Here is a 72,089-nt window from a genome sequence, read left to right on the forward strand (position 1 = left end):
GTTCTACCTTCCTTTAAAAAACAAGGTCATCAGACATGTAATGTTCTACTTTCCTATAAAAACAACAAGGTTATCGGACAAGAAATGTTCCTTCTTCCTTTATACAACAGTGTCACGATACACTTAATGTTATACCTTCCTAAAACTACAAGGTTATGAGAAATGCAATTTTCCACCTTGCTTTAAAAACATGGTCGTGAGACTCGTAATGTTCTACCTTCCTTTAAAACATCAAGGTCATCAGATATGTTATGTTATACCTTCCTTTAAGCCACAAGATAATGAGACAATGTTCTTCCTACTTTTAAACCAAAAAGGTCCTAAGACAGATAATGTTCTACATGTCTTTAAAAACAACAATGTTATCAGAGAGATAATGTTCTACATTAAATTAAAAACAACAAGGTCATCAGAAATACAAATGTCCTACCTTCCTTGAAAATAACGTCATCAGACATGTCACATTCTACTTTCCTTTAAAGACAACAAGGTAATCAGGCATGTAATGTTCTACTTTCCTTTAAACAACAAGGACATCAGACATGTAATGTTCTACCTTCATTTAAAAACCACGAGGTCATCGGAGATGCGATATTCTACTTACGTTTGTAAACAACAATGACATCTGACATACGTGATGTTCTAACTTCTTTTAAACAACAAGGTCATCAGACATGTTATGTTCTATCTTCCTTTAAACAACAATGTCATGAGACACGAAATATTAAAGTTTCCAAAAACTACTAGGTCATGTGACATGCAATGTTGCACCTTGCTTTATACAACAATGTCATAAGACATGTAATATTCTACCTTCCTTTAAACAACAAGGTCATGCGACAGATAATGTTATACATTCCTCTCAAAACAACAAGGTCATCAGACATATAATGCTCTTTCTTCCTTAAAACAATAATGTTATCAGGCATATTTCGTTCTACTTTCCTTAAAAAATAACAGGGTCATCGGACATGTGATATTCTAAATACCTTTTAAACCACAAAGTCATCAGACATGTAATGTTCTACCTTGCTTTAAACAACAAGGTCATTAGACATGCAATGTTTCACCATGCTTTAAACAACAAGGTCATCAGACATATGATGTTCTACCTTCCTTTAAATCAACAAGTTCATCAGACATGTAATGCTCTATTGTCCTTAAAACGGCAATGTTATCAGATATATTTCGTTATACTTACCTTTAAAAATAACAAGGCCATCGCACATGTATTGTTCTACCTTCCTTTAAACATCAAGGACACCAGACATGTTATGTTCTACCTTCCATTAAAAACAATGTCATGAGATACGTAATATTATACCTTCCTAAAAACTAGAATCAATTAATCAATCAATTAATCAATCAATCAATACTGATCTGCATTTAGGGCAGTCGCCCAGGTGGCAAATTCCCTATCTGTTACTTTCCGAGCCTTTTCCTAAATGATTTCAAAGAAATTGGAAATTTATTGAACATCTCCCTTGGTAAGTTATTCCAATCCCTAACTCCCCTTCCTATAAATGAATATTTGCTCCAGTTTGTCCTCTTGAATTCCAAATTTATTTTCATATTGTGATCTTTCCTACTTTTATAAACGCCATTCAAACTTATTCGTCTACTAATGTCATTCCACGCCATCTCTCCGCTGACAGCTCGGAACATACCACTTAGTCGAGCAGCTCTTCTTCTTTCTCTCAGTTCTTCCCAACCCAAACATTGCAACATTTTTTTTAACGCTACTCTTTTGTCGGAAATCACCCAGAACAAATCGAGCTGCTTTTCTTTGGATTTTTTCCAGTTCTTGAATCAGGTAATCCTGGTGAGGGTCCCATACACTGGAACCATACTCTAGTTGGGGTCTTACCAGAGACTTATATGCACTCTCCTTTACATCCTTACTACAACCCCTAAACACCCTCATAACCGTGTGCAGAGATCTGTACCCTTTATTTACAATCCCATTTATGTGATTACCCCAATGAAGATCTTTCCTTATATTAACACCTAGATACTTACAATGATCCCCAAAAGGAACTTTCACCCCATCAACGCAGTAATTAAAACTGAAAGGACTTTTCCTAATTGTGAAACTCACAACCTGACTTTTAACCCCGCTTATCAACATACCATTGCCTGCTGTCCATCTCACAACATTTTCGAGTTCGCGTTGCAGTTGCTCACAATCTTGTAACTTATTTATCAATCTATAGCAAATAACATCATCCGCAAAAAGCCTTACCTCCGATTCCACTCCTTTACTCATATCATTTATATATATAAGAAAACATAAAGGTCCGATAATACTGCCTTGAGGAATTCCCCTCTTAATTATTACAGGGTCAGATAAAGCTTCACCTACTCTAATTCTCTGAGATCTATTTTCTAGAAATACAGCAACCCATTCAGAAGGCCATGAGACCTGTAATCTTCTACCTTCCTTTAAACAACAAGGTCATGAGACAGATAATGTTCTACCTTCCTTTAAAAACAACAAGGTCATGAGATATGCACTGTTCCACCTTGCTTTAAACAACATGTTCTCGGACATGTAATATTCTACCTTCCTCTGTAAACAACAATGTCATCAGACATTTAATGCTCTATTTTCCTTAAAACAACATTGTTGTCAGACATGTCTCGTTCCACATTCCTTTAAAAATACAAGTCGTCGGTCATGTAATGATCTACCTACCTTTTGAAAGCAACAAGGTCATCAGACTTGTAATGTTCTACCTTCCTTTGAACAGCAAGGTCATCAGACATGTAATCTTATATCTTCCTAACAATTGCAGGGTCATCAGACATATAATATTTTGGCTTCCTTTTTATGTGTTCGGGCATATGAAAATAAAAAAAACAGCAAGAACAAAGTGACAAATGATCAGACAAATACAGGTATAGTGGAAATTGTTGTTGACAGAAACGTGCAACTGAGGTTTTGTCCACTGAAAATAGAAAAGCATATCGACTCGGTCAATAGCTGGCTCACCTACCTTCATCATTCTGGAGCTCAAATGACGAGCTAATCATCAACGTACAGCGATGGTATGACTGCACTCTGTAAAGAACTCTCTAATACTCCGTGACCTTCAACGTGATGCACGGACTCGAAGGAGCATGAGGGACAAGCCCACTGTTTTAGGGATAAGATACCGCCAGACTTACCCAGATAAACAGAAAACACGGCGTCTAAATGCTGCTTCAAAGAACAGCGTCCTTCAGGCTAACCAGGTGATCCACTGCAGACCGCCGCACAGGTAGTTAGTCAAGTTAGTCAAGAGACCTCGGTCTTCCAAGGCCCACACAAGACTTCGGTGCACCATTCTTTCGAATAGCTTACAGAGGCCATTTGATAGCCATAGTCGTCTAAAACCTTCCAGAAGCTTTGCATATTTACCTGGCTTGGGAATCAGCATGCCCTTGCACAATGTTCTTTTGATCAGAGTGAAGATATTACTGAGATATCAGTCACTCAAATGTTTATGAATTTTGACGGGCCCAGGAGCCGCGTCACTGCACAGCGCGAGTTCAGTTCGCAAGTCCCATTCCATTGAAGGCACCATTAGAGTCTAAGGGCAAATGGCGCACCACAACCTCACGCTTTATGTGACGGGATATGATCTGCAAAAATCTCTGTTAATTAATATGAGTAGGTGAATTGTGTACTCCGACGATACGGCGGAGTTTTGTTTACACTATTCTATACCCAAGTAGCTTCCTTACTGTCTCGAATACAAAAACGAACTTTGGCCCGTAGGTATGTAAATGCTATATATTTGGCCATCGTACGATTCTGACGATATTGTTTAATGGCCCATCGGCGAAGATTGTTGGTTACAAGGATAATGTCCAGATAGGGGAGGTGAGTAATACTACAGAAGCATTAAAATTTACCTATGATAACAATGACATTTACAGTAAGATACAAAAGTTGAAAACTAGTAAGCAGCTGAAATTGATAAGATTTCTGGGGATATACTAAAGACAATGGGTTGGGATATAGTACCATATCTGAAGTACTTATTTGATTATTGTTTGGTTGAAGGAGCTATACCAAATGAATGGAGAGTTGCTTATAGTAGCCCCTGTGTATAAAGGAAAGGGTGATAGACAAAAAGTTGAAAATTACAGGCCAGTCAGTTTAACATGCGTTGTATGTAAGCTTTGGGAAAGCATTCTTTCTGATTATATCAGACATGTTTGCGAAATTAATAACTGGTTTGACAGAAGGCAGTTTGGGTTCAGGAAAGGTTATTCCACTGAAGCTCAGCTTATAGGATTTCAACAAGATATAGCAGATATCCTGGATTCAGGAGGTATAATGGACTGTATTGCGATTGACCTATCTAAGGCATTTGATAGGGTGGATCATGCAAGACTACTGGCAAAAATGAGTGCAATTTGACTAGAAAAAAGAGTGACTGAATGGGTGACTATATTTCTAGAAAACAGAACTCAGAGAATTAGAGTAGGCGAAGCTTTATCTGATACTGTAATAATTAAGAGGGGAATTCCTCAAAGCAGTATTATTGGACCTTTATGTTTTCTTATATATCAATGATATGTGTATAGAAGTGGAATCAGAGATAAGGCTGTTTGCAGATGATGTTATTCCGTACAGAGTAATAAATAAGTTACAAGATTGTTGGGGGCTGCAGGGTGACCTCGATAGTGTTGTGAGATGGACGGTGGGCAATGGTATGATGAAAAACGGGGTTAAATGTCAGGTTATGAGTTTCACAAATAGGAAAAAGTCCACTCAGTTTTAATTACTGCGTTGATGGGGCGAAAGTTCCTTTTGGGGATCATTATAAGTACCTAGGTGTTAATATAAGAAATGTCCTTCATTGGGGTAATCGCATAAATATGATTGTTAATAAAGGGTACAGATCTCTCCACATGCTTGTGAGGGTATTTAGGGGTTGTTGTAAGGATGTAAAGGAGAGGGCATATAAGTCTCTGGTAAGACCCCAGCCAGAGTATGGTTCCAGTGTATGGGACCCTCACCAGGATTACTTGATTCAAGAACTGGAAAAAATCCAAAGAAAAGCAGCTCGATTTGTTCTGGGTGATTTCCGACAAAAGAGTAGCATTACAAAAATGTTGCAAAGTTTGGGCTGGGAAGACTTGGGAGAAAGGAGACGAGCTGCTCGACTAAGTGGTATGTTCCGAGCTATCAGTGGAGAGATGGCGTGGGAGGATATCAGTAGGCGAATAAGTTTGATTGGTGTCTTTAAAAGTAGGAAAGATCACAATATGAAGATAAAGTTGGAGTTCAAGAGGACAAATTGGGGCAAATATTCGTTTATAGGAAAGGGGAGTTAGGGATTGGAATAACTTACCAAGGGAAATGTTCAATAATTTTCCAATTTCTTTGCGATCATTTAAGAAAAGAGTAGGAAAACAACAGACAGGGAATCTGCCACCTGAGCGACTGCCCTAAATGCAGATCAGTATTGATTGATTGATTGATTGATTGATTGATTGATTGATTGATTGATTGATTGATTGATTGATTGATTGATTGATTGATTGATTGATTGATTGATTGATTGATTGCTGACCTGTTACCTGGGAGCGATACCGGAGGAGGTGGCTACTATTTCCTCTGCAGCAGTCAGAATTCCTGTTGTAAGAGAACCAACGTGCTTATCAACAGACCGCACCATCTCAACAACCATCCCATGCAGATTGGGAAATTGCGGCAAATTTTCCCGACCTTGTACACAGTGTTTCTGCACTTTAAACTGTCTTTGTGATCGCGAAATGGTCACCATCACAGAGGTCATCGTTCACTTGCCACCGTGACAAGGGAACAAGCACACGGCTGCAGAGTGTGCAGAGCTTTGTGCGCTACAGCAGTGAGCAGGTTCCCTGTGCTGACCTCACAGATATCGAACTGGTTGATCAATCGCTCGGGAACCCTCCCTCCACCAACTATATTATCAATAGAATTGATCATTCAGAAAGGCTTTCGGGAAGAAAACTCTGACCATCGACCATGGAGTTGACCGGGAATCGAAGTACCAGTTCGTACTTTCTATGCTTAATGAAAATGTGCAGAGGTTATTTTCCCTTACGTTGGAACCATGCTGTTTGTAGAGTGGCACCCTGAGTTGAATTAGATGAATTAAAATTAAAAGTAGTTCAGTTTCTGATCCCACGATTGGATAACGAAATAAAAGGTCAATCCTGAGCATTGCAGAGGTAAGGCTAGTACACGATAGTGCGGCGGCTAGCTGCTACTCTCCCAGTAGTTAGTTACTCGTCACATCACAATGACCTGAAAATTGTGACTTGGGGAGGATGTAACCTCAAACAAGCATAATACCCAAAGAAGATAGGCTGACTAGACAGTAAGAAGGAGGAAGTATACATGGAGATAAAAAGAGCAGAGACCTCTCAGGCAACTCGGGGGACTATTTGTTTGTCTGAATGTACTCCGAGAACAATTCAGAATGGGTTCTCCTGAGCTGGTACCTAGAGGTACGTCAGAGGTCGGTCTTCACATTCAGATTGTTGTAAGAGCAGGTATCTGAACGTACCGGGGAACAACGGACCACCGAGAGTTGATGCCGTTTATTTATCAAACACACAAAAAGATCCAAGGACGTAATCCTCAATCCGGAGACATGTGGTAGCCGTGTTGAAGTGACCTCACTGCCATATACAAGTATTGCCTTTAACATCTCAATATTGCCGCCTGGATTTACAAAAGTCTCCTAGGATGAAAGAGATGAAATAATTAACCTTTTTATTTTTATCACTGCGCTGCTCGCGCTGTAAATTCTAACGCAATTGTCATCCATATTAATTCCTTTATTTTACCTTAAGTATTAATATACGTATTTCACAGGTCATTTTACCTATTCAATAACGGCATTATCTATTCTAAAAATTATACGTTTTATTTTTGTAACTTAATTTCACGTGCTACAAACAATCTTTTGAAGAGTATGACAGAAATTCCCAGAAATTTACAACTGTTTATATTTATCTGTGTCCTCAACCACTTTTATTGTCTGTACTCGACGTTAGCCCTTGACGGGACGTACTACGGCTCCAATCCGAAGCCTTACGGAACAAGCCGAAGCTTTCCGAATATCGTACTCCGGCTTCATGTATCGAGTAGTACAGGCAAACTAACTGATCTGTCTATCTATCTATAAAAGTTTTCATTCCCCACCCTGAAGGGCTACCTAGAGGCTTACGCCCTCCCAAGAGATGAGGGCGGGTTGGGGAGATGTGATGGAAGAAGGGGGTGGGTAAAGGATATGAAGAAGGAGGTGATGGGAGAGGAATTTTGCCTATGCCTAAGTATTTTACAGTTTGTTTATTTATTTATTTATTTCATCTTTTCTTTTTTTCTTTTTTGATATAGAACGTACGTATAATCTACAGTTTGAACAAATTATATACCAGGAATTTTCTTGCCATCTTACGCCTGGAAGGATATGTATGAAAATAGAAAACGGAATTTAACAAAAAATTTTTTCTTAACACACTGACACACCAACAAGTTTGTATCATAATTTTGAGTGGTTACATTTATGAGTGAAGAAATGAATGAAAGATTGAGCTTATTGGCTGGAGTTAGAGAATGTGGAGTGCTTTTAGACGAGAGTTTCAAGAGGTGTGAAACTGAAGTGGGAGTTTAAGCCCGAGGAAGTGATTGAAAAATGGAGGTTGAATGTTTGGTTCGCCGCGGCTTGTAGATGAGTGAGGACTAACGATCTGTAGTAGGGATAAACATTCAGTATGGAAATGGTTAAGAAGCGGAGAAGAGGGAACGGTTGGGTGGTGTGGGCATGTCGATGGTTCGTATAGGAGCTATGAGCTCAGGTCGGTTTTGGGGAGGTGCAGGGCGGCTTCGGCAACGGCGTGAATATGCTGGGTTATTGCCTCCACAAGTGTGACACAGGGGAAGGTGACGGGTGTTGGGGCACCTTGATGTAGAGTGCTGTTGGCTGCAATGACCGCATACGGGATGTTTTGCTGTGCACTGAGTGGTAGGGTGGTTATTGTATGTGAGGCATCTCTTACACCTGATGGATTGTAGTGGTGGGGCTCGGGATGGCTCCACTTTGTGATGGTGTCTGTAGATTGAAACTCCGCTGGCCAGTACTCGGTCCACGTCTTCAGGTGTCGGCAGTAGGATTCGAACCATGTAGGTGGGTCCTGTTGAGTTCTTTATCCTGAATACTTTTTCGCTGGGATGCCTTCGGCTTTGAGTTCGGCGAGGATGTTATCTTCGGTAACAGAGGGGTCTACACCTCGTATTACGCAGCAGAGGAGTCGATAGCGTGTAGGAGTAGATGGAGCTTTAATGGGTGGGGGTGGGAGGCGGTGAAGGGGGTACTTAAACCGAGATGATGAGGTCCTATTGTAGTGAGCAGGTTGGTAGCAGCATCCCCGTTGACCTGGATGATGACTCCGGCAGTAGTTTTCCGCATGTCTGCGATATCCTCCAGGCTCATGTTGAAGCGAAGCAGAATGGCAAATATGGCGTGAGGTGATTGGAAAGCAAGGTAGGGATGGGATAGTAAAAAGGAATGAATACCTGGCGGAGTTTGTTGAAGAAAACGGGAGGGATTAATAGGGCGTCTGGTGCCGGATTCACCAATGAAGGGGAGCTGGGGAGGAGTAGGTGTCGTGGTGGTGGTGATGGTGGTTGTAATTGCAGGCGGAAGGTCTCTCTATGTTGACTTCCATGGCGAGCGGCGGATCACGCGACGTGGCTGATTGAGGGATCCGTTCCGATGCCACTTCCAGGTGCCGTGTGGCTGGTACTTGTTCTGGAGTTGATCTTAGAGCCAGACTCGTCAAGTGACATTGTGGTCTTCAATTATCTAAAGGTTGAGATGGTGTGGTAGGAATATATCTGGCTTGATAATTAGGAGCAGCGTAGCTGGACATCACAGCCGAATGGTAGGCAGTTGCGGCTGTTTGGTTGAAGTCGGTAATGGTGCTGGTAGTGACGTTAGTCGTCGAAGAGGTGGTGACCGGGTTATAAAACTGGTATGGAAATATAGCAAATAATGTTCTGGAGTTCACTAAAAATTCTGTGCCAGGCGCGCGGCTGTGAGCTTGCATCCGGGAGATAGTAGGTTCGAATCCCACTATCGGCAGCCCTGAAAATGGTTTTCCGTGGTTTCCCATTTTCACACCAGGCAAATGCTGGGGCTGTACCTTAATTAAGGCCACGGCCGCTTCCTTCCCACTCCTAGCCCTTCCCTGTCCCATCGTCGCCATAAGACCTATCTGTGTCGGTGCGACGTAAAGCCCTTAGTAAAAATAAATAAAAATTCGCTGAATCAGAAATGCGGAAGTCGTCGATGAGGGGCTCGTCCCGAGGTGAAACCTCCCGGATTTTCTTCACTCCACTTGATCAGCACACTTTTTAAATAGGGAATGCCCTACGTAACTGATGTACCGGTATCAGTGTAGAAAACCGTTGGACGGCGAAGGATGAACTGATCTGAACTGAACTATTCTAAAGAACATTTCTGTATTGCCATTGATCCTTTCACGGCCCGCACTTAGAAATGTTACTGTATAGGCTTTTGGGCTTATGCCGTGTCAAGAAAATAGGGTGAAATTCTTTACATTTCGCAGAGAACTGTGCTCTGCGTCCTCAGAAGAAATATCGACTGTCCACGAGAAAGGCTTCTTAAACAATGACTCTTTAAAATTTTAGAAGTTATAATAGAAGTGGAAATGGTACGTTCATTCGCCACAGATGGCTCCCAACACGTGGCACAACGCTAGCGTTCGAAGTGGAAGCTGACCGAACTATAGAATTAGTCTAAGCGGTTCATACAACGTGTGTACGTAACATATGACATTGACATGTGTATGATATAGACACAAGCCTGGAATGAAACATCCGGCGACGAGGAACGTGCCAATTTGGAAAACACCGAGACGAAATAACAATAGTAACAACGTAAATTCTTAATGGCTGGCAACCAGGTATTACGTAATTGATAGCCGGTGTCCCTGTTGAAATTGCTAGGATTTCTACGTATTTCCACAGCTTCCTGTATAATCCTGGACCTGTAGTGTCTAGTGTGGGTAAGAGCTCGAGTATCTTGGAACATGACATCATGACCCGACGATAGAGCGTGCTCAGCTATTGCCGATTCGTCTAGTTGGTTGAGACGAATATCACGTTCGTGTTCTTTGATAAGGGTACCAATGGACCGGCATGTTTGGCTGATGTATACCTTACCGCAAGTACAAGGAATTTCGTATTCCACAGGGTGTAAAAGTGGGGACAATTTGTCCTTGGTTTTACCCAGACTGAGAGCAATTTTAGTAGCGGTGCCAAACACGGTTTTTATATTGTGTTTGCGGAGGACCTTGGCAATTCGATCTGTGGTGTTGTGAATGTAAGGCAAGTAGGCAGTTCCATTCACTTCTTCCTTCTGTGAGCTTTGCTTGGTCGTTTCTCTCTGATGCAGGGCTCTATGAGTCTGCAAATCACTATAACCATTACCCTTGAACGCGACTTTGAGCGTGTCCATCTCCACCTGGATATGTGATGGCTCACAAATTCGTCTCGCCCTCTTGACGAGTATCGTGAGAATGCCTTGTTTTTGAGCTGGATGGTGGTGCGAATCTGGATGAAGATAGCGATTTGTGTGGGTAGGCTTACGATAGACGGTATGTCCTAAGGCACCCTATACTGTATATTGTCGGCTAGTGGATGACTTTGCGAGTGATTTCGGAATGTTCTGGAACGTTCGAGACCTGCCCAGTGGAAGCTTCATCAACACTTTGAGAACATCCGAGTACTTCTTTCAGCAACGTTCTCAACACCTGTCTACTTCGAGAAGTTTCGATGGCTTCAGCACCTTCGCCTCCTTCGACGCCCGAGATGGATACCGAGCAAAGTAAACAAGCTCGTCGTCTTTCTCCCGAGATTGAGGAGGACAACGCAAAAGATCTGTGGGACAGCTGCTGGTTCCGTCTCGTCAGGCTCTACCTTCACCTCGCCGAGCTCCGTCGTTAACCAAGTCTCAGGCATCCAATCACTGAACTATCTGGATGACAGTAACGTGGTAGCACAATTCCATCAGCCACCTCAACTACAATCGCTGCCAGATCCACATATGCCATCCAATGTCCGAAGCTATGCCCAAGCGGCGAAGAACCCAGCTCTAGCCTCGGCCATCTGTCAACGAGGCATTGTACATCCATTAACACTACCACCAGCCATGTTCTACATAGTTAAACTGATGCACATTGATCCGGACAAGGCGAATACACGCACCATCTACCACATCCTCACGAGATTCACACCGAACTACAAGGACTATGATATAGAGATCCAGCGCACTCGAGAAGGGTACGATCATATTAAAACAAGCAAACCTTTTTATGCCCACCACACTACGACCACCGGACTTGCTCACTTTGGAAGTCACACCAAGGCTATCAACATGACGCAGCAGGCACCTACACGACGCCCTGCACCGACCACACGTCCCGCCCCTGTTCATTCTGTTGTGGCGTATGGTGTCGAGCGCGACTGGACGGGCGACGAGATTTCCGCCCAGCTCCAGCTTGAAGGTCACCAGGTGTTCAAGGTGGTACGAATCAAGAATGACCACGTACCTACCAGCCTCATCCGCATCCTATCACGTGACATCGCCACCCTGGATGCCCTCCTGTGAGACGGCTTCGTCATTTACGGTCGTCGCATCGCGCTGAGCCTTCCCGCTCGGCGCCACCACAGAAAATCCGCTGCAACCAGTGTCAGCGTTACGACCATCTTCCTGGCCAGCCCTGTCAACAACCACAGATATGTGCAATCTGTAGCCAAGAGCATCCGACTAGTAGTTGCCCTAATAAGTCATCTCCCAAGTGCATAAACTGTTCCCAACCCCACCCCTCCTTCTCAATCAATCAAATCAATCAGTCACTACTGATCTGCATTTAGGGTAGTCGCCCAGGTGGCAGATTCCCTATCTGTTGCTTTCCTAGCCTTTTCTTAAACGATTGCAAAGAAATTGGAAATTTATTGAACATCACCCTTGGTAAGTTATTCCAATCCCTAACTCCCCTTCCTATAAATGAATATTAGCCCCAATTTGTCCTCTTCAATTCCAACTTTACCTTTATATTGTGATCTTTCCTACTTTTAAAGACACCATCCAAACTTATTCGTCTACTGATGTCCTCCCACACCATCTCTCCACTGACAGCTCAGAACATACCACTTAGTCGAGCAGCTCGTCTCCTTTCTCCCAAGTCTTCCCAGCCCGAACTTTGCAACATTTTTGTAACGCTACTCTTTTGTTGGAAATCACCCAGAACAAATCGAGCCGCTTTTCTTGGGATTTTTTCCAGTTCCTGAATCAAGTAATCCTGGTAAGGGTCCCATACACTGGAATCATACTCTAGTTGGGGTCTCACCAGAGACAAATATGCTCTCTCCTTCACATCCTTACTACAACCCCTATATACTCTCATAACCATGTGCAGAGATCTGTACCCTTTATTTACAATCATATTTATGTGATTACCTCAATGAAGATTTTTCCTTATACCTAGGTATTTACAATGATCCCCAAAGGGAACTTTCACCCCATCAATGCAGTAATTAAAACTGAAAGGAATTTTCCTATTTGTGAAAGTCACAACCTGACTTTTATCCCCGTTTATCATCATACCATTGCCTACTGTCCATCTCACATTATTGTGGTCATTTTGCAGTTGCTCATAATCTTGTAACTTATTTATTACTCTGTACAGAATAACATCATCGGCAAAAAGCCTTGTCTCTGATTCCACTTCTTTATACATATCATTGATATATGTATAAGAAAACATAAAGGTCCAATAATACTGCCTTGAGGAATTTATTAAGTGACTTAAAGTGTTCTGTCTCCTTAAGTTCCTCCATCATGACTTTGATACTGTTCCTTGTATGATTCTTTCAACAAATGTAAACATCACTTATATTTTTCAACTAGCAGTACATATTCTAAAATACTTAGGTATTCATAATAGGACATATTGCAGTAGATTTTGATGAGAAAGACTTTGGTAGAGGAAGGTGGTACAGTACTGTACTACTGCACTCTGAAGATAATCTCTTGCTCTAAACAGACAGTGGTACAGCCCACGAGTCTATCGTAAGAGGTCCAATCACACTAAATTTTCAAATGTAATATTTTATGTATGCCCTCTCTTAAGTAGATCTCACAAAAAAGCTTTACTTCTTTTTCAACTCGCAACCTTCTGCCCTATGAAAGGTCAACTATAAAGCAAGTAAGTTAAAAATAATTATACCCACCAAGTTATACACCACCTCCATCATAATGTCTAGTGATCCTTCAGAACAATACTTCCGAGGATTTCAGTTCAGGAAGAAATAAATAGTAGTTTGTATATGCCTAAATGTATATATTCATGATTAAATAAAGGACCTCAAATCTATATCACATGTTCCTTTCTTTTTTTTGTCTGTGCAGTCCATAGGCCTATAGGATTAATTATCAATGTTACAAACAAGAGTTTTAAAGTGATGCTCATAACTTCCTACTTTTTGCATTAAAATCCTGAAAACAGTGATTGCTTAATTCTGTGTGTTATTTACCTACATATTGACTATATATTTCAAAATATTCTAAACCCTTTTCTTTACAACAAGCCATAAACACGTATCTCATCTAACACACTACCACTGATATCATAACATTTGGGGCTGATTACCTAGATTTTAGGACCCTTTAAACAACAAGCATCATCATCATATCACAACATTCCAAACTAATCATTACTAACTGAAATAACAACTGCTTTTGATCTGAAACACTCAAAGCACAATGTTCATAGTCACTTTAAAACAAATGTTGCAGGATACTATACACTCACTGACCTAGTTACTAGGTATGCAAGACCACCCCTATTCATTTCACAAAAATTTAAATATTGTAAGTTCTTAGTCTTTGTGAATGAACTCCAGAATATTGCTGACTAAAATTATGAAATACATTGCAAAGAACATTATCACCAACATCAAATTCTATAGCTTTTATGCGCAGCATAAAGCATCGATAAACTTTTGCCATCAGATTCTGTTCTGTGTCGTGGCCTTGATCTGTTGCCAAGTTTTCTGTGTCTCCTTACTTACTTCTTTCATACAGCTTTTCATCCATATCATCTTTGGTCTGCCTCTGCATCTGGTGCCCTGGAGATTCAATTCTAGCCCTTGTTTGTCAAAGAGATTTGTGTTGCTCCTTAGTGTGTGCCTAATCCAGTTTCATTTTCTGCATCAGACTTCAGTGCTGATAGCAGTTTGCTTTGTCCTTTTCCACAGATCTGCATTTGAAATAACATGCAGCCACCATATAGTCAGGATGTTACTCAGACATCTGTTTACAAAAGTCGTGAGGTTGCCCCTGATTAGTCCCCATGTTTCATAACCATACAGTTGGACAGACTTGAGTTTGAATGTTCACAACTCTGTAATAAAAAGGAGGTTCATTGATTTCCATACAGGTTGCATTATTGCAAAGTGCCTTTTGCCTTACTGATTTATTCTCAGCATTATCTGTAGTCTAAATCTTCTAACTGATCTGTTGGTCCTCACTGTGTAACTCTGTTTTCCTTGAGTGTCATTTCATCATAAGATCATGCTCCATTAGGTACGGAATCTGTGATAACAAACATGCTTATTTTACACCAGGTGACTGAGATGGGTTCAGACAGTGATCCTTGATTCTGGACCTGACAAGTGCAGTGGCATACATGTTTCTTAAAATGTTGCTAATATCCTGCAGAATTCTGAACGTTTCCTGTGGGATTCTGAATGTTTCCACACTTCTCCAAATCTTTGTTTTCACAGTGCTGTCAAAGCGCTTCTTAAAGTCAATGAATACTATGTGACGAGTGGAGTTCTGTGGATTGTTCCATGATGATTTTCAAGGGTATTTATCTGGTTCATACATTAGTGGCCTTCTCTGAAACCTCCTTGATCCCTTGCCAGCTTTTGGAACACATGCTGCTGATGTGTTTTAGGACCACTCGTGAAGGATCTTAACTGGGATGGGAAAGCGACAGTTGTCTTGCCACTTGTTTCAGTTGGCGGGATTTCCTTTCTTTGGCAGCTTGATCAGCAGAACTTTCTTCCAGTCCATATGTAGCTTTTTATGGTTCCACTGAATATTGGAAGTAGGATATCTGCAGAAGTTCCACATTTGTCTTCACTGGACCAGTAGTAATGTTATCTAACCGTAGAGCTTTACCATTTTAAATTTGTTCCATGTATCAATACGGATCTATATGATGAAATTTGTAAATTGTACTGGCCTTGCTAATGTCAAGAAATCCTGCTGGATCACCTCATTATTGAGTTTGGAGAGTTGTACTTAATCCTTCCTTGCTGGCAAGGGGGCCAGGTTCCAGCAGTCTTTAGTTGGATAGTAGTTGTCACCAGGTGATGGTCGCTCCAGACATCTGCTCTCTTGTTTCTTCCATCTAATATAGGTATTTCTGGTTTTACTGATGGTGGCATGATTTGATTCCCCATATTGTGATCTTGGGAACCCAAATCACCTGGTAATTCTCGTGAGAAGAAACGGTGCCACAGTCCGTTGCTGTGTAGTTTGACGGGTTGTTCGGAACTGTTGTTTCTTTTACAGATGTCATGCCTTCCCCCATGGTGATGTTCTGCAGGTCTTTGTTATAGTTGCCCACTCTAGCTTTCCGATCTCCTTTCATGACAAAGATGTCCCTTTTCTTCACTTTGCACAGGGTTCAGTGCAGCTTGCTGTACAACTGATGTTTTCCTCTCTTCTCTCATTTTTGTCAGTGTGTAGCACTTCACCATGATGACCGGTCTTATTCTGGATGAAGCCACTATGGCTTTTGCTGAGACTGGATAAAACTCTAGCAGGCTCTTCCTTGTTTTGATTGTAACCAGAAATCCAACTCCCTCGCTGCGCTGCTCTTTCCCTGAGAATTGCAGCGTTTCCCCATCCTCTGTCCTCACTTCACCAAATTCATTGTATATAGTCTCACTTAGGCCCAGAATGATTAGCTCAAACCTCCTATAATTCTTCTCACCTCTGTAAGTCTTCCTAGATGCCACATTGTCCACACATTCCACATTCTAACTTGAGGAGTTTCTGTTTTCATGTTGAAAGTTATCTCCTTTTTAGCCATCTGGTTTCTGTTTGTTCATGTTTTAGTAATAATGCTTCTTTTAGTTGTGCATGTTATTAAGCCATAGCACCCAAAGCCATATGGAGGGGTTGCTTCATGTAGCATCAAAACCTCCTTATTTTCTTTTATGTCCCTTCCCAAAGTCTGTGGAAACCCCTCTTCTACTCCACCTTCAATGCAGTTGAGGTCTTTTCTCGTAACCCTGGATTGGAATGCATACTACACTCACTACACTCATAAACAGCGTACTCTGGGACTTGTGGGCACCATTGCTGCCCCCTTGACATGGAGTTGCATCTAAGGAGGGTTCCTACTTCTATCAGTCACCTCAACAGTCCATCATAATCTACTATCACCTCAACACGATCATGCTAAGGAAAAAAAGCAGTAACTACCTGATTTTGAAAATTGAGAAAATTAAGATCAAAGTTTAATCACTTTGGCATCCCTTTCTACTTAAGGATGATGTTGAAATTAACACATTAACTATTAAAAAAGCAAGATGATTTATTTTTTGACACAGCTTTATACTAGAATGATTACAAGAGTAAAATGAACAAAGTAGCAATGTGCAGATACTGCTTTCTTACATTGGAACCAGTAGTTAATGCTTTCTCCAAAAATTCAGCACAGAATTAAAGTACAACCTTAAAATGCAGTAGCCCTACTTCTACAGGTACCATACTACTTTCTTATAGTGCAGTCTCTACCAACTACAGTAGGTACCATACTTTCTGTCATTGTAGATGTCAAAGAAATTGCAAAGGCAAAAACTGATTTTTCCTTATATTTTGAATGAAAAAATCATATCACTGCTTTTTAAGGTTGTATTATGATGCAGAACATTGACACAATTGCAACATGACCAAAAATTCCATGTTTTTTCTACAAATACTGCCTTTTTCCTTGGCACTGCAGAACAGTCCATCACTTTTTAACACTTTTAAATGAAAGCAATAACCAAGTATGAAGACAACAGACCATCAGCTATGTTGTACTGGTAAATAATGGACAATAACCTCCCATCACAACACATCCATCAGTTATCTATAGCACTTTCAAGTACCGGTAATGAACAATAACCTACTACCACACAAGTCCATCAGATAGCCTACATTTTACTAGAAAGTAATGAACATTAACCTACTATCACCTCAACAGTTCATCAATTACGTTGTACCGTACCATTAAATAATGAACCATAACCTAATATCAGAATAAGGTACTCAATCAGTTACAGCACTTTCAAATAAGGAACAATAACCTACTATCACAAAAGTCCACAGTTATAGTACTTTCAAATTAAGAACAATAACCTACTATCACAACATCCATCAGTAAAAGCACTTTCAAGTAATGAACAGTAATCTACTACCATATCACAAAAGTCCACCAGTTACATCACTTTCAAATTAAGAACAATAACCTACTATCACAACATTCATCAGTAAAAGCACTTTCAAGTAATGAACAATAACCTACTACCAGTACCGGTATTACAAAAGTCCATGAGTTACAGCACTTTAAAATGAGGAACAATAACCTACCATCACAACATCCATCAGTTAAAGCACTTTCAAGTAAGTTAATGAACAGTAACCTACAATCACAAAATTTATTATTATTTATTTATCGTGTCAGAAGTACAAAGTAAGAGAGACAAAAATTAAACCAAAAAATTTTAAACATTGGTTGACCAAAAATTGGCCACGACAAGCGCATTTGGAGTTGCTCTCATTAGATCTTTAATGGTACAAGTGGCTGGAGAAGATGGACACAGTAGAAGATGTTCGTTAGTCTGCTTAGTACCACACTTGCAGTAAACTGTCTCCACAGGAAGGCCCCATTTCTGTAGGTTGGTCTTGCATCTCGTGGTACTGGAGCGTAATCGATTGAGAGCCTTCCATGTTGTCCACTTTTCAGAATGTCCAGGAGGAAGTTCTTCCTTTGGAACCATCCATTCTCTCAAATGTTGACATTTTTCCCGCCACATTGAGATTCTTGCTTGTTGTGGAGTTCCTTTAAGAGCTTCAGTGGTTGTCAAGAAGCTCTTTCTTGATTTCAACCTAGGATGTGCTGGTTGACAGGCATACAAAGGATGGGCTTCCATAGTCATAGCTTTGCTTTTCTCATGCCTAGCAGCAATCTCACGTCGGATTTCAGGTGGTGCTATACCAGCGAGACAGTGGAGTTTATCTATGGGAGTAGGTCTTAAACAACCTGTGATAATACGGCAGGTGTCATTTAGTGCTACATCTATGTCCACCAGTTATAGCGCTTTCAAATAAGGAACAATAACCTTCTATCACAGCAGTATCAATTACAGCACCACAACAGTATCAATTACAGCATATAAAAGTAAGAAATAATAACCTACTATCACAGCAGTATTAGTTAGAGCACATCCAAATAAGAAACAATAACCTACTATAACAACAGTCTATAAAATAAGGAACAATGAACTAATATTGCAAACAGTCCACAATTTCAAATGTTTGGGTCATCAGTCCATAACTGGTTTGATGCAGCTCTGTATACCACCCTATCCTTTGCTAACATTTTCATTTCTACATAACTACTATTACTCACAAAACTTTTAGTGATACTTCTTTGTACGGAGGTGAGGAGTAAGGAGGGAGCTAGCCCGGTTCCAGTAATACTGCCAACTGAATGGAAATGAAATCTGAACTGAATCTATAGTATGATCGATCGATAGGAATTTTTCTAAACCTTTATTATCGTAAACCAACAACTGTGTCACACACACACACACACATTATATAACATTTCTGGATGCGAATCTTGTTGCTAGCATGAATTCTATATTTTGGCTTTGCTGAGTAAACAACAACAGTACTAGTACGTAAAGTGTATGCCAGATGTCTCACGGCGATTCATAGTTTGTGTTGAAAGGTTGCCAATACGAATCTCGAAGATTGCTGAGGTGTACCGATTCAGCACTAGGGAGTCCAGGTATCACTAAGTTTTGCGAGTAATACATCTACCATAATCTACTTGTCATATTCTTCTGTAACATCACAGTTCAAAAGCTTGTATTTTCTCCCTTTTCGAGCTAGTTATGGACTATGTTTCACTCGTGTATAATGCCACATTTCAGAAGAAAGTTTTCAAAAACATCTTTGTAATTCCTAGGTATCTAAATGTGCAAAGTAAGAAAATTATTTTATTGAAAGAGGGCTTTCTTGCTTGTGCTAGTTTGCATTTTATGTCCTCCTTACTTCTGCCATCATTAGTCATTCTACCACCCAAACAACAATAATCATCTACCTCTAAGATTTCAGTACCTAATGTAATATTTCCTACATCAGTCAACTTTGTTTTACTGCATTCCAATAATTTTGGTTTAGTTTTATTTATTTTCATCTTGTATTGTTTCTCCAAGATTGTGTACGCAGCACTTAGCAATTTCTCCACAAACAACAATATCATTGACAAATATCAGACTTTTGATTTTCTCTCCTTGGAATATGATTCCCATTCCAAATTCCTCTTTGATTTTCTTCACTGCCTGTTCTATATAAACATTAAAAAGAAGAGGGGACAAAATGCAGCCCAGCCTCACTCCTATACGGACTGCTGCTTCTTTTTTCATAGCCCTCAATTCTTATCACCAATTTCAAATAAGGGTAGATGCACCTATGCCTCACCCTGTACCTATAGCTGACAGCGTAACTCAATTAAGATATTTAAAGAAATGACAATATCTCCACTCATACTTTCTTTCTTTTTGCATCAGTTTGTAGTTGAAATGTTTCTCTTTAGAAGAAAAAATGAGTTGGTAGTAATTAATGTTATGATCTAGTTTGGAGGGAACCTTAGCATTTTTCATAAGGAGGTTAGAACAAGTAAATAAGCTATTATATGGGTTCTGAAAGTTAAATCAATGTTTGATAGTTTGTTGAGTGAATGTGTTTGAATTCCATATAGTGGCTAAAGTGAAAGTTACAAATTATCACGGGTCAGACATTGGTACACCATACTGGTGCCTTGTACCTACCTATACCTGGCACTTGTGTTGGCTTAGGGCCAAATAATTATTTTGGTCTGTTTCAAATTAGAAACATTCATTTTGTAATAGCTAGATATAGATACGATGGCCATTATCATTAAGGCATAAAGTCTATATGGTCTGACACCATGGTTGGCCGGTTCGAGTCCTGTTGGTTGAAAAGTAATTTCACCATCAGAATGTTGACGGCAGGGTAGAAGAGGTGGTGGTATACAATTTCTAATCACCAGATTGCATGCCAAATGCCTGGATTAAATTCCTAAAGTCTCCACAGTGCTCATATGAACCATATGATTCGTTCATCGGATGGCAACATGACGCCCTGAGCAGACCCCTTGGTGCTATTCCACAGGAGTAGGGTATGTGCCGGCACAGGGTTTCACCTTCTCCCTTCCTACTATCATATATCACATCATTCATTTCATCTCAATAACTCCTCCAATGAGGTTGACGTCAGGAAGGGCATCCAATTGTAAAAACTTGCTACGAAGATTCATCTATCTTCACACCGACCCCGCAGACAAACGGGACTGAAGGTTGGACATACATTCATACTAACTAGATATATTTCTTTTTATGTGATTCCCCAATAAGGGAACCTGAAGCTGGACCCATGTGTCAGATGTAAGCAGCTAATATAAACCATAACCCAAAGCTGATACACGGTGTTCATATTTCAAAAATGTTGTCACACCTATCTCTCGGGTAGTGATATAAAACAGACCCTCAACAAAGTAAATTTTTAAAGTACCCACAGTCATCTATGGCTGCTGCATTGGATGAGGTGAAATGAGGAATGCCAGTAAATATGGCAGCTTCAAAATAGGGGGTACCAAAAACTTTGTTCTGTATAAGGCTAAGGAGAAATATCCTGCTTATAATGAATAGGGTATGTGTAATGTTTAGACTGTAACTTATAACAATTATTTGATAAAAGGGTCATTTATTTTGCTATATCTTACAATATGCCGGCCCAGTGGTGTAGGGGCAGCATGCCAGTCTCTTACCTGCAGGCCCTGGATTCAATACCCAGCTAGCTCAGGGATTTCTTCCTGGATCTGAGGGCTGGTTTGAAGTCTACTCAGCCTACGTGATTAGAAATGAGGAGCTATCTGATGGTGAGATAATGGCCCCGGTCTAGAAAGCCAAGAATAACAGCCAAGAGAATTCATTGTGCTGACCACATGACACCTAGTAATCTGCAGGCCTTTGAGCTGAGCAGCAGTCGATTGGTAGGCCAAGGCCCTTCAGGGCTGTAATGCCATGGGGTTAGTTTTATATCATACAATATATGCTGTGTCAGCAATAGATGCAAAAAAAGTATCCGACTTAGGAGATGACGAAAAATGAGGTGTCAGCCATAGGTACGAAAACATACATTTTAAACATTAATTTTAAGGAATAATTATTGATAACAAGAATATTTTCTTTTTATACATCTAGCTAGTCATAAAGAGATCTATCTGATGGTACGTAAAGATAATGTGTGACTTGTTTAGAAAAATATTTTCTCTGGATTATTGAAAATTTTTTTTATTGAAGTGCAGCTACCAAGGAACAATAACTTAGTATCACAACAGTCCTTCAGTTAAAGCACTTTCAAATGATGAACAACCTAGTATCACCTCAATAGACAATAATCTCATCAGTTACATTGTACTACAGGGTCTTTCACTCAAAGTGGGGCCAGTCGGCACAGTGCAGCAGGTGCATGGGCGAGCTGAAGTTCAGACGAGCAGATGGCAACTCACTGAGCTTGGGGCTGGGAAAGCGCCTGTATGAATCGCATGTAAATAACAGCACACACAGTAATGCTTAAAGTAAAATAATTTCTCACCTTGTCACAGAAGATGTTAAAAATGCGCTCCACCTGCATCTACACATTTCTGGCTTCATCTCATCTGACCTTCAGCTCACCCATCTACCCGGTGCACTGCGCCGACCAACCGGCTGGCCCCACTTTGAGTGAAAGAACCTGTACTAAATAGTGGACAATAACCTCAAAAGTACTATTGTGCATTTTTTCTAGTAAGTAATAAACAATAACATACTATTACCTCAACAGTCCATCAATTACACTACACCAGTAAATAAACCTACTATTGTAACAGCTTATCAGTCATAGCAATTCCAAGTACTGGTAATGAAAAATAACATAATATGAAAGCAGTCCTTCGGTTACACCACTTTCAAAAATAATGAATTACCCGTTCAACCTAGTTACCACCTCACAGTCCTTAACTTGCATTGCACTAGTAAATAATGAACAACTGGCTACTATCACAACACTCATTATTTCCGTCCCCAATTTTGACAGCTCCTCTTCCTTCCTTACTTCCTCTACTCATCACTATTGCCTTGCTAATCTCTACGTTGATATGTACTTCTTCATAAAAAAAAAAAATTAAAAAAAAACACCATCACCATCTATGTTGATCCTCAAATCCTCCTTCTTCAATTCTATTTATTACATTAAGCAGTTTATTTCTGTGCCTTCTCCTCACCTTCTCCCCAGATCACAACTTCATCTGCAAACATTATTTCCCTTCCATAATCTTCACTTGCTGCCTTTATGATGTCATCCTTCACCATTACTAATGGGAAATGTGACAACACAGTATCTTCTTTCTGCCCATTGTCAATTCCAAGCCATTCTGTTCTACCCAAAACCACAGTATTTATGCTTATTATTAGGAAATACATAGTTTCTTCATCTGGTTGGTATTTATATTTAGTTAATCTGAATTTGTGAGTAGGGATAAAAAGGGGATTCTGGGCCAGGGGCTAATGCGCAAGATGGCCGCTATACATGGGCTCTTATGGGACTAACTCCTGGGACCTGCGCTAGGGGCTACTGCGCAAGATGGCGGCTATACATAGGCTCTTCTGTAGAAAGCTAGCCATGGGGAGACATAGGGCTTAAGAAGACGGCCTATGGCGATTGCACAATATGGCGGCTATACCCGGTTGCGCGAGATGGCGGCCGCGTGCAACTTCCTAGTGCTAGGACACCCGAGGCAAGATGGTTGCTGAACATTGGTTATATGAGGCTAAATTTTAGGAGGTAAGGGCTACTATGCAAGACGACTGCTATACTCTATTCGTATAGACCTTAACTAGAGGGCTGCCTCAGGCAGGGGCACACAACATGTAGTCTTGTTGCACGACAATGACCTATTAGTTTTACCAGTTTAGCTTTCTGCAACTACTATGCAAGATGGCTGCTATACTGTGTTCACATGGACTGAACTCTAGAAAGCTGCCTTATGGACTTACAACTTGTAACTTATGGTCTATCAGTTTTATCACCTAACATTTGGGAACTGAGGCAGGGGCTACTAGGCAAAATAACTGCTGTACATTGTTTTCATTAGACTAACTTTAAGGAGCTGGGCTATCGCTCATCCTTCTCACCAGCTGTCCTTCATAACTTTAGTTTAGCACAGGAGCTGGTGGTGGTCCATGAGCTTTATGGCACTAACTTGGGGGAGCTGTGCTAGGGCTTTTCAAGTATTGGGCTAATGCGGGGTCGGTGTTTCATCCTTCTAATAGGATACCCTTCCAAACATCAGTCTAGAGCAGGGGCTCTTGCGTATACATAGGCTCTTATGGGACTAACACTGGGGGAAGGAAAGCTGCACTAGGGCTCTCGAGGATGGATAATCGCTCAAAGCTAAAAGCGTAATTAGAATGATGAGATGTAGATAAACATAGGATGTTGTTATAACCTAACTTTGTAATCTGTTAGAAGTGATAAAGTTCATTCAGTGTAGGATTGCAAAATGCTGAACCGAAAAAAATTTGTGCTACATGCATGATAGGGAATAGAACCCAAGGGTCACATCTTATCAGACGGGCAAAAGGATGAAAGGACTCTTCTTCCTCGTCCTCACCGAGACTTCCTCCTCCTCCTAGGGCTAAACGGCTAATGGGCTAAAGGGCTCAAGGGCTAAAGGGCTAAAGTGAAAAATGTCTTAAGGGCTAAAGGGCAAAAAGGGCTCACAATTTTTGTAATATTTAAGGTGCCTCTCCTCTCTTTATCCGGGCTTGAGACCGGCTCTACAGCTAGAGGCGGAGTTAACACCCTGAGGATATAGGGAAGGAAGTTTTTAAAAGTTTCTGCAACGTTATAGCTACTCGATCCACTATATGCTACAGAAGGATGGGTATGGTGGGGAAGCAGCTGTGGGAATGTATTCGATGTAGGAAGGTGTTTAGGGTGCTATGATGTACTGTAGACGGAGAGACACATTTTTTATTCTGCGTTAATAACATGATAATAGCGCGGCACTAATTTCATTTTATGCAGTTTAATGAAGAGACCGCATAGTGACCATGAGCGCAAGTAGATATTTGATCAGATGCGATTACTCTTTTATCGTCGTGAGGTGACAGGGCTATCTTATTAATTTTAACTGATGATACATTGTGTTTTCGAGACATAATAATGTTCATAGGCTTTCTTGCAAGCGTGTTAGTTTTGAGACATTCTACATAGGTATCAAAAGTGATACAATTCTTGACGACACTCCTTTTAATACCCTTAATCTTTTTTACTTCTTCTCCATCGATCTTTAAGGCATACATTTTTGCACGAAGTCCTGCAAACCTTGTAATAATCTTGCTACTAGCCTCATCTTTAAATTTTCCTAACACGTTTTTGTTCTTTATCGAGTAGCATGGGTGATCAGGAGGATAATTAGATGTATCAAGATGCTCTCTGAACTTCAGTTTATCTTGATATACGTCTTCGGTTTTTATTAAATGTATGAAAGAATCGGTATCCATGTACATAAGTTTGAGATTCTCTTTTCCGTAATAAGGAAGCAAGACGTCGTACTGATAGGAATACATTAGTGTTTTAGAGATGTCAAGCACACACATACCAATATAGATTGGTTTGTTGAATAAAAGTGTACGTTTTGCCATATGAAAAGCTGTTAGATTTGGACCATAGATAGTTCGGTCAATGAATGTAGGTTTTGCTATTAGTTTCTCAGCTAATTTACTATCTGTAACAAGTCTAATATCAATCCTCTTACGAATGTTCTCCATAGTTTTCCCAAACATAGCGTTATTGAATAATTTATACAAATCTTTCTCAAAATCATTTTTAGCTTCCTTACGTAGATTATTATTGAACTCAACATAGCCCTTAAGCCAACGTGACTGACGAAACCTTAACACACGATGAATTTTAGTTAGTTTCAGACCATGATTTAGAGCTTGCTTGAGCGCCATATAGTGAAGAACGTAGTGCTTCCTGTTCCCAAGGTGTGGTATTAGCTTCTTTAAGGATGCTTCTGTAGGTTGCATACACTCAGGAAGAAATGGTAAATCGTTGTGGAGTTCGTGAAGCTCAGATGGATAGTCAACATCTGCTTCAAAAATGTAACCAAAGGGATCATCTTCTTCAAGTTTTTCTATTTCTATGCTGTTAGGAGAGATCCACTCGAAGCCTCCGTACGGAAGGGGATGACACATAGCCCAACCGTACTGGTTGTTTGCATCTTCGTAGGTGATAAATTGCGACGGTTTCTCAGGGTTGAACTCTGCCATGTATTTATTATTTGCCTCTGCATAGCGATGAGATACTTGACATATTCCTCCACGTATCCCTGACTCCACCATGAGGAGTTGATCATAGTTTTGTATCAACTCTAGTTCAATTCCTGTATAGAATAGCATAGCATCCCACGTAAGTCCAGGAGAAGTAAAATAGTGCGCGGGATCTACACTATGAGTTGTCAACGTTATATCTCTAAACGTTTCGAAAACGTCTGCGAGGAGGAGTACATCTGAGAGTAGATAGAGATCACTGTACTCTCCTAATGTTTTAATATCGAACTGCTTCCATACATCTCGAGCGTGCTGATAGTCTTCATCAGAGATCTTGGCTTGGTTTAACTTACTGAAGAAGGCTTCTTTTGGGGGTAAACAGGTTTCACTTAATTTCTCCCACGAATCAACGTAATCATACGGAAAAACACCTTTCCTGGTCATTAAACATGAATTTTCTTCTCCAAAATACTTGGTTGTTTCAGGATATGATGTTAGATTCTTTACCAGTGATTCTAGGTTGAATGGCATGAACCTATATGTATCTATGAATCTCAATTTTATATCACCTACATACTTAGAAAATGAAATGTAATTTTCTTCTGAGTTAGGAATTACTTCAACTCTGTCTGTTGTACAACCTAACTGTTTCACAATAAAATGAGCATCATAGCCACTTAAATTATGAATCAATACTGGGATGTAGTTAGGAGTTTTACACTTCAAATTACAGCTGTTGTGTGCACTTCCACGATACTCTCCAGTGATATGACAATGATCGCGAACTTTCCCGTCTTTTTCAGTGAATTCTTTATGGCAGAGGTAGCAGTTGACTGAAGATTGGAAGTCTTTTTCTTGTTCTTCTGTTAAGATCATTGGTTTATTTAGGTTGTATATACGGTTTATTTCGATGGCTATAGTTGTAAGACACTCTATAAACTTCTCTGCTGCGTTAGGACCACGGTATACAATAGGTTCTTTCGGTAGGTTAGTCTCTACATGCTCAACAGACGATGACGGCTTGACATAGAGAGCGAAGCTCATGGGACTATGGGTCTGGTATGCCATTGTATAGCTTACATTATCGCTAGGTGCACATGTTGAAAGCGAAGTTAGAATACTCTCAATATCTGCATAGATTACATAAAGTAAACGTAACAGTTTCTCTTCATTTTCAAACCTCAGCATAGGCTTTTTAGAAGGCATTTCAATCTTAGCAATATCATGCTGCAGACAGAATCTTCTATGCTCCTCTAACTTTTCTAATCCGCTCTTCTCATACTGGCTGTCAAAATGTGTAAAACAACGCTTACAAATATATATTTTCTCACGGTGTTTAGTAAGCTGAGACCTTACAAGCCTCTCAAAATCTTTAATAAATACATAATGACTACGGCCAGACTCATTGTTTAACAGAAGAAGATCACGGTGGTCAGGTAATTCTTCGTCAACTACTTTCAGTGGAAACAGTTTGTTATCTTCTTCTAGTCCAAACACATTGATAGACATGCTGTTTTTCTTCTCAAATTTAGATATTTCCGAAAGAGATGTAGGGAATGACACGCATGAAAAATCGTATTTATTCTCTAAATCTTTGTACTTACTAACACGGTGTCCTTTCGTTTCCATAAATTTTGCTAATATAGCATACATGAAGCATTTCTCGTCCTTAAAATTTTGAGGATTTATGCAGGCCTTTCTAGCTTCAATACAAGCAGGGAGTGGAATGTAGCTGTTTCCACGTAAGGGATTGTACTTATTTATCCTCAATCGGAGACCTTCAACAGCTAACAAGGTCCAGTTACTTCCTTTAAGTTGTGACTCTTCCAGTTCTGTTGTCAATTTTTTAAATTTGTTTTCAATAAATTTACTCAAATCTGTGTTAATATATACGGCAGCATTGCGTGTTTTAAACGCACGGTCCACAGTCTCTCCCGCAGCATTGATAAACTGACACTCTGCCATGATGTTTACTTTCAACGATCTATGCATATTTAGCTCCTTGTTTATAACATTAATTATACGATCTTTGGCTTCGTTCAGGTAACAAGATAAATCTTTACATGTATCACACCGAATAAAATATGACTTCAGCCGTTTTTCAAACGATGTTTCGTACTCAACTATTCCACTATCATCAGGCACTGTAGAGAGCAGCTGAGTTTTGCATGGTTCAGTTGCTATTTTCTTAGAAGACGAACTTAATCCGCAAGCTTCTTCATGACGAAGCCCGTTATAAGAATTACTGAACTGGTTTCCGCACTTTCTACACTGGTGGAAATCTCCGCATGACAACTCATGACGCTTTTTATCATAGTTCCGGAGGAAACTCTTTCCGCATTTACTACACACAAAACTAGGTACAAAACCATTGTTAGATGTTCCTGCAAGCGACTCCATGATGAGACGATTATCTGTAAAGAACAATATTATCACGTCAACAGTCTGCGATGAACTGAATATCCTACGGAAATGCATCTGCTTACATAATATTTTTAATTACCCATCATGCACTGCTTTTTAATAGCTTGATCACGCGGCCTTTTTTTTAATTTTCTACATATTACTCCTCATACATTGCGTTTAGGTAAGAAATTACACATACTCATGTAATAAATCATAACATAACAAACCTTCTCACTTTTACAAGAATATTAAGCTCCAGAGGGTAGCGTTTCAGAATAGTATTAAACTAATCGTAAAATTATATAGTAACAGTAAAATTTTCAAAGTAAACATTTGCAAGCCAATCAGGACGTTAGAAGGTAGAAAAACTGCCATTAACACCACTGCGAGGGTTGTAGCCCCGTCTGACCGAAGTGTAGCAAGTTCCTCTACACCCCCTCTGTGAGGGTTCTAACATCGACCGATCAAAGCTCACATACTTTACACCAAATGTACGTGGAAGACAAGCTCAACTAAAATTAACTACAATGCTGTACGTAAACTCTCATCGTTGACATACCAACGAGGTTTGCAAGCTCGGATGACGAGTATGTCTCAGATGTCTACTCTCCCTTCGTAAAGGGCACCGCGCAATATAGTTGACTTTAGAGGAACAAGCATATTTTGTTGGTGTAAAATATGACTGACTTGAGTTGAAAATGTATATCATACTAGCAACATTTTGAAGGTATATGTTTTGTATGCCAATCAGGACGTTAGAAGGTAGAAAAACTGCCATTAACACTACTGCGAGGGTTGTAGCCCCGTCTGACCGAAGTGTAGCAAGTTCCTCTACACCCCTCTGTGAGGGTTCCAACATCGACCGATCAAAGCTCGCATACCTTACAAAATGTACGTGGAAGACAAGCTCAACTAAAATTAACTACAATGCTGTACGTAAACTCTCATCGTTGACATACCAACGAGGTTTGCAAGCTCGGATGACGAGTATGTCTCAGAGGTCTACTCTCCCTTCGTAAAGGGCACCGCGCAATATAGTTAACTTTAGAGGAGCAAGCATATATTATGTATAACAAATTTTTAATGTTATGATTCCAGGAAAAAACATCTGTTTTAAGCTCACTAGTTCAAATAATTAATAACATATTTATAGCTACCTGCAGCTGTGAGAGGGGATACTGCTGTAGTCAATTGGAGTATATACGCAGAGAATGTAGTCACACAGCAACTAAATTATCTGTAAAAAGGAAAACATACTATTTGAAAAATTAATCTGATACATAACTCAATATATCAGGTACAATGGTTAATAATAATAATAATAATAATAATAATAATAATAATAATAATAATAATAATGGTAACGAAAATCCTAAAATAATAGTTGGAAGGCTGATTAGTCTATATCATTTGTTAAGGGATTATTTTTAGTGATTTTTAAGCTAAATATTAATTTTCTAGCACCAACCGTTTAGGAGATATCACATTTTTTAGTTAAGGGTTGTTTACACCCCTAACTTGCTTTTGACTCTAAAAGTCATCTAGAATATACTCCAGTACCAAATTTTAACATTTTAAGCTATTTTCACTCAAAAACCTAAAATAATGCTTGGAGGGTGGATTAGTCTATGTCATCCGTTAAAGGATAATTTTTAGTGATTGTTAAACTAAACATTAATTTTCTAGGACCAGCGGTTTAGGAGATATTACATTTTTCAATTTAAGGGTTGTTTTCACCCCACCACCCCCCAACTCGCTTTTGACTCTAAAATTTTCTACAGTATACTGCGATACAAAATTTTAACATTTTAAGCTATTTTTGCTCAAAAAAAACTAAAATAAGAGTTAGGGGGTGGGTTGGTGTATATCATCTGTTAAAGAATTATTTTTGATAATTTTTAAGCTAAACATTAATTTTCTAGGACCAGCTGTTTAAGAGATATTAAATTTTCAAGTTAAGGGTTGTTTTCACCCTAACATGCTTTTAACTCTTGTAGGCTATTTTTGCCTAGAAACCTAAAATGACAGTTGGAGGGTGAGTTAGTGAGGTTGATAGCCTTGAAGTTTATGAGAAAATAGTTAACCTGTTTCAATAGAATAATAATAATAATAATAATAATAATAATAATAATAATAATAATAATAATAATAATAATAATAATAATGTTATAGGCTTTACGTTTCCACTAAATACTTTTACGGTTTTCGGAGACGCCGAGGTGCCGAAAGTTTGTCCTACAAGAGTTCTTTTACGTGCCATTAAATCTACCGACACGAGGTTGACGTATTTGAGAACCTTTAAATACTACCGGAGTGAACCGCGATCGAACGGGGACGGGGGGTTTGAGGGCTGGCGCCTCAACCGTCTGAGCCACTCAAGCCGACTACAATAAGAATAGCTAGTGTCAGTTCGTAGACTGACCAGGGTTTATCAGTCTACACTAAATGTTGCAGGTCGGACCTACACAACTGCACACGTCACCGTCAAAAAGCTGAGATTTGAAGTGTTAGAGACGAATGCTGGGATGGTTGCTAACTTAAGACCACGGTCACCTCTCACCCAATCCTAGCCCTACTACAAATACACGTCCTACTAGACACTGCAATGACACAGGTTATCAAAGAAATTCTACATACATACAAGTACACGAGGCTGATGACCACGATATATTCAAACTTATACATAAAGCAACAACAATGACTTTATAAAACTACTGTTATTGACAGAGCATGAAGCGAATAATTAATAATAATAATAACAACTCATGTTTACTTCAGTTACTCCATACTTCTTACGACACATCGCCAAGCGAAGATAAGATTAGTAAAGGAATGAAATGAATACTTACAGAAGGCTGATTTCAGATGTCGCGTCTAGGATGTCGCTTCTTCTCAAGGTCACCACCACGTCACTAGTACGAAATTAATCCTCCTCGCGTTTTACCCGCTGGTTATAAACAACATTGAGCGCTGGAATGTTAAAGGTGCTAAGTAGTCATTCTACAGTACACCAAAGCCATTATAGTTAACATTTTAGTTAAGACAGAATTTTGATCTCCTCATATATCAAGATGACACCAAAAAGATACTGTATTACTATTAAATTAGTTGAATTACAAACATTAGAAGCATGATTTTATTATCAAATTAGGCTATACATGTCAAGTAGTTAAATGACCTTGGTCTACTTGCTATGCAGTCTTCAAAGAGAAACAAGTTCATTTCTGTTACGTAACTCAACCGTAGGAGGCTATGACTGCTTCGAATAATAATAATAATAATAATAATAATAATAATAATAATAATAATAATAGGAGCCTCCGTGGCTCAGACGACAGCGCGTCGGCCTCTCACCGCTGGATACCGTGGTTCAAATCCCGGTGACTCCATGTGAGAGTTGTGCTGGACAAAGCGAAGGCGGGACAGGTTTTTCTCCGGGTACTCCGGTTTTCCCTGTAATCTTTCATTCCAGCGACACTCTCCATTATCATTTCATAGCATTTATCACTCATTAATAACTCACCTTGGGAGTGGTGACTCCATTGTAATAACAGCCTATATATGTTTCTACATTACATCCCTCACCCGGTCAATGACTGGAAAACAGGTTGTAGATTTTCATTTTCAATAATAATAATAATAATAATAATAATAATAATACCGGGCTAGTTGGCCGTGCGCGTAGAGGTGCGCGTCTGTGAGCTTGCATCCGGGAGATAGTAGGTTCGAATTCCACTATCGGCAGCCCTGAAAATGGTTTTCCGTGGATTCCCATTTTCACACCAGCAAATGCTGGGGCTGTACCTTAATTAAGGCCACGGCCGCTTCCTTCCAACTCCCAAGCCTTTCCTATCCCATCGTCGCCATAAGACCTATCTGTGTCGGTGCGACGTAAAGCCCCTAGAAAAATAATAATAATAATAATAATAATAATAATAATAATAATAATAATAATAATTGCGGCCAGTATCGAGTAATCGGGAGATAGTAGGTTCGAGCCCCACTGTCGGCAGTCCTGATGATGGTTTACCGTGGTTTCCCATTTTCACACCAGGCAAATGCCGGGGCTGTACCTTAATTAAGGCCCACGGCCGCTTCATTCCAACTCCTAGGGCCTTTCCTAAACCATTGTCGCCATAAGACCTGTGTTTATGCGACGTAAAGCAAATAGCATTCAGCCACGGAGTCGAGATTGACGAAAGTGTAGTGGCTCAACACACCCAGAAGAACAGGAGGCTAGAAGCTTTGCGGAGATAAAATTGCGAGCAGCGTAAGAGTGTGTATGGATGAGACCGCCACGCAGTGTGGCTAGTCACCGGTTGCTACTAACAGGAGAGCAGTAGGCAGTAAGACGTACACGCTAGTAATCATTGTGGTAGTGAGTTAATACACATACGTCTTACTTCCTTCTGCTCTCCTGTTAGTAGCAACCGGTGACTAGCCACACTGCGTGGCGGTCTCATCCATACACACTCTTACGCTGCTCGCAATTTTATCTCCGCAAAGCTTCTAGCCTCCTGTTCTTCTGGGTGTGTTGAGCCACTACACTTTCGTCAATCTCGACTCCGTGGCTGAATGCTATTTGCTTTACGTCGCATAAACACAGGTCTTATGGCGACAATGGTTTAGGAAAGGCCCTAGGAGTTGGAATGAAGCGGCCGTGGGCCTTAATTAAGGTACAGCCCCGGCATTTGCCTGGTGTGAAAATGGGAAACCACGGTAAACCATCATCAGGACTGCCGACAGTGGGGCTCGAACCTACTATCTCCCGATTACTCGATACTGGCCGCAATTATTATTATTATTATTATTCTTATTATTATTATTATTATTATTATTATTATTATTTTTCTAGAGGCTTTACGTCGCACCGACACAGATAGGTCTTATGGCGACGATGGGATAGGAAAGGCTTGGGAGTTGGAAGGAAGCGGCCGTGGCCTTAATTAAGGTACAGCCCCAGCATTTGCTGGTGTGAAAATGGGAATCCACGGAAAACCATTTTCAGGGCTGCCGATAGTGGAATTCGAACCTACTATCTCCCGGATGCAAGCTCACAGACGCGCACCTCTACGCGCACGGCCAACTAGCCCGGTATTATTATTATTATTATTATTATTATTATTATTATTATTATTATTATTATTGAAAATGAAAATCTACAACCTGTTTTCCAGTCATTGACCGGGTGAGGGATGTAATGTAGAAACATATATAGGCTGTTATTACAATGGAGTCACCACTCCCAAGGTGAGTTATTAATGAGTGATAAATGCTATGAAATGATAATGGAGAGTGTCGCTGGAATGAAAGATTACAGGGAAAACCGGAGTACCCGGAGAAAAACCTGTCCCGCCTTCGCTTTGTCCAGCACAACTCTCACATGGAGTCACCGGGATTTGAACCACGGTATCCAGCGGTGAGAGGCCGACGCGCTGTCGTCTGAGCCACGGAGGCTCCTATTATTATTATTATTATTATTATTATTATTATTATTATTATTATTATTATTATTATTATTATTCGAAGCAGTCATAGCCTCCTACGGTTGAGTTACGTAACAGAAATGAACTTGTTTCTCTTTGAAGACTGCATAGCAAGTAGACCAAGGTCATTTAACTACTTGACATGTATAGCCTAATTTGATAATAAAATCATGCTTCTAATGTTTGTAATTCAACTAATTTAATAGTAATACAGTATCTTTTTGGTGTCATCTTGATATATGAGGAGATCAAAATTCTGTCTTAACTAAAATGTTAACTATAATGGCTTTGGTGTACTGTAGAATGACTACTTAGCACCTTTAACATTCCAGCGCTCAATGTTGTTTATAACCAGCGGGTAAAACGCGAGGAGGATTAATTTCGTACTAGTGACGTGGTGGTGACCTTGAGAAGAAGCGACATCCTAGACGCGACATCTGAAATCAGCCTTCTGTAAGTATTCATTTTAGTGATGGGCTAGCGACGGAATCGAGTAGAATCGAGTAATGTGCTCTTAGAATCGGTATTACTCGACTCCAGACTCGAGTCCAAGCATACTGGTGTCGCTATCTGTGGACATGCCTTAGAACTAAAATCTACTGTACTGGAGTGCACGGCATTCAGGGTTACACACAGAATATTTTTGTGGTGTGGAGTGCAATATGTTTGCTGCTGATGATTGATGTTGTTCAGTCATCGGTCGTCAATAATTCGATTGTTATGATTATTATTATTATCATCATCATAGGCACTAAAGGTTGTGACTTACTAACAAACTGTCAGCTGTTTAGCTAGAACAGAATGACGTTCTGTCCGCTGATTTGCTGCGTGAACGTACGTCACATTTGGACGCCTCATCTTAATACCCGACATTATATCTGCCGAAAGTATGATGTACATATAAACTGCTGTAATTCACCTGTTCCCCCGGACGATTGTAGGCTTTGGCGCGGTTAACAATAGACTATGGTTACAAGAAATCTGTCATACTACCGATCATATTAGCACATCTACGCCCGTGTATATGCATAATGGCTACATGAGATATAATTTACCAGTAGCGAAGCAATACAATGTGTGCAGAAATACCGTCTATAGTCTACAAATAGCACATGTTTAAAATACACTAATTACAACATACATACCGTGACAGGGATTTGAAATAATAATAATAATAATAATAATAATAATAATAATAATAATAATAATAATAATAATGTTATAACTTTTACGTCCAAGTACGTACATTTGTATGGTTTTCGGGGATGCCGAGGTACCGCATTTAGTCCCCCGGGAGATTTTTTACGTCCCAATAATTCTACCGACACTAGGTTGAGTATTTGAGCACCTTCAAATACTACCGGAATAAACCAGTATCGAACCGGCCACGTTGGGCTATGAAGGCCAGATAAGCTATATTATCAATATTAGAATAGATGATATATTCAGTGAAGTGTGTGCGAGACGCTGTAAACGGATATTTTCATATCTTATTATGCGTATTAAGTGGCATTATTATCGTTCTCAAGTAATTATCAAATTTAGGTTATTCTTTTTGCGCATTCATTCAGTTTTTTCATATCGTACCGCGCTGTCGCAATCCCATAAACCCTCAGCGACCGCTTGTACGCATGCTTCATCCATCTACGAGCCGGCGAGTGAGCGAACGTGTGACGTCATGCTATCATCGAGCCTTCGCAAGCGAAGCGAGTCCGAGCCTGGACTCGAAAGAATCGAGTACCGCGATTCCAGGCATCACTCGCGCACATCACTAATTCATTTCATTCCTTTACTAATCTTATCTTCGCTTGGCGATGTGTCGTAAGAAGTATGGAGTAACTGAAGTAAACATGAGTTGTTATTATTATTATTAATTATTCGCTTCATGCTCTGTCAATAACAGTAGTTTTATAAAGTCATTGTTGTTGCTTTATGTATAAGTTTGAATATATCGTGGTCATCAGCCTCGTGTACTTGTATGTATGTAGAATTTCTTTGATAACCTGTGTCATTGCAGTGTCTAGTAGGACGTGTATTTGTAGTAGGGCTAGGATTGGGTGAGAGGTGACCGTGGTCTTAAGTTAGCAACCATCCCAGCATTCGTCTCTAACACTTCAAATCTCAGCTTTTTGACGGTGACGTGTGCAGTTGTGTAGGTCCGACCTGCAACATTTAGTGTAGACTGATAAACCCTGGTCAGTCTACGAACTGACACTAGCTATTCTTATTGTAGTCGGCTTGAGTGGCTCAGACGGTTGAGGCGCCAGCCCTCAAACCCCCCGTCCCCGTTCGATCGCGGTTCACTCCGGTAGTATTTAAAGGTTCTCAAATACGTCAACCTCGTGTCGGTAGATTTAATGGCACGTAAAAGAACTCTTGTAGGACAAACTTTCGGCACCTCGGCGTCTCCGAAAACCGTAAAAGTATTTAGTGGAAACGTAAAGCCTATAACATTATTATTATTATTATTATTATTATTATTATTATTATTATTATTATTATTATTATTATTATTATTATTATTATTCTATTGAAACAGGTTAACTATTTTCTCATAAACTTCAAGGCTATCAACCTCACTAACTCACCCTCCAACTGTCATTTTAGGTTTCTAGGCAAAAATAGCCTACAAGAGTTAAAAGCATGTTAGGGTGAAAACAACCCTTAACTTGAAAATTTAATATCTCTTAAACAGCTGGTCCTAGAAAATTAATGTTTAGCTTAAAAATTATCAAAAATAATTCTTTAACAGATGATATACACCAACCCACCCCCTAACTCTTATTTTAGTTTTTTTTGAGCAAAAATAGCTTAAAATGTTAAAATTTTGTATCGCAGTATACTGTAGAAAATTTTAGAGTCAAAAGCGAGTTGGGGGGTGGTGGGGTGAAAACAACCCTTAAATTGAAAAATGTAATATCTCCTAAACCGCTGGTCCTAGAAAATTAATGTTTAGTTTAACAATCACTAAAAATTATCCTTTAACGGATGACATAGACTAATCCACCCTCCAAGCATTATTTTAGGTTTTTGAGTGAAAATAGCTTAAAATGTTAAAATTTGGTACTGGAGTATATTCTAGATGACTTTTAGAGTCAAAAGCAAGTTAGGGGTGTAAACAACCCTTAACTAAAAAATGTGATATCTCCTAAACGGTTGGTGCTAGAAAATTAATATTTAGCTTAAAAATCACTAAAAATAATCCCTTAACAAATGATATAGACTAATCAGCCTTCCAACTATTATTTTAGGATTTTCGTTACCATTATTATTATTATTATTATTATTATTATTATTATTATTATTATTATTATTAACCATTGTACCTGATATATTGAGTTATGTATCAGATTAATTTTTCAAATAGTATGTTTTCCTTTTTACAGATAATTTAGTTGCTGTGTGACTACATTCTCTGCGTATATACTCCAATTGACTACAGCAGTATCCCCTCTCACAGCTGCAGGTAGCTATAAATATGTTATTAATTATTTGAACTAGTGAGCTTAAAACAGATGTTTTTTCCTGGAATCATAACATTAAAAATTTGTTATACATAATATATGCTTGCTCCTCTAAAGTTAACTATATTGCGCGGTGCCCTTTACGAAGGGAGAGTAGACCTCTGAGACATACTCGTCATCCGAGCTTGCAAACCTCGTTGGTATGTCAACGATGAGAGTTTACGTACAGCATTGTAGTTAATTTTAGTTGAGCTTGTCTTCCACGTACATTTTGTAAGGTATGCGAGCTTTGATCGGTCGATGTTGGAACCCTCACAGAGGGGTGTAGAGGAACTTGCTACACTTCGGTCAGACGGGGCTACAACCCTCGCAGTAGTGTTAATGGCAGTTTTTCTACCTTCTAACGTCCTGATTGGCATACAAAACATATACCTTCAAAATGTTGCTAGTATGATATACATTTTCAACTCAAGTCAGTCATATTTTACACCAACAAAATATGCTTGTTCCTCTAAAGTCAACTATATTGCGCGGTGCCCTTTACGAAGGGAGAGTAGACATCTGAGACATACTCGTCATCCGAGCTTGCAAACCTCGTTGGTATGTCAACGATGAGAGTTTACGTACAGCATTGTAGTTAATTTTAGTTGAGCTTGTCTTCCACGTACATTTGGTGTAAAGTATGTGAGCTTTGATCGGTCGATGTTAGAACCCTCACAGAGGGGGTGTAGAGGAACTTGCTACACTTCGGTCAGACGGGGCTACAACCCTCGCAGTGGTGTTAATGGCAGTTTTTCTACCTTCTAACGTCCTGATTGGCTTGCAAATGTTTACTTTGAAAATTTTACTGTTACTATATAATTTTACGATTAGTTTAATACTATTCTGAAACGCTACCCTCTGGAGCTTAATATTCTTGTAAAAGTGAGAAGGTTTGTTATGTTATGATTTATTACATGAGTATGTGTAATTTCTTACCTAAACGCAATGTATGAGGAGTAATATGTAGAAAATTAAAAAAAAGGCCGCGTGATCAAGCTATTAAAAAGCAGTGCATGATGGGTAATTAAAAATATTATGTAAGCAGATGCATTTCCGTAGGATATTCAGTTCATCGCAGACTGTTGACGTGATAATATTGTTCTTTACAGATAATCGTCTCATCATGGAGTCGCTTGCAGGAACATCTAACAATGGTTTTGTACCTAGTTTTGTGTGTAGTAAATGCGGAAAGAGTTTCCTCCGGAACTATGATAAAAAGCGTCATGAGTTGTCATGCGGAGATTTCCACCAGTGTAGAAAGTGCGGAAACCAGTTCAGTAATTCTTATAACGGGCTTCGTCATGAAGAAGCTTGCGGATTAAGTTCGTCTTCTAAGAAAATAGCAACTGAACCATGCAAAACTCAGCTGCTCTCTACAGTGCCTGATGATAGTGGAATAGTTGAGTACGAAACATCGTTTGAAAAACGGCTGAAGTCATATTTTATTCGGTGTGATACATGTAAAGATTTATCTTGTTACCTGAACGAAGCCAAAGATCGTATAATTAATGTTATAAACAAGGAGCTAAATATGCATAGATCGTTGAAAGTAAACATCATGGCAGAGTGTCAGTTTATCAATGCTGCGGGAGAGACTGTGGACCGTGCGTTTAAAACACGCAATGCTGCCGTATATATTAACACAGATTTGAGTAAATTTATTGAAAACAAATTTAAAAAATTGACAACAGAACTGGAAGAGTCACAACTTAAAGGAAGTAACTGGACCTTGTTAGCTGTTGAAGGTCTCCGATTGAGGATAAATAAGTACAATCCCTTACGTGGAAACAGCTACATTCCACTCCCTGCTTGTATTGAAGCTAGAAAGGCCTGCATAAATCCTCAAAATTTTAAGGACGAGAAATGCTTCATGTATGCTATATTAGCAAAATTTATGGAAACGAAAGGACACCGTGTTAGTAAGTACAAAGATTTAGAGAATAAATACGATTTTTCATGCGTGTCATTCCCTACATCTCTTTCGGAAATATCTAAATTTGAGAAGAAAAACAGCATGTCTATCAATGTGTTTGGACTAGAAGAAGATAACAAACTGTTTCCACTGAAAGTAGTTGACGAAGAATTACCTGACCACCGTGATCTTCTTCTGTTAAACAATGAGTCTGGCCGTAGTCATTATGTATTTATTAAAGATTTTGAGAGGCTTGTAAGGTCTCAGCTTACTAAACACCGTGAGAAAATATATATTTGTAAGCGTTGTTTTACACATTTTGACAGCCAGTATGAGAAGAGCGGATTAGAAAAGTTAGAGGAGCATAGAAGATTCTGTCTGCAGCATGATATTGCTAAGATTGAAATGCCTTCTAAAAAGCCTATGCTGAGGTTTGAAAATGAAGAGAAACTGTTACGTTTACTTTATGTAATCTATGCAGATATTGAGAGTATTCTAACTTCGCTTTCAACATGTGCACCTAGCGATAATGTAAGCTATACAATGGCATACCAGACCCATAGTCCCATGAGCTTCGCTCTCTATGTCAAGCCGTCATCGTCTGTTGAGCATGTAGAGACTAACCTACCGAAAGAACCTATTGTATACCGTGGTCCTAACGCAGCAGAGAAGTTTATAGAGTGTCTTACAACTATAGCCATCGAAATAAACCGTATATACAACCTAAATAAACCAATGATCTTAACAGAAGAACAAGAAAAAGACTTCCAATCTTCAGTCAACTGCTACCTCTGCCATAAAGAATTCACTGAAAAAGACGGGAAAGTTCGCGATCATTGTCATATCACTGGAGAGTATCGTGGAAGTGCACACAACAGCTGTAATTTGAAGTGTAAAACTCCTAACTACATCCCAGTATTGATTCATAATTTAAGTGGCTATGATGCTCATTTTATTGTGAAACAGTTAGGTTGTACAACAGACAGAGTTGAAGTAATTCCTAACTCAGAAGAAAATTACATTTCATTTTCTAAGTATGTAGGTGATATAAAATTGAGATTCATAGATACATATAGGTTCATGCCATTCAACCTAGAATCACTGGTAAAGAATCTAACATCATATCCTGAAACAACCAAGTATTTTGGAGAAGAAAATTCATGTTTAATGACCAGGAAAGGTGTTTTTCCGTATGATTACGTTGATTCGTGGGAGAAATTAAGTGAAACCTGTTTACCCCCAAAAGAAGCCTTCTTCAGTAAGTTAAACCAAGCCAAGATCTCTGATGAAGACTATCAGCACGCTCGAGATGTATGGAAGCAGTTCGATATTAAAACATTAGGAGAGTACAGTGATCTCTATCTACTCTCAGATGTACTCCTCCTCGCAGACGTTTTCGAAACGTTTAGAGATATAACGTTGACAACTCATAGTGTAGATCCCGCGCACTATTTTACTTCTCCTGGACTTACGTGGGATGCTATGCTATTCTATACAGGAATTGAACTAGAGTTGATACAAAACTATGATCAACTCCTCATGGTGGAGTCAGGGATACGTGGAGGAATATGTCAAGTATCTCATCGCTATGCAGAGGCAAATAATAAATACATGGCAGAGTTCAACCCTGAGAAACCGTCGCAATTTATCACCTACGAAGATGCAAACAACCAGTACGGTTGGGCTATGTGTCATCCCCTTCCGTACGGAGGCTTCGAGTGGATCTCTCCTAACAGCATAGAAATAGAAAAACTTGAAGAAGATGATCCCTTTGGTTACATTTTTGAAGTAGATGTTGACTATCCATCTGAGCTTCACGAACTCCACAACGATTTACCATTTCTTCCTGAGTGTATGCAACCTACAGAAGCATCCTTAAAGAAGCTAATACCACACCTTGGGAACAGGAAGCACTACGTTCTTCACTATATGGCGCTCAAGCAAGCTCTAAATCATGGTCTGAAACTAACTAAAATTCATCGTGTGTTAAGGTTTCGTCAGTCACGTTGGCTTAAGGGCTATGTTGAGTTCAATAATAATCTACGTAAGGAAGCTAAAAATGATTTTGAGAAAGATTTGTATAAATTATTCAATAACGCTATGTTTGGGAAAACTATGGAGAACATTCGTAAGAGGATTGATATTAGACTTGTTACAGATAGTAAATTAGCTGAGAAACTAATAGCAAAACCTACATTCATTGACCGAACTATCTATGGTCCAAATCTAACAGCTTTTCATATGGCAAAACGTACACTTTTATTCAACAAACCAATCTATATTGGTATGTGTGTGCTTGACATCTCTAAAACACTAATGTATTCCTATCAGTACGACGTCTTGCTTCCTTATTACGGAAAAGAGAATCTCAAACTTATGTACATGGATACCGATTCTTTCATACATTTAATAAAAACCGAAGACGTATATCAAGATAAACTGAAGTTCAGAGAGCATCTTGATACATCTAATTATCCTCCTGATCACCCATGCTACTCGATAAAGAACAAAAACGTGTTAGGAAAATTTAAAGATGAGGCTAGTAGCAAGATTATTACAAGGTTTGCAGGACTTCGTGCAAAAATGTATGCCTTAAAGATCGATGGAGAAGAAGTAAAAAAGATTAAGGGTATTAAAAGGAGTGTCGTCAAGAATTGTATCACTTTTGATACCTATGTAGAATGTCTCAAAACTAACACGCTTGCAAGAAAGCCTATGAACATTATTATGTCTCGAAAACACAATGTATCATCAGTTAAAATTAATAAGATAGCCCTGTCACCTCACGACGATAAAAGAGTAATCGCATCTGATCAAATATCTACTTGCGCTCATGGTCACTATGCGGTCTCTTCATTAAACTGCATAAAATGAAATTACTGCCGCGCTATTATCATGTTATTAACGCAGAATAAAAAATGTGTCTCTCCGTCTACAGTACATCATAGCACCCTAAACACCTTCCTACATCGAATACATTCCCACAGCTGCTTCCCCACCATACCCATCCTTCTGTAGCATATAGTGGATCGAGTAGCTATAACGTTGCAGAAACTTTTAAAAACTTCCTTCCCTATATCCTCAGGGTGTTAACTCCGCCTCTAGCTGTAGAGCCGGTCTCAAGCCCGGATAAAGAGAGGAGAGGCACCTTAAATATTACAAAAATTGTGAGCCCTTTTTGCCCTTTAGCCCTTAAGACATTTTTCACTTTAGCCCTTTAGCCCTTGAGCCCTTTAGCCCATTAGCCGTTTAGCCCTAGGAGGAGGAGGAAGTCTCGGTGAGGACGAGGAAGAAGAGTCCTTTCATCCTTTTGCCCGTCTGATAAGATGTGACCCTTGGGTTCTATTCCCTATCATGCATGTAGCACAAATTTTTTTCGGTTCAGCATTTTGCAATCCTACACTGAATGAACTTTATCACTTCTAACAGATTACAAAGTTAGGTTATAACAACATCCTATGTTTATCTACATCTCATCATTCTAATTACGCTTTTAGCTTTGAGCGATTATCCATCCTCGAGAGCCCTAGTGCAGCTTTCCTTCCCCCAGTGTTAGTCCCATAAGAGCCTATGTATACGCAAGAGCCCCTGCTCTAGACTGATGTTTGGAAGGGTATCCTATTAGAAGGATGAAACACCGACCCCGCATTAGCCCAATACTTGAAAAGCCCTAGCACAGCTCCCCCAAGTTAGTGCCATAAAGCTCATGGACCACCACCAGCTCCTGTGCTAAACTAAAGTTATGAAGGACAGCTGGTGAGAAGGATGAGCGATAGCCCAGCTCCTTAAAGTTAGTCTAATGAAAACAATGTACAGCAGTTATTTTGCCTAGTAGCCCCTGCCTCAGTTCCCAAATGTTAGGTGATAAAACTGATAGACCATAAGTTACAAGTTGTAAGTCCATAAGGCAGCTTTCTAGAGTTCAGTCCATGTGAACACAGTATAGCAGCCATCTTGCATAGTAGTTGCAGAAAGCTAAACTGGTAAAACTAATAGGTCATTGTCGTGCAACAAGACTACATGTTGTGTGCCCCTGCCTGAGGCAGCCCTCTAGTTAAGGTCTATACGAATAGAGTATAGCAGTCGTCTTGCATAGTAGCCCTTACCTCCTAAAATTTAGCCTCATATAACCAATGTTCAGCAACCATCTTGCCTCGGGTGTCCTAGCACTAGGAAGTTGCACGCGGCCGCCATCTCGCGCAACCGGGTATAGCCGCCATATTGTGCAATCGCCATAGGCCGTCTTCTTAAGCCCTATGTCTCCCCATGGCTAGCTTTCTCCATAAGAGCCTATGTATAGCCGCCATCTTGCGCAGTAGCCCCTAGCGCAGGTCCCAGGAGTTAGTCCCATAAGAGCCCATGTATAGCGGCCATCTTGCGCATTAGCCCCTGGCCCAGAATCCCCTTTTTATCCCTACTTTTGTGGGCAGTGGTTATTTTCTCTCATTTCATGCCTGCTGTACTAGTGAATTTTGGGCTAATGATGCAGCTGTTAGGGCCCTTTAAACAACAAACATAATCTTCATCAAACTAGTGAATTTTGTGTATTTCATTTCATGAGCCCAAATATAGTGTCTATTTAGTTACGTGCCACGTGTTTATTTTGTTTTTCTTCACTGTAGGTAAGCCTACTTACATAGCATTTTAATGAGCAAAGTCAAGCAATACTCAATTTCTGAATGTGGTAAAAGTGATGAGTATAATAAAAATCTTAGGAAACATGTTTCTAAAGCCCATCCAGAAAAACTAGATGAAATTGCACCTTGTTTAAAGGACGAGATAATTTCTTCTGCACCAGTGTAAATTTTGTGATATACAATTAACGCACAGTTATAATCTAAAACGGCATGAGCGTCAGAACCACACAAGCTTAAATGGAGGACTTGAAACAGGGGAAAAACCATTTCCTTCTTTCTCAAGCTTCCTAGAATGGAAACAGCACACTGAAAGTGAAACATGTTCACAGTATATAAAGGAAAGGGGTTCTTACACTGCAACAGATAACATGAAGAGACATTACTATGTGTGTCATCGATTAGGCATTTTTATGTCTGAAAGTAAAGGCATCAGGCACTATAGTTTTGCCATTTTTCTTTCTACATCTGTGAGGGAAAGATGGCTTAGATCATTTTAATGACCTCTGTAAGTGGGAACATATTTTACTTTACACTTTCCATTTTCGAGTTCAATTAGTCAAATACTTGCTGGACACATCTCATCAACTTTGTTGCTTCCCTGAAGCTTCAAGTGCCTGATGCCTTTACTTTAATACACAAAAAAGCCTGATGGATGACATACATAGTAATGTCTCTTTGTGTTATCTGTTGCAGTGTAAGAACCCCTTTTCTTTACATACTATGAACATTACAAGTGATAAGCTTTAACAGCTTCATTTCAAGTAATACTAATCCCATATTGACTATAATCAATCAATGAATATTCAAGATAAACTTAAATATTATAATTAAGTGGTCCGCCTATTCAGTACAACATATAATTTATTATATCTAGTACATGTTTCGTCCCCTAAGGGACATCATCAGCTAATAATAAATTAACAATGCACACTTACCTCGGTAGAAGTGAGTCCTTCTCCGCACATCGGGGCCAATAATAAGGAATAAAATTTTATGCATTACCATACAGAACTTTATCATCACGGCCCCGATCTGACTTTAAATTCTGAAGCATTTAAATTTTATTATACCCTCTAAGGAATGCTTATTTTCAACAAATCTTCTACCAAGAGATACACATCAAGTGTGCTATTTACAACAAATGATATTTTAAGATTTTATAAGCAAAACTGGTATTTTCCAAGAACATCAACAAGAGCAATATGGACAATTTAACTGTTTTATCTGTCTTATGACTTGCAATTTTAACAAAATTACTTAGGTCTTATATTAAATGTCAAAAAATTTGAATATGTCTTTCCAATTTTAATAATATTTATTTCTGATATATTAATGTTAATTTATTATTAGCTGATGATGTCCCTTAGGGGACGAAACATATACTATATATAATAAATTATATATTGTATTGAATAGGCGGACCACTTAATTATAATATTTAAGTTTATCTTGAATATTCATTGATTGATTTTACTATGAACATGTTTTGCTTTCAATGTGCTGTTTCCACTCTAGGAAGCTTGGGAAAGAAGGAAATTGTTTATCCTCTGTCTCAAGTCCTCCATTTAAGTTTGTGTGGCACTGATGCTCATGCCATTTTAAATTATAACTGTGCGTGAATTGTTTATCACAAAATTTACACTGGTGCAGAAGAGATGTCTTGCCCTTTAAACAAGGCACAATTTCATCTAGTTTTTCTGGATGGGCTTTAGAAACATGTTTCCTAAGATTTTTAGTATACTCATCACTTTTACCACATTCAGAAATTGAGTATTGCTTGACGTTGCTCATTATAATGCTATGTAAGCAGGCCTACCTACACTGAAGAAAAACTAAATAAACACATGGCACGTAACTAAATAGACACTATAGTTGGGCACACCAAACGAAATACACTATTCCCACAAGTACAGTAACGAACACTAGCCTCAAGTAGATATTAGAAAATTCACACACGTAATTTTCTTCTCATGATAACTACCCATACAATAAATACACTTTCCTGCGGCCAACACAAAATCGTCACTACCCGGTTCTCTTCGTAAGTACTTGTAGTGTATCTCATAAATGCTATTATAGTTCAGTTCGTTCGTACTTTTGACTCGACATTAGCCTCTGGCAGATCAGTTAGTTCGTCTGAACGACTCGATGCATGAAGCCAGAGTACACCATTTGGGAAGCTTCAGCTTGCTCCGTAAGTCTTTGGAGTGGAGCCGTAGTACGTCCCATCAGGCACTAACGTTGAGTCGCAGTAACTCATAATGAAATTGAGAGGAACTGGTTCTTTACTCCATAAGAAGCAAAGTGTTAAAAAACGTATACTTAACCAGGAACATGTAAATTAAATTGCAGAAAGATTAGAACATACGGCTACAAAATCCCTAAGATGACTTGGACCAGAAGCCAGGGTTTCGAAGAGCTCACCATGGCGAGCTATAAAAATATTAAATTTGAAACATCAATAGCCTCAGTTACTGAGGACAAACTTATGCATGTGAAGCAGAGTTCCTTAAGACGATGCAAGAAATGTGTGGATGCAGGAGGAGAACATTTCCAACATCTGATGTCATGAGGAACGAGCTTATTTTCTTAATTCTTAATTACTGATTTTCTTCATTCTTATTTTCTTAATTGTTATATAATGCATTGATAAAGGGAGCGAAGTACTGTCCTTGTTGCTACGCTGCGGAACAGGGAGTGATAAGTCAACAGGAGGCAGATAAGCTGGGTGCGCCTGATGGCCAACAGACGAAGTTTACTATATATCCAGAAATGCTCTCAACGTCACCTCCTTAAATTCCAGTTTTCTCCAAACTCTGTTGGAATTCCTGCTCTGTATGAATGCGTGTTGTGATTAAATGCTCTGTTAGCTGATCAAGCATTTTCTAAAGAGTTTACAGAACAAATTACATGAGCGTGTCACAGTGGCGGCTGGTGCAGAAAATCAGTTGTGTGCTGTAACCCATCCCCACTCCAAAAAATAAAAATGTTTAGAAACTTACCGGTATGTGGTTTTCAAGAGGCTCTCCACTGAGTTTTACACACTGAACAAACGCACGAAAAACTCCAACACATATACACATTCCTCATGAAAACTATAAATCTATATAATTAAACACACAATAACACCTGCAATGGCAAAATTCAGGAACTCAAACACTTGGTGTGAGGGCACAAAAACAGAACTTCCCATTGTTACCAACAACATTGAAATAAAACCAGCAACATCGTAATGCAAAGTTACATGTTATGTTTTCATAGTGACATTCATGAAGTAGACGTTTTAATTAAAGAAAATCACATTTCCATGTCCTTATTTTGGCAACATAAAAGGTACAATTTTTATAGTTCATCGATTTACAAATGTGGCTATGGAATAGACAAGTTGGTAGTATTCTATCTTCTTTGGTAATAAAAGACCTGGCGGGAACAGCTCCACAGTATTTGTTTTTTCCTGTTTGCTTTGAGCGATTTCCTCTTAAATACTACTGCTGAGTCAAGAGGGTGTCAGCTGCCACGTTCTCATATCGGTCGAAATGAAAGTGTGACTAGTGCCAGTGCTGCCTCTCTGTGGTTGAACAAAGAATCACTGTGAAGTGATGTCATGGCTGTTGTTTCCACAGCCTATCGGAACACATTCTCTTTGTATCGGAAAAGTTTGGCACGCATGCGCAAAAGGCAGAGTTCCTGGTTTCTGGCTAAAAGCTTAGAAATTCTCGCTGAGCTGTGAACGCACAGCACCCGGCGTGGAGCGCACCAGTAGTTACCTGGTTGTGAGGGGACTTGAATAATTTCCTATTTTAGGTGGAGATCTTTTTCACTGCACTGTATTTCATTGTAGATAATGTTTTTAAACTAATTTATTTATCCAATAGGCAATGTGCTGCAGCACTTCAGCACATAAGGTACCTCATTGGTAGTAGAGTTGTTGGTTGTTGTTTGTGGACCTGCATTTCCACACCACCCCAGAGGTAGCAGGTAAGGTGCGTTTTTTTTTTATAGTGGAATCCCCAGTAGGCCTATAACCACTTTCTAGCTGGTTGCTTGTCAATTTTGACATTCCATTTTATTGTGAGCCAACTAGATAACAGAGTAAGCCACATCTATGGCTGGGTTTTAAGGAATTTTGTTGGGTAGACACCAAATGTGTCACAAGGGGTTTTTTATCTTCAACTTGCCGATATTGTACAACAGGGAATGTCGAATGGGATTAGTTGCCACCTTTTAAAAATCAGACTATCTATGCAGCATCCACAGGCTGACACTCTACTACTGATCCTCAAAGGGTGCTGCCTTTTTTGATGTCTTTTTTTTCTTGAAACTGTTCTCCCAGGTTGACCAATAAAGTACCAGTGATGCGTGACGATGCTTCTATTACGGACGAGGGCTGGAACTGCTGGAGTCTGTGTTGCCTGGCACATGAACGAACGAGAAGTTGGTGGACCTTGAAGACTGAAAGGCCAATCCTGAAGGCAAAATTCCCAGGCCTGTTAGTGGACTGAATTCAAGAAGATTTTCCAAGTGTTAATATTTTAAGTGTTTAATATAGTCTTTTAAGAAATGTATTCTTCAAATTAGGAGAATACAATATCATTCAACTCTACACTTGTCTTACACCAAATGTCAACAACACATGCTTATTTGCAAATTTTAAGTATTATAATTTATGTCTTATGATTTTGACTGATGGTGGTCTCTAGCAAGACCAAAACTAGTTTCAAAGTTAAGTTACAGTAAATGAGTACTGAATAGGTGGAAACCTTTTAGCTTTTGTTTTATATAATACTAGCAATTTCCTGTGGCTTCGCTCACGTGGAGATCGTAATTTGATCAAAGTAATCGTTCCTCGGCATTGTACTAAGACATTATCTGAAAATTCTTAAAGTATAAAAACTCACCCCAAAAATTTACTTTCATTTACCCCAGAAATTCTTTGTAAACCATGTTTGTGGTATTACTTTTTGGGGCTAAGACGACCATGCAACATAAAACTGTCTTCTCTCATGTTGAAAAATAAATACATGTTTCTTTATTTTGACAGGAGATTCCAAATACCTATTCCCACATCTGCAACTTTTTCAGTTTTTGAGATATATATAAGTATCCCCATAAAAAGAATTCAACTCCTTGATCAGTCCTTCCCCCACCCTCACCCCATCTAAGTGTATTTTCCGAAAACAAAAATATATGTTTCTTTATTTTTAAAGGAGATTCCAGATACCAATTTTTACATTTGTAACATCTTCAGTTTTTAAGAATAAGTATCCTCATAAAAAATAATTCAACTATTTTTCACTTCTTTTCACCCCCTGTTAAGTGCCTTCTCCAGAAACAAAAAGGTACAGGTTCTTGTATTTTTAAAGGACTTTCAAAATACCAAGTTCCTTGTTTCTGACATGTTAAGTTGTTGACATATAATGTAGATATACCGGTACTCATTTTAAAAATTCACCCGCTTTTCCAATTCTTTTCAGCCCCTTAACTGGATTTTCCGAAAACAAAATAATGCATGTTTCATTATTTTTAAAGGAGATTCCAAATACCAGTTTTCATGCCTGTACGTCTGTAACACCTTCAGTTTTTGAGATAAATGTATACTCATAAGAATAATTCAACTACTTCTTCTTCTTATTTACTTCTTTCCATCCCTCTCCCGCCTTAAGTGGACTTTCCGAAAACAAAAAATATGTGTTGCTTTATTTTGTAAGGAAATTCAGAATACCAACTTTCACATTTGTAACGGCTTTAGTTTTTAAGATAAAGTATCCTCATAAACATATTACTCCTTATTTATTTGTTTATTTTCAATCCCACACCCCTTACGTCGATCATCCGAAAAAAATGCGTGTTTCTTCATTTTCAAAGGAGATACTAAATACTAATTTTCACATCTGTAACATCTTCAGTTTTTGACATACAAGTATACTCATAAAAGTAATTCAGCTCCTTTTTCACCCCCCTTCCTACCTGTTAAGTTGATTTCCCTCTCCCCAAAAGTGTGTGTTTATTTTATTTTTAAAGGATATTCCAGATACCAATTTTCACATCTTTAACATTTCTAGTTTATGAGATATAAGTATCCTCACACAAGGAATTCAACTAATTTTTCAATTCATCACCCCCCTCAAGTGGCTTTTCCTAAGATAAAAGAACATGTTTTTCTTTACTTTGAAAGAAGATTACAAATACAAAAGTTCATGCTCTAAAATCTTCAGTTTTTGAGATATAAGTATCCTCATAAAAAGAATTCAACACATTTTTCACCCCAGCCTGTTAAGTTGATGCCCCCCTCCAAAAATGTGTGTTTCTTTATTTTTTGAGGCGATTCCAAATACAAATTTTTACGTGTGTAACCTTAAGTTTTTGAGATATAAGTTTCTCCATAGAAAGAATTAGATTTTTTCACTTCCTTTTACCCTCCTCCCTTAAGTGAACTTTTCCGAAAACAAAAAAAAAATGTTTCTTTATTTACAAAGGAGCATCCAAATGCCAATTATCACAACTCTAACATCTTCAGTTTTAGATATATGTATCCTCATAAAAAGGAATTAAACTCCTTTTTCACTGGCCCTCGCCCCTAAGTTGATTCTCCCCCCCCCCCCCCCCAAATTGCGTGTTTCTTTATTTTTAAAGGAGATTCCAAATACTAATTTTCACGTCTGTAACATCTTTAGTTTTGAGATATAAGTATCCTCATACAAAGTATTCAACAAATTTTTCAATTATTTCACCCCCCTTAAGTGGATTTTCCAAAGACAAAAGATTATGTGTTTCTTTACTTTGAAAGAAAATTCCAAATACAAATGTTCATATCTGTAACATCTCTAGTTTTTGAGATATAAGTATCCTCATGAAAAGAATTCAACTTTTCCACTCCACCCCCGCCCGTTGAGTTGGTTTTTCTCCACCCAAAAAATGTGTGTTTATTTTTAAAGGAGATCCCAAATACCAATTTCCATGTGTGTAACCTTCAGTTTTGAGATATAACTTTCTCCAGAAAAGAAAGAATTCATTTTTTTACTTCCGTTCACACTCCCCAGCCCCAGGGGCTCTGAAATTTGGAGCGTGGGTTGGCGACCACAGGGCCCTTAGCTGAGTCCTGCCATTGCTTACACTTACTTGTGCCAGACTCCTCACTTTCATCTATCCTATCTGACCTCTCTTGGTCAACTCTTGTTCTTTTCTGACCCCGACGGTATTGCGTATGGAGGCCTAGGGAGTCTTTCATTTTCATGCCCTTCGTGGCCCTCATCTTCCTTTGGCCGATACCTTCATCTTTCGAAGTGTCGAACCCCTTCCATTTTTTCTCTCTGATTAGTGTTATATAGAGGATGGTTGCCCAGTTGTACTTCCTCTTAAAACAATAATCACCACCACCACCTCACACTCCCCACTCAAGTGAATTTTCCAAAAACAAATAGTAGCCGTTTCTTTAAAAGAGCTTCCAAATACCAATTATCACGACTGTAACATCTTCAGTTTTTGAGATATCTGTATCCTCGTAAAAGGAATTTGTCTCCATTTTCATCTTCCCCCTACCAAGTTGATTCCCCCACCAAATATGTGTTTCTTTATTTTTAAATGAGATTCCAAGTACCAGTTTTCACGCTTGTCACAACTTTAGATTTTTTGTATACATTCTCATACAAATAATTCAACTAATTTTTCAATTCAGTCACACGCCCACCCGTTAAGGCAGGGCACTGTGCACGGTGCAAAAACGACCGCTTGGTTGACCAGAGTGCAGACCCCTACTCCTCGATTTGGAGCAATAGCGCTGTCTCTCTCTTTTCCCATGCCTGTTTCACTCGCTCCCCCTTTCTCCCTCTTCCTCACTTGCTCCGTAGTGCTCCTAATCCGAGCTGAGTTGAGCCGAGCTTAGCCGAGTAGCCCAGAGATGAAGCATTGGTCTGAGCCCACCCGATCGGGACCGACGCACTGTGCACAGGAACTCTGCACCACTGTTTGCATGCGTGAAATTTGGGGGGTTGAGAGGCCCTGCGTTAAGGGTTTTCAAAAAACCAAAGAATACATGTTACTTTATTTTTAAAGGAGATTCCAAATACCAACTTTCACATATGAGACATGTAAACTTTTTGAGATATACTGTAGATACGCTAATTTTAAAAGTTCACCCCTTTTTTCGGTTCCCCTGAAGTGGATTTTATGAGAAAAAATATTTATATTTCTTTACTTTTACAGAAAATTTGAAATACCAGTTTTCAAATCTGCAATATGTTATGTATCTGAGATAATTTGCAGATATAGTCTTTTTAAAAATTCACCCCGTTTGTCATTCCTCTTCAACCCCATTTTATCAGATTATCCAAAAACAAACAAATATGTGATTATTTTTAAAAGAGATTCCAAATACCAATTTTTATGTCTGTAAACTTTAAAGTTTTTGAGATATAGATACCTTCATTTTAAAAATTCATCCACCCTTTCCCCCTTCTTAGCGATGGAATATCCAAAAATCCTCCCTTAGCGAACACCTGCATGTTAATATGAATGTATCCCCAAAATTTCATTTCTTTATGTCCAGTAGTTTTGGCTCATTGATGATGAATCAGTCAGTCAGTCAGTCAGTCAGTCAGTCAGTCAGTCAGTCAGTCAGGAAAAGTTATTTTATATATATATATATATATATATATATATAGATTTTGAAAACATGAAATTTTAAATGAAGCAAGCATACTTTCTGGTTTCAAGTGACTATACATGAAACTTTGATTCCTTCTGTGAAGTATGTGACCACTCTGTTACCTGTGTACACGTTAACTTGCAGCATTCCATGTTGTTTTCACCAGCAAGGTAGATCCTACAGTGCTCTTCGAGTCACATGTTGGCCAGCCTGAAAAGAAGTCGATTTACCAACCAACCGTAAAATAATATAAAAGAATATATCACCTGCACAGCATCTCCGTTCACGGACACATGATCGTGGCTTGGGGCACACTCCCTGTATTTTTCCTACAACTGTTGAATTCTCATGTACTCGACCGGACACGACTTCATGACATGCAAGGTTCTCTACCCATACTCCGCAATCATTTGTTTAGCATCCCACAAACTTTACATCATATTATATTTTGTAATTTATTTCTGAAGCATTTGTTCTTTTCTACCACAGATATTCTATTAATTTCACCAATGCCTCTCAAAGATATAACTGAGTGAGTTGGCTGTGCGGTGAGCTTGCGTTTGGGAGATCCTGGGTTTGAACCCCACTCTCGGGAGCCTAACAATTGTTTTCTGTGGTTTCCCATGTTCAGAGCAGGCTTTATGAAGGCTACGGTTACTTTCTCCCCACTCTTAGCTCTTCCCTATCCCATCATAGCTGCAAGATCTATCTGTGTCAGTGCGACGTAAAGCAAATTGTAAAAAAAATATCATAGACATAAAATATTGTAATAAATAATATACTTTGTGTTTGTAGGACCCTTGTCACAGCAGAGGGGATTTGTATTAATAAATAATAAAATGGTTATTGATGTTTTAAGGGAACAGAAAACCACCTGGGGGGATTCAATAGACAATACACATTTATTTGCATTTCTGTCAGTTTGCATGGTGTTCTATTTCACTGCAAATGAGTTTGTTTTAGTCTTTTCTACATGTCTTCTTGATCTTTCCCTCCTTTCTCTCTTGTCTGGCTTCTGCTGCAGCTGTAGAATCTCTCAGAGCTGGGGTGCTGTTTGTCATCCACTATTTCTTTTCCAGACCTCTATAAACCATTTCTTTGTTCTATGCCATGACACATCCAGGTCTTTTGCATGGACTGGCAGGCCAAACTGTGGGAAGTTTTCTTTCAGCTTTTTGGATTCGAGGGCAGAATTGCTTAATGCGCCAGGTGCTTGAAATTCTCAATCAGGTTCTTATTAAGATGAAATCTATAGGATTGATGTATTATGGTGATGGTTGTACCCAAGTGTTAAGAGACAACTAGAATAGGTAAAACTCTAGGGAGAGTGGGTTGGTACCCACCGTGCATGTCTGTGGGGACATTCACCTCCACAACACTTACCTTTGATGACGCTTGTACCAGAACATTTGCCGTGTTGGATATCTCATCTTGAAGGCATGGCTGCTGGATATTTCATCTTGAAGGGGTGGGTTGGGGCCCATTGGGCCCGGTTTGGGGGACAGATGGTCATCCCCCTTTACATCACGTTGTTCACCCTCCTTCCGATGAGGCTGGTATAAAGAGAAATCCAATCAAGTTACAGAATTTAATATTAAATACAACACTTGTCTTGTAATAGAAGAGACATTGTAGCTAATCCAGCAGTTTTGTAGCTGAACTGTTAGCTTATGGACAGAGGCCCCTTAAGTGGCCTGAATAAACTTGAAAATAAAATAAGCTTTACAGAGGATGGTAATGAGGGAGGACATTTATACCAATACTAGCAAGATACCCGTGCTTCGCTACGGTATTATACTGAAATTTATAATGCTTATTGTTTTATATATAATCCGCCAAAATTCGCGATCTGACTCGTTTTCTGCGAGAATCCACCAAAATTCCCGATCTGACTGGTTTTCTATTATTTTATGGCAAGTTTCCTCACATTTTTCAATCTCCCTTTCCAGCAACCGATTTCGTACATCCCGGGCTAGGCTCAGGTATTCCTCCCGGTCAGTTGGGTCCGTAAATCTTTTCCATACCGTATTTTCCTATAATCATTTTTAATCTGGATAAAATCCTTCAGGAGATCCGGCGTGGTGTCATATTGGGTGCCTTGGCGGCACTGAACCCGCGGCCGGACTGCATTCTTAGTCATTACCCGTCCAGGAGCCGTTTCCAGCGCGGTCCGCACATTTGACGACAGTCCGGAACATTATTATTATTATTATTAATGTTATTCTTCTTATTATTATTATTACTATTATGTGTTGCTGGGATGAATGATGACAGGGAAAACCGGAGTATCCGGAGAAAAACCTGTCCCGCCTCCGTTTTGTCCAGCACGAATGTCACATGGAGTGACCGGGATTTGAACCACGGAACCCAGCTGTGAGAGGCCGGCGCGCTGCCGCCTGAGCAACGGAGGATCCTTATAAGTACATTAAGAACAGTAAAATCAATTGATCTCACCTCCTTTTACACCCCACCGCCGTTAGTTTTTACTGCCACCCCCCCCCCCCCCCGCCCAAAAATATTAAAAGAAGGCGTGTTTCTTTATGTTTAAAGGAGATTCCAAACACCAATGTTCACGTCTATTACCTTCAGTTTTGAGATATAAGTATCCCCATAAATATAATTTACTTTTGTCACTTCATTTCAAACTACTCCCCCCCCCCCCCAAGTGAATTTTCCCGCAAAAAGTACTTGTTTCTCTAATAGTGAAGGATCTTCTAAATACCAATTATCACGACTCTAACTTATTCACTTTTTGATTTATGTGTCCTCATGAAAGGAATTCAACTCCTTTACACTCCCGCCCCCCAAGATGGTTTCCCCCCAAAACGCGTTTTTCTTTGTTTTTAAAGGAGATCCAAATACGAATTTTCACGTCTGTAACAACTTTAGTTTTTATTAGATGTATATATTCTCATACAATTAACGTCAATTAATTTTTCAATTCTTTCACCCCCCTCCCCCCGCTTCATTGGATTTTCCGAGAATACGTGTTTCTTTACTTTTAAAGCAGATTGCAAATATCAAATTTCACGTCTGTAACATCTTCATTTTTAAGATATCAGTAGCCTAATTAAAAGAAATCAACATCATTTTCAGTCACTTCCACCCCCCTCCACCCAGGTGGTATTTCCGAAAATTAAATATACACGTGTCTTTATGTTTAATAGAGATAAAAATACCATTTTTCACTTCTGTAACATGTTATGTTTTTTAGATATACTGTAAAAATTCTCATTTTAAAATTTCACCCCTTTTGGGTTCCCCTTAAGTGGAGTTTCCAAAAACAAATCACCTATGTTTCTTTACATTTACAGGAGATTCCAAACACCCACTTTTTACGTCTGTAACATTTTACGTTTCCAAGATAATCTTTCAAAAATTTCACCCCAATTTGTCACTTCTGTTTAACCGCCATTAATAGGATTTTCCAAAAACTAAAAAAATACGTGTTTCTTTATTTTTAAAGGAGATCCCATATACAAATATTCAGTTCTGTAATATCTTCCGTTTCTGAGATATATGTATCCTCATTAAAGGCATTCAACCCATTTTTCACCCTTTTACACCCCTCCTATTGGGATTTACAGGAAACAAAAAAATAAGTGTTCCTTTATTTTTAGAGGAGATTCTAACTACCAATTTTTACATCTGTAAATTTTAAAGTTTTAAGATGTAGACACATTCATTTTTAAAAATTCACCCCCCTTTTCAGCCCTCAATATTTGGATTTTCCAAAAACGAAAAAATACGTGTTTCTTTGCATTTAAAGTAGATCCCAAATACCAATTTTCAGATCTGTAATATCTTCAGGTTCCGAAATATAAGTAGCCTCATTAAAGGCATTCAACCCATTATTCACCCTTTTACACCCTTCCTATTGGGATTTTCCGAAAACAAAAGAATACGTGTTTCTTTATTTTTAAAGGAGATTCTAAATACCAATTTTTACATCTATAAACTGTAACAGTTTTGAGATTTAGATACACTCATTTTAAAAAATCACCCCCTTTTCACCCCCCCATTAATTGGATTTTCCAAAAACAAAAAAATACGTGTTTCTTTATTTTTAAAGGAGATCCCAAACACCAATTTTCAGGTCTGTAATATCTTCAGTTTCTGAAATATAAGTAGCCTCATCAAAGGCATTCAACCCCTTTTTCACCCCTTTTCACCCCTCCTATTGCGATTTTCCGAAAACAAAAAAATACGTGTTTCTTTATATTTAATGAAGATTCTAAATACCAATTTTTACATCTGTAAACTTTCAAAGTTTGGAGTAGATTCACTCATTTTAAAAATTCACCCCCTTTTCACCCTCCCATTAATTGGATTTTCCCAAAACAAAAAAATACGTGTTTCTTCATTTTTAAAAGTGATCAAAAGTACCAATTTTCAGGTCTGTAATACCTTCAGTTTCTGAGATATAAGTACCGGTATCCTGATTAAAGGCATTCAACCCCTTTTTCGCTCTTTTTCACCCGTCCTATTGGGATTTTCTGAAAACAAAAAAATACGGGTTTCCTTATTTTTAAAGAAGATTCTAAATACCAATTTTTACATTTGTAAACTCTAAAAGTTTTGAGATATAGATACACTCATTTTAAAATTTCACCCCCCTTTTCACCCCCTTAGCGACGGAATATCCAAAAATCCTCTCTTAGCGAGCACCTACATTTTAACATGAATGTATCCCCAAAATTTCATTTCATTAAGTCCAGTAGTTTTGGCTCGGCGATGATGAATCAGTCAGTCAGTCAGGACAAGCTATTTTATATATATAGATGTGGAAGTTGAAGTATACAAAGGTGTGTATAGTAATTTCAAGCAGCCTACAAGCTTAAAAATTTGTGTCAGAGAACCTGGTAACTGAAAGTTCCCTAGAAGAAGACCCCTGTGGGTGGGGAGAGTAGAATAACACCCACGGTAACCATTGCCTGTCATAAGAGGTGACTAAAATGGGGCCCCAGGGACTCTGAAATTTGGAGCGTGGGTCAGTGACCACAGGGCAGTTAGCTGAGTCCTGCCATGCTTCCACCTACTTGTGCCAGGCTCCTCACTTTCATATATCCTGTCTGACCTCCCTTGGTTAACTCTAGTTCTTTTCCAACCCCAACGGTATTAGAGAACTAGAGGCCTAGGGAATCTTTCATTTTCATGCCCTTCGTTGCCCTTGTCTTTCTTTGGCCGTTACCTTCATTTTTCGAAGTGTAGGATCCCTTCCATTTTCTCTCTCTGATTAGTGTTATACAGAGGATGGTGGCCTAGTTGTACTTCCTCTTAAAACAGTAATCACCACCACCACCACCACCACCACCACCACCGTAGAAGAAGGAAATATCCAAAAATTCCCTGAAGGGGGGATGCTTGAGTTTTAAGAGTCAGAACAGGTACAACATAATTACACATGTATAAGCTTTACAGTCTGTTTCCTTTGGAAAGCTGCTTCTGTTGCTGTCCTTTTTATGAAGTACAAAAGTTTTGGTATGGCATGAGTAATAATGTAGTGAAATTTTCCATGTAGTGCAGCTCATTGAGGAGTTGGATAATATGACAACATAACGCCTGCTTCTTATTTGACACAGGCTTCCTATAGTGTTTAAAAGTTTAGTTTTCAACATCAATCTCTGAGATATTAAGGTACTCAAAGTCATTTATTCTGTGTATTCAATGTATACTCTCAATAAAATTACTATTCCACTTCAAAAAGTTGATTTAGCAGAATTGTTCAATTCATGCTTCGCTCCTGAGGAAGCTGTACAAAACACTTACCTGCCCTATGTTGGAGGTCCCAGATGAGCGAGCTCAAGGGCTGAAAAGAGATTAACAGACAGAAATACAACAACTGCTAAACATGTTACATTATATTTGTCCAACTTGATACCAGAAATGAAAAAAATATCAAAATCACATTAATTTCACAGCTCATCTTACTAGTATTGTGTGGTCTTTGTAATTCTCATGGCTTTTTGTGCCACGTATGACTGAGGACATGTTGAGCTTGCCTGATGTAGGTCTTTCTATTTGATGCCCATAGGCAACCTGTGCTTCTGAATGTAGGATAGTGATGAAGTAGGGAGGGGGTAAAGCCTGGTGTTCATACATACACTACTCGTATCAAGGAGCACCAAGAGGTCTCCTCCAGGCTTAACAAAGCTAAATTGCCAGCAGCAGCATCATATTCACTCACTCATATGAACAGGGTCCAGAGGTTCGGAATTGAATCCAAGCTTTTATCATGCAATCTACTTCATGCCTCATATTAACACATTAGCAAATTGGGACAGAATGAAAATAAGAACAAAGGTATAAGAATCTTACGTTTACAGTAGATGAAGGAAGGAGTACAGTACAGCAACGTAAATTATATTGAAACACAATACAAAGGTTATTCTGAAATAAATAGCAAAAAGATTATTAGTTAGGAAGTTATCAACTTATTTTCCATACTTTGAGACATTGTGATTTAATTAGTTTCGATCATTTTGGGATGAACAGTTATGAAATTACTGACAGTGATTTTTCTCTTCAGCGCACTTCTCTCATTGAATTTCTTGTTAAAGAAGAAATTCCTGCTGAAATTCACCATAGAGTTACCATGAAGAAGTATGCATTGGAGCCAGCAATGGTAGGAAATGAAATGGAAGCAGGAGACTTGTGGTCCCCCTCCACTGGATGCAACATGGAAAGAGTTGAGCACATCACCTTCAGCAGGATACAGTGCAGTGCAAACTTAGGCTGATGTGAAGTTCATAACTACTGGGTCTTCTGTAGACACTGAAATGAAAGTGATGGTGTTACAGGTGATGAAAACTGTTTCCTTCATTATGAACCAGGAACAATATGTGAGGTCATCAGAAATTGGTAACTAAAAGGAACATTTGGTTGCTGTTTTGTCCAAACACTGTGCTAGAAGCTCCATCAAGCATTGCATCATAACGGAGCCCTCATATAAGGAGTATGTTCTGTCTAGAGACCTGTCATGGGATCCCTGACTACCTTATGCAGATGTGAGATCAATACTATGAGGCAACAGTAAGAAATTCAGTAAGCATTGCATCAGTGTCTGCAAGCTGATGGAAAGGAGTTTTACCACAACGGTATTTTCAAATTTGTGGGACTTTGGGAAAAATGTATGGAAAGAAAAGGATACTTCGCTGAAAATTTAGAAAACATCTATAGGTTAAGAGCAAATTATGGGTCATAAAAATTGCTGGTCATTAGTATCAGTACAAGTCTGGAATAAGGATGCCAAGATAATACGATCATACCCATACATATATGTTAAAATGTAAGACTTACCGCCTTCTCGGGTGCTTGCTCGGCAGACTGTAATAGTCCTCGCAGGTAAAACACCACGGGCGCTTTACAGCCCGCTTCCTATTCTTCAGCACTGCAGAAAATCAAAAATATTATTTATTAGCTTTCTTCCTTCACAGTGCTCTCCAACAGAGGAACTGGAGGTATATCAGTTTCAGTGAATTCAGGTTGTATTAAAGTTATTGAACGTCATCAGTTTCATTCATGTGAATAGTAAAATAGCCACAGTGTACAACAAAACGCAATCAGATTCTCAAGCCTGTACAAAGTATCACCAAGGATAGGGCAGAGCTAGTCTGAAGAAGAGAATATCACCCCTCTGTGTAGAATGCATATAAAAACTCTCTAGGGGCCGATGACCTTAGATGTTAGGCCTCTTTCAACAACAAACATCATCATCAAAAACTCTCTTTGGCTACCAACCAAACCAAATCAAACCCTATGGCACTACAGCCCTTGAAGGACCTTGGCCTACCAAGCAACCGCTGCTTAGCACGCAGGCCTGCAGATGTTGAGGTGTCGTGTGGTCAACACGACGGATCCTCTCGGCCGTTATTCTTGGCTTTCTAGACCGGGGCTGCTATCTCACCGTCAGATAGCTTCTTAATTCTAATCACGTAGGCTGAGTTGACTTCGAACCAGCCCTCAGCTCCAGGTAAAAATTCCTGACCTGGCCGGGAATCGAACCCGGGGCCTCCGGGTAAGAGGCATGCATCTCTTTGGCTACCAGAACTTCAAAATAAATGTATGAAGATTTTTTTTTCAGTATGATTTTTTTTCTTTTTAGACATGTTTTCTGCTTTAAGAACAAAAGCAATATGTGCAGTTCCCCTGTGCTGCCTGCACAGAAAGCTTGTTTCCTCATTGCCATTTCTTGGAATTCATGTACAGACTTTAGTAGAAGTTTTGCATATTCTCTTGTTACATTTCAACCAATAAACAGGTCTTTCCAAAATAGAAATAACAACACATCAGCAATGGTGATATTAGAATGAACTACTGTTAAATTCGCAGAGGAAATTCTCCGATAGACAAAATTGTCTACAAGTTCATAAACCTATGCTAGTATTAAGGTTGAATATTTTACATCCCCAGCTGTGAGGGTAGTTAATATTAATGGTCATTGTACTTTGTAGCGAAATTAGTGGTTGATGATATTTTTGGATGAAATGTATCTCATAATAGGAGGAAGTCTGCTGTTGCACAGAAGCAGTAAAAATGTGGAAGTTCATGAGTAGCAAAAAGCAGTATCTTCCATGGTCTCAGAAAATTAGAGATACACACAAGGTAGCTGCACAGCTGAGTTTAATATGTTTGCATCAGGTTTCCTTCTGTGGGTGAGAGCGGTAGAATACAACTACAACATCCCCTGTCGGTCGTAAGGAGCCAAAAAATGTGTTTACTCATTGGCAAGGATAAATTTTACTGCTACATACAACACTTTTGGGTCCAAAGGATTTTGTGGCCCCATTCTGCAAACTTGACAAGCCAATATTGTAATTACTATTATTTCTATGTAATGAATGTAAAAAATAAAGTAAAATACTTCCAAGGTGAATAATAACAATTATTTTACTGCTGATGAAACTGCTTTACTCAGTTAACAATAAAACCAATTCAGGACTAATTAGCTGGAGAGTGGCATACATTGTGCTTTTTCATGAGTAAAAAATGTCTGTAGTATAGCATCTTCATATTCAAGCATTTGAGATGAACATAAATAATTTTTATTCCTCACAAGTGAGAAGGACTTAACAATTGAGCAAATAGTGAAATCTTCAAAGCTATTATACATTATTATTGTTAGCTAATTTGCAAATTTTTGTGATGAGGAATGATAAAAATGAGAAACTTTGTAAAAATTAATTGTATACAGGTCTGTAATAATCATGGTATGAGGTGAACAAGTGTCTGTTATAAAATTCAGAGTTGATGGTTTTAAATATTTGCAAAGAATGAACAACTGAGAATTGGTAAGAACTTAATTGTTTGTGGTTGTACTTATTGTCTAACAGGACTGCCTGCCATTGTAGAACCTTACAGGGATAAAGCAAAAATGAATGTAAGGTCTGAATAGTTAATCTTCCACTAAGTTGAGATATCCAAATTGCTAAAAGTTTTGGTCATGCACACTAACCAAACTGCTGGAAGTTATTAGAGATAGCCTATATTGAGAACAATAGTGAAGAACTTCCTGAATGGTCACTTTAGGCAGTAATTTAAACTTTAAATGAATACTTGGTAAATGAAAAAATATTTAGATTTAAATAATTTTAAGTCATGTTAATTTACATTTTAGGAATAACATACTTTGAACATAGCAAAACTGGCATTTGGAAGAGTTTTCTTCAGGAATTATAATTTTAGGAAATTTGGCTCTTGGCAGAATTAAGTTTAGGTGAAATGAATTATGGAATGTGACCAGGAACATTTGAAAAGTATATTTTTTTAAATTGCTTATTGAAGAAAATGACAGAGAATAGAACTATACCATAGAGAACTACTGCAGTAAATGAAGAGGCAGTAAGAAGTGGAAGAGTGAAAATCTTGGGTGAAAACTAACCTATATTTAGGTCTGTTTAACAACATTCTCTGCACAGAGCACATGTCAACCAAGATGAGAAAGTGCCTCCTACAAGTACTATAAAGGAATAAAGATGATTAAACAGAACTCTGAGAATTACAAAAAGCATGATCAGAAAGAAGGTCACAGTAGAAAAGGAACAACTCCGACTTATGGCTGGGCTCAGAATGATGGTTGCAATAGAGTGTTATTGAGGAGGGTAAAAGGAGAATCACTGTTTGCTTATTGAAATGTAGAAGGCTATAGCATGCTCAACGAGATATTTTAAATGTTAGGGCACAACAGCAGCAAAACATTTGGTGCAACTGTGGAGGTTGGTTTGCGCCAGCTTCTCCAGTCCTCAGCTGTTTAAACTGCTCAGAGTTCAATGACAAAGGGCTCGTTGATATATGCTGATGATGTGGTGCTGTGTGCCGAATCATGCACTGAAGTAGAAGAGTACAGAGCTATAAGAATTAGTGAAGCCAGCATGGAATATATGCGCTGGGAAGGAAACTCAGGACAGTAACATCCTATCTGCTGCAAATGCTTGGTGGAGGAGTGGGTACTGTCATAGTTAATAGTTTGCTGGATCCAATTTCTGGCCACATCAAAACACAGGATATGTACAAATGTTACAGTTCCTTCTGGATTTGTTCAGCATAGGTGGTTAATATATTTTTGGACTGTCCTCTATCAATACAAAATGGCTAGGTAGTGCCACTTCCCCAGCTTCCTTTGTAATGGATATCATTTTCTTGTTGACAAAAGTGCTAACTAGGGCTCTCTCCTCCACTTGAAGGGAATGAGCTGCAGCAGCATCCCCTTGTGAAGGCACAGGACAATATGGCAAGGCAGCAGTAGTCGAATCTAAGTGATAAAATATTTTGTTCAGCTAGGCCGTTTGTAGAGGGATATCTGGGAGTGTTGAAAAATTCCATTAAATGTACAATATGTATAGGTGCCTCCTTGATAACTTTCATGTTAGCCTATTTCAATTTTCTGTCTTTACAAAGCAATTTTTCAAAAGGACCAGCATAATTGATATTTATTCATTCCCAGCTTTTCACTGGAGGATCCCACGGTGAACAGATGCTTTTGGAGGGCCTAATCATGTGGAAGAGCGGCTTTCACAACTTCTAATATCTCAGCGATTGCAGCGGGTCCTCTAGAAACCATTTGCACTTATATACTACGATCCTAGAAATGGACGAACAATCATTTTCATTGGTCAGCTTTGAATTTATTCACTATTGACAATTAAGATGCTAGATACCATACCACCTGGACTACATTTATGAAATAAAAAACATTACCTTAACCCAGGATCGACCTCTCGACCTCCTACATGCTAACCCAAACCTCTATCCATTGCACCAACTGTACAGCACGACTAATATGTGCTGACAGATGTAGTTACTCTACATGTGGTTACAGTGTTGCCAGATCGCCACTGCTCAACATCCTTTTTCTGCCCGATATACTTGCAGGACAAACTTTTGTGAGAGACATTCTTTTATTGCTGGCATGTGAGGAGTCGCGCTGCGAAGCTGATTGTGTGAATTTTGGTTCACCCTGAAGAATCTTTAAAACTAGAAAGGAGTGATACATACTGCAACAAGCAAGCTGTTGTCATTTGAATATGTGCTTTCTGAGGGTGGAATATCTGTTGTTCATGACACTTCTTGAACTGTACAGAATTTATAAAAACCAGAAAGGAGAAATGCATATTGCAACAAGCAAGCTGTTGTAATTTGAAGATTTTCTTTCTGATGGTGGAATATCTGTTGTTCATGACACTTCTTGAACTGTACAGAATTTTTTAAACCAGAAAGGCATGATGCATGTCACAACAAGCAAGCTGTTGTCATTTGAGGAAATGTCTAGTGATGGTGGAATATCTGTAATGACAGCTCATGGTCCATGATAAGAGGAAAGTGCTTCCCAATAAGGTACAGTTATTGCAAAATCATCATGATTTAATTGACTATAATGTCTGTTGGATGTTGTTGGTGAATGCAATGCATGTGCTATCAGCATTTCAGCCCCCTTGATGGAATGGCAGATAAACACTAATTAATGTAATTCTCTTTTAATTAAAATGAACATGCACATGGTTATTTTATTGTTAACAGAAAATGCTCTTCCGCTTCCCCAAGATAGAAGTTGCCAATAGACAAAGCATTCTGAACATGTACATCCTATAATCAGATGGTAAATGAGATTCCTGTGTGTCAGTCATAACAGTTACACAAATGATTCTTCAAAGTAGGAATAGAACTCTTTAACAGCTACCAAGGCTGCTGTGTTTATAATTTGATTGTCTAGCCTGAACAGCATACAGAACTGTGCAAATTTGGATGTTATTGTGTCTCTAACTCCAACCATAGGACCTAGTACTTCTGTGTATGTTAACTTACACATTAGAATTCGCCTGTGGATGGGGGCAGGAGAATAACACCCATGGTATCCCCTGCCTGTCGTAAGAAGTGACTAAGAGGGGCCTCAGGGGCTCTCAACTTGGGAGCGTGGGTTGGCGACCATATGGCCCTTAGCTGAGTCCTGGCATTGCTTCCACTTGTGCCAGGCTCCTCACTTTTATCTATCCTATCCGACCTCCTTTGGTCCAATCTTGTTCTTTTCTGACCCAGACGGAATTCATTTTCAAGCCCTTTGTGGTCCTTGCCTTCCTTTGGCCGATACCTTCATTTTTCAAAGTGTCAGGTCCCTTCCATGTTTTCTCTCTGATTACTGGTAGTGTTATATAGAGGATGGTGGCCTAGTTGTACTTTTTCTTAAAACAATAATCACCACCACCACCTCTCTTCCATCTCTTTTACCTTGTTTAACTCTAGTTTAGTTATAGGTTTATAATGTCCACATTCCTTAGATGGCAGGTATTCTCCTCGTCAAGAGTAAATTGCCTCTGTGTTTCAGTTAATCACTGCCACTATCATTTAACTTCACTGTTATTCACATGCCATTTGTTACTTACCCCAATAGCACCCAGGAGCTACCTCATCTGGTACCTCCAGCTCTGGTTGTCGAGCCTAAAGAAGAAAAGAAATAAAAATTTGATATGATGTTTGTGGTTAATAAGGAACAATGATTTGGTTACAGCACTAGAGTATTCAAATATTAGATTTAATATTTCTCTTTTAACATCCTTTGAATAGTTCTTGATGAGGGATAGTTTTAACTCCCATAGTACAGTATAACCTCATTAATCTGGACCCCATAAGTTTGGACTTTTGCTGTTTAATAATAAAAATATATAAATGCAATTGCAGAAAGTTCTGAAATGGATGAATAAGACCAGGATGAAGCAGGTGATATTATTAACGGTAAGTCAAAACTTAGTGAAATTTAAGCCCATCTATGCATTGAAATAAGGTATCCAGTCTCCAAAGAGAACGTGTTGGTAGTTATAATATACCTTGAGGACATATGGGAGTAATGCACAAAAAATTACACTTACAAATAAGATAAAAGAACTATTGTCACCGCCACCAAATTAGGCGGGTGAGGAAAACTGCGCTGTCGTCAGATATGGGAACGGCGAAGCGACAGATGGTCGAGAGTCGCTTACCTCCGAGCATGGACTGGCAACGCTGATCGTGCAGTGCTGTCTAGTTGAAGCCCATCCGCTCCAGGTCGCCTTACCCGAGTCATTCCCTGTCATGCAGCTGTTGAGCTTGCACCTGAAGTGCAGTTAAAGATGGATAGTGAATGTGTTCAGCGTGGTGTTTCTTCTGGTCTGTTATCTGAAGAGGACGAAGTAAGTGTGAGAAACGAACAAGAAACTCCTCTGAAGCATCGTCGGTTGGAAGGGCTTAAGAAGAATTTAGCCAGCCAGACAAAATCCATAATTGTGAATGTATTGCAATACGTACAGAAGTGGGTCGACTCAAATATTTTGCAGACTGTGAACTTCAAGAAAAGCCAAGAATTGACTGCAAAATGTGTAATGTTAGCCTTTGTTTGGTCCAGAGATGTGTTAATGAAGCGAAATATTCACCCAACCATAAAATACTTTCATCTCCAAGGAAAACTTGATAAAATAGCTCTCTCTTGTGGCCATGAGGTAGTAAGGTTGCCACCCTACCACTGCCAATACAACCCAATTGAAATAATTTGGGCTCAAGTCAAGAGAGAAGTGGCAGAGAGGAACAAGACATTCAAAATAAAGGACATAGAAAAACTCAGGTCAGAAGCCATCGACCGTGTGATTGCTGCAGATTGGGAAAAATGCTTCAATCGTGCGGAAAATCTTCAAGCAGACGATTGGGCTAAGGAAATAATAAGGGACGATAGAATGGAGCCCTTCATCATCAGTGTAAATGACGACTCGACAGATAGTGAGATGAGTGATGACAGTGACTAAGAAATCTTAGACTGCCTTTTACCTAGAAATCGATTCTTAATTCATTGTAAATTAATGAAAACCTATTCTTTATTATTCAGTCCAATATACATTATTCAAATATTTAAAGTTATCAAGTAATAAAAGTATTTATGGCGTCCTGCAGCCTGTGCTGGTGCGCGCGCCCTGAACTGCCTCAGCTAGAGTCATTTACATGATCGCTTTCCGGGCAAACTACAAGACTCACGGAAATATGTTTCAGATAAAAAATGTAAGTCAGGCGATTTTTTACATTTTTCCCACAGACAAAATTTTATTGGCTGAAGAAACAAAAAATTGGCCGCTTATGGAAATTTTCAATACATGATTCTACGTATTTAATGTACTCGTTCAAGATTTTAGTTTTAATAATTATTTAAAGTGGTTTATGTGGAAAATAGTTACACCACTGAAATCAGCAGTCTTTTCTGAAGCTTGTAGTACAATTTGTTTCGAAACATTGTATGAAGTAACATCAGTAGCTTGAGAGAGAACAACTTGCCTCGCACTCCGAAATGATGTGTTCAGTTAGACATTTCTTTGCCAGTAGCTACATAACCTTGGAAACAGCGTAATTTCTCTGACCAGCCTAATATGGTGGCCGTGACAACAGTCACCAAGGACATAGGCAAAGGAAACTAAGTGTCAAATAAAAACTTCTATTGCTGCAGAGGACTCTTGAAAAAAGATTTAAGGGAATATGAGGTTGAGGACATCAATCATTTCTGACGATGAGAAATCAGGGGAATCATTTCAAACATACGTCTGAATGACTGGAAGTAAGGAGAAGAAGAAGATGGAGCAAAAGATATACAAAATCATGGAATAATGATAATGACACTGACACTTATTGGTACCTAAGTATAAGAATGAAGGAGGAGAATTTCATCAGTTGTTTACAGAGGGCGCAAGCTTGAGAAGAAAAAACAGACGGTAATTATTACCAGACATCGATGGCAAGATGGAGGAATCATTTTTATTTAAGACATTAAAACTAGCCCGCCTGGTGGCTGTGATTGTTAAGGCAAAAAGTCTGGAGGTCCGAAACCGTGGTTAGCCGACTTGAGTTCACCATCAGAGTGTGGACTGGCAGGGTACGAGAGGTGCTGGTACACAATTTCTAATCACTTGTGTGCGTGCCAAACCTCTCTGCAGCGTTCATATGGAGTGAGGGCTTATGATGCTCCTGATGGTGACTTGTCCATCAGATGAGGACTTCAAACCTTGGTCCTGTACAACAGGAGTAGGTTATGTGCCAGCACTGGGTTTCACGCTCTCCTTCCTACTGTTAAATGTCATGTCATTCATTTCATCTCATTAACTCCCCAGATGACCATGACACCAGGAAGGGAAACCAGTTGTAAAACATGCTACAACCCCGTAGAGAAATGGGACATGTATTGGACAATATTTTAGACATCCAAGACACCTAAACCTAAATTTGTTTCATATTTATATTCTTTTTTAAAAAATTGAAAACTACGATATCTACTGGTGTACAAAATTATACTTACAGATACAGAGAAAGATGGCATTCTCCTCACCCTGAAACAGGAAGTACAACATTGAATTATCTATGGTGATTTAGTAGAACTGTTCTTGAATTAGGGAGTGGGATGAATGAAGAATAATAGCAAATGGATGAATGCAACTTGTGAATTTAATGATGTTTGGTTGGCTGCTCTGAATGAAACTATATCATTTAAATGTCAGTCTCAATTCCAGCTCATAATTATGTTCAGGTGAAGTGCTAGCACCTGTGGTTTCTAAACTTGTTTGTAAAATACTACATCGCAATGTTTCTAGGAACCACAGTAGAAACGAGTGTAGACTGTCCCCCTCACACACTGTGCACCATGTTCACCTTCATTGTTACGGATTTAATGCTCAGCTATGCTGGCAGGTTGACATTGGTTTTCCAATGGCCGACATGCTTGCCACAAGAACAGGTAATTTTGTACATCCAGGGTGTAATAGGACAATTTGTCCTTGCTTTTCCCTAAACTGTGATCAACTTTTGCAACAGTGCCAAACACTTTACTGTGTGATATTATTTCCCACCCTGCACTCTAACATCCTCTTTTAACACCTTATAATCTGCCACATTTTTGTCCTTACCAAACATCCTGACACGGCTAATTCTTCTTTACTCTATAAGCCTCACCAGGATATTTCTAAGGAGCTCTGGCCTGTCTTCTGGAAGTGCAATGGATAGGTCTAAGATTCTTAAAATATTGTGAGTGGACCCAGTGAGTGTCAACACTCCAGTTTAGGGACCACTATAGTCCTGACCACCTGAACTCAAAGAGGATATTGTCTAGTAATGACTCTCGGAACCTTTACTAGGATGTGACCACCCCCACTGGTGAAATAACATTTCTGTTGTTTATGGGCAAGCAGGATTTATACAAGAAGGATGGAGAGTTATAATAGAGTTGCTGTAGCTCCATTAATTATTTTACAGCTTATTCCTGTGAAATAGTAATTGATTTATTACTCTCTCTAGGGTTTCCATTGAAATACACAATACAACTTGAGAAAATATGATAACCTAGAAATCTCTATTTCTTTAAAACAAGCATATCTAATAATGATACTTACGAAAGGCGGGTGCGTGATGTAAAACCTGTCAAGAAAAGAACAAAAATACGAAAGTCAATGGCACAAGTTCTCACTTCTAATTACTGTACACTTAACCTGACCAGAACTGACTGTTCATAGGAGAGTTCATTGTGACAAATAATAACAGATTTAGTTGGGACCCTAATGACTGTATCTGTTGGGACATCAACCTGGTGACATTTAAGTTGCATGGGGAGAGTTTCATTTCAGTAGACACCAATAACTCTAGTGTTCATCAGGTCTATTTATTTTTACCTCATGGTGGCTGCTCTTAATTCTCAGCTACTATGGACAATATTTGTTACTTAACTACTAAGGAGGGTTCTGTCAGAACTCTCAATTATTTTTTATTAAATGTTAAACAGTTATTTATTACACACATTTTCTTTGCATTCTGAGAACTCTATAAGTATACACATTAGTACAATATGGTAATTTAAATTGTTTAAAATAAAAACAAAGATTTGAAAACAATATGAAAATAAAATCAGCAAAATAGAACAACACTGCCTTGGGACTTTTCTTGAAGATCCATTTCCAAACATTTTTAAAAAACAAAGTCATTTTTTACCCGTATTGTCAACTTTGAACCATTTTTTTATTTCTATAAAGAAAAAATTCTACCTTTACAATACTTAAAGGTTTATTCTTTAAATTAAAATTATAGGAACATGTTTCATCCCTCTTGGGGACATCTTCAGACTCACAAAAGTTAAAAGGTAATAAACAGATTTTCAGCAATGAGTTCTCATATGTCATTCTCTGCACTAATCAAACAGCTAGTAAAGGTACTCTGCTAACTATATACGAAAACATTTTTACCAATATAGATCAAAGAACATATCCTAATGGTACTGGTAACTTATGCAAAAACAGAAAACCTAATATCCTTTTGAAGAAATAATTAATATAACTACTCCATCAAGGACACAAGCTCTCCCTACTCCTCCTTCCTCGACCCCTCAAACCTTCGCCTACTTGCCCGCTACTCCTGGCAAACAACAAACTACACTCAGTACAGCACAAGGCCACACAAAGGCAAGCCAAGGCAAGAAAGTAAGTGCTCAAATGTGCTTATAGTTATTTTATTCTTTTTCACACATAAGTGACTATTTCCCCAAACATTTTTCTTTTTGTGCTAGATTACCATCATTACACAAGATCTTCTCATAACCAAGCCCGGCAATCCAACTTTCAACAATGTAATTTGAGAAGAGCTCCCCCTGTATAAACAAGCCCATTTTTATTATTTATTATTATTATTAATTATTAATACAACTTTCCCTATGAGGAGGCTGCCACAAAGACAAAATATATCAACTACACAGTATTTTGTCTTCTATGTTTGCTAGTATGCCAGATAGAAATACCCATCACAAGGCTCAGGAATTAGTTTTGAATGAATATGGAAAGTTACATGATGTATGGTTCTTTAAATGTTATAGAGATGGTTGCGGAGTTTGGTTACTGAGCCTCATATTGCTGCGATAGCGATGTCGTGAATGTCGTGTCTGGTTGAGACCGAGAGAATCCCATAGCTGTACAAGAAATTTAGGGACTGTGCCTAGAGCTCTGATCATGAGTTCATGGATGGAAATATTGTCTAAGTGATATAAGTCCTTATAGTAGTTCACAGTAGGCTGGTAAATCGACTTCTTCTCGGCGTCCACCTCTTCAGCCTGGCCAACGTGTGACTCGAAGCGTATTGTGGGATCTAAGATTAGTTCTTGCTTGCTAGCTGGTTGAAAGGCTATCATGTCAATACGCCTGGTACTCCTGCCGGTAGCTAGGCCAGAAACCTCTTCGTGCACTGTGAAACTGTAATTCCTCAGCAAGGTCACGATCATATGTCGTATTGTATGATGGCGGGAATTTCTCAATACCTCCCAGTGACGACAGGCCCCAGGATATGGGCAAGAATTTCGTGCTCTCTGTGGCAATGCCGACAGAGGGTGTTGTCCTGGGACCTTCCCGGCATAAAGCGAATGGCGCACACATTAGCTGCCATCTTGATGGCCTCTCTCCATTCTGCACAGAATAACAGGATAAGCCTCGGTGACCTCTTATCCATTTGTTCCCTGGCGTGTATTCCTGGAATAGTCCAACACCCTTTCCTTTGTGCGGCAGCTTTGTCCATGACTGAAATTCTCTGTCTCGTAGTATCTGTTGGATCTTCCTTACATTGGGAAGATGGCTGTTCTTGGACATAACTTGATCATTTATTTCCATGCTTAGATCTTGCAAACAAATTGTACGTTCTTGCCCCAAGTTCCTAGTTGCATTAATGTAGCCATTATTTGCAAGTGTTAATTTATTACAGACTAGCAAGATACCCGTGCTTCACTACGGCATTATAATGAAATTTATAATTGAATGCTTATTGTTTTATACTTAATCCGCCAAAATTCGCGATCTGAGTGGTTTTCTAAGAGAATCTGCCAAAATTCGCGATCTGACTCGTTTTCTAATAGATTACGGCAAGTTTCCTCCCATTTTTCAATCTTTCTTTCCAGCAATCGATTTCGTACTTCCCGGGCTAGGTCCAGGTATTCCACCCGGTCAGTTGGGTCCCTAAATCTTTGCCATCTTTTCCTTTAAGCTTTTTTAATCTGGATCATATCCTTGAGGAGATCCGGCATGGTGTCGTCTTGGGTGCCTTGGCAGTAATGAACCGGCGGCCGGACTGCAATCGTAGTCATTACCCGTTCAGGACCCGTTTCTAGCGCGGTCCGCACATTATTATTATTATTATTATTATTGCTATTATTATTATTATTATTATTATTATTATTATTATTATTATTATTATTATTATTATTATTATTA

The sequence above is a fragment of the Anabrus simplex genome, chromosome 1, assembly GCF_040414725.1.
Source record: "Anabrus simplex isolate iqAnaSimp1 chromosome 1, ASM4041472v1, whole genome shotgun sequence".
NCBI classification, from domain to species: domain Eukaryota; kingdom Metazoa; phylum Arthropoda; class Insecta; order Orthoptera; family Tettigoniidae; genus Anabrus; species Anabrus simplex.